The sequence below is a fragment of the Lepeophtheirus salmonis genome, chromosome 1 (genome assembly GCF_016086655.4).
Source record: "Lepeophtheirus salmonis chromosome 1, UVic_Lsal_1.4, whole genome shotgun sequence".
NCBI lineage: Eukaryota > Metazoa > Arthropoda > Copepoda > Siphonostomatoida > Caligidae > Lepeophtheirus > Lepeophtheirus salmonis.
This window is the reverse complement of record NC_052131.2, coordinates 20356870-20428958: the sequence shown is the minus strand read 5'-3', so window position 1 is coordinate 20428958 and position 72089 is coordinate 20356870. Positions and strand designations below refer to the sequence as shown.

At 32.1% G+C, this 72089-nt stretch overlaps 4 protein-coding genes across 4 annotated transcripts; 3 read left to right on the top strand and 1 right to left on the bottom strand.

Annotated features, from left to right (window-relative positions):
* Positions 1 to 22382: 22382 nt before the first annotated feature.
* LOC139905611 (uncharacterized) lies at positions 22383 to 24031 on the bottom strand. Its single transcript, XM_071889033.1, has 2 exons — positions 23063 to 24031; positions 22383 to 23006 (listed from the first exon to the last, which is right to left on the bottom strand). The coding sequence occupies exons 1-2, from the start codon at positions 23741 to 23743 to the stop codon at positions 22971 to 22973; spliced, it is 717 nt and encodes a 238-aa protein (XP_071745134.1). The 5' UTR covers positions 23744 to 24031; the 3' UTR covers positions 22383 to 22970.
* A 13939-nt stretch (positions 24032 to 37970) lies between these two features.
* Positions 37971 to 38729, top strand: LOC121116218 (uncharacterized). Its single transcript, XM_040710800.1, has one exon. It carries the CDS (start codon positions 37971 to 37973, stop codon positions 38727 to 38729), a length of 759 nt encoding a protein of 252 aa, XP_040566734.1.
* Positions 38730 to 41525: 2796 nt separating this feature from the next.
* cpb (F-actin-capping protein subunit beta) lies at positions 41526 to 43076 on the top strand. The gene has a single exon (XM_040715152.2). It carries the CDS (start codon positions 41633 to 41635, stop codon positions 42440 to 42442), a length of 810 nt encoding a protein of 269 aa, XP_040571086.1. The 5' UTR covers positions 41526 to 41632; the 3' UTR covers positions 42443 to 43076.
* A 153-nt stretch (positions 43077 to 43229) lies between these two features.
* LOC121120286 (uncharacterized) lies at positions 43230 to 65404 on the top strand. The gene is made up of 4 exons (XM_040715138.2): positions 43230 to 45680; positions 51371 to 51553; positions 56708 to 56863; positions 63724 to 65404. The coding sequence occupies exons 1-4, from the start codon at positions 44652 to 44654 to the stop codon at positions 63961 to 63963; spliced, it is 1608 nt and encodes a 535-aa protein (XP_040571072.1). The 5' UTR covers positions 43230 to 44651; the 3' UTR covers positions 63964 to 65404.
* Positions 65405 to 72089: the final 6685 nt, after the last annotated feature.

Genomic DNA, 72089 nt, shown 5'->3' with positions numbered 1-72089 from the left:
CGATTTCAAGTGGGTCTTTCGGACCAATCCTTGAAATTTTTCCTAAAAATATCAATGGTTTATTCAGCAAATTTATATATATGGGATATATATTGTATGAATTGCATATATACTGCAAAAAATATTCATTTTTAATTATTGTAAAATTTAATACGAACATACTATATTTGTACATAGTACTATAATTTATTCTATTATGTAATAGAATAATTAAAAGAAGGAAAAGCACGTTAAATGACGTCTTAAGGAATCAATTTTAAAGACAGACAAATTGGGACTGGATGGGACCGGACTTGACTAGTATACCGAACAATACAATAATTAAGGTTTAAAAGTATCGACTACCTATGAATGAAATTATCAGTACGTCATTTATTTTTAAATACAAAATCATTGACTTATTAAAAATAATTATAATATAGAAGGTGTATTGAATATGTAAGGTGACTTTTCAAACCTGGCGGGCAAGTTATGCTCACTTTTTTTAATTTCTTTATGTTAGTATATTCACCAGCAAACATATATTTATTTTTTCAGTTATTTAATATGTTTATATTGTTTATGAGAGCCATAACGACTATAATTTTTTTGCCTGTTCAGTAATTTTTTGCTATTGAAAACATGGATCAAAGAATTTGCATCAAATTTTGTAAAAAAAGGAAATCATGTGTTTCGAAACACTTAAAATGTTGACAATGGCATACGATGAAACTGTTCTGAGTGTTAAAATTAAAATTTACAAGGGGTACAAACTCTTTCAAGATGGTCGTGAAGGTACCAATGGCGAGCCTCGCTCTCGACACCCAAGCACGTCAACATAGATGAGAACGATGAAAATTGTTATAGAAAAACGTTTTATCACTGTCAAAGAAGTTGATGAGGAAATTGACGTATCAGTTGGCTAACTTTTTCAAATTTTTTGTGTAAGAGACGAGTGTCAGCGAAGTTTGTTTCAATAAGGCTCAATTTTACCAAAAAAATTGTTGAATGAGGATCGCTCATGAGCTGTTCACAGACGTCAATGATGATCTTGATTTGCTCAATAAGGTGATGTGACTTTTTTTTGTTCCCAAAATTGAAGAAACCTATGAAAGGACGGAGATCTGCAACGATTGAGGAGATAAAGACTGCATCGATGGATGAGCTCAAGGCTATACCAAAAAGTCCTTATAATAATTACTTCCATGATTGTTAAAAGAGTTGGTACAATTGTATTGTATCTGAGGAGGACTACATTGAATGGGACAACATAAATATTGATGAATAAGTAAATATGTTTTCCAAAAAAAAATAGTATTCAACTTACATTTTGAACACACTTCGTATATTAACGTTTGATCAACTGCATACATTCCTAAGAAAAGACTGTTACATACACTGGTCGAATGATTTCCAGGAGAATTAAAAAATAATAAATATACAAGGTAGGGTAGAAAAATGTGGACTTAGAGATGGATTTAAAAATACATCAATAATTTTATATTTTCAATAATAGGTAAAAAATGACTTTAACAAAACATGTAGACAAGGTTTTTTCAAAACTTTTTTCACTCAATATGGCCACCTTCATTATCAATCACAGCCTTTACACGTCCCCTGAAGGCCATGCAAAAGTTGATGACAAAACTCCTTTGATAAGTTGTCAACAATTTGTTTTACTTTTGGCCTGTGTCGCTCACCCAACCCAGATCTCAACCCTCTGGACTTTGTAGTTTGGGACCTCTTGAAGAAGCATGTCTGCTGCACCTTTCATCCAATTTTGGATTCAGTCCTATCTTCATCATGACAGTTTGGTACATCATGTAAACGACCTTCATTGGCAAGAGCTGCCAATCTGTTCACCGGTGTGCCTATATATAAGCTTCGTACAAAGTTTGATCAAAATCGAGCAGTAACTTTTGCTGTTCGACATATAAATAGATTTTATGTTTCATGAGCGTTCAAAAAAGGATTAGGAATAAAAAGCAGATTCAAAAGAATTTGAAGCATTTTTATAAATCGTGGGGAGTATACCAGTTCACCAACAGAGAGTTAAATACTTCAGTACTTCGATAATAGTTCAGGTATACCGAACTACACTTTTCTATAGATACATAGATTTTTAATTTGTTTATAAATCTTACAACCACTTTTCATATGTATATCATCACCGGAAATTCAAGATTTATCTTCGTGATGGCCTCTTATCTCGTAATAAATCGGATTTTAGTATTATATACATTATTGAAAACATACAGGGTAGGGCAGCAAAACATGGACTCGAGAGATGGATTTAGAAATACATCTATAATAAGTAATAAAATAATGTTAACAAAAGATGTAGACAAGGTTTTTGTAAAACTTTTTCCACTCAATATAGCCACCTTCATTATCTATCTCAGCCTTTACACGTTGCCTGAAGGCCATGCCAGAGATGATGACAAACTCATTTAACTAGTTGTCCCATGCAGCCGCTATGGAGGACTTCAGTGAGTCTGTAGTTTGGTGGAAGTCCATTTAGTTTCTTTCTCCAAAGTGTCCCCTATAGAAAAATCAAATCGGTTCACATTTTGTGAGGAAGGGGCCATATGTAATTTCTTTCCAGTCGGTACTTAAATAATCTAGATTTTTACCGACTGACATTCAATTTTCTCCGTCTCAGTTAATCCATGCGAGGTGTCTCCCTCATTGACTTACTCCCGTGTCATCTTCCTTGGTTAAATGGTATAATTATACTATAATACCACCAGGGTATTGGCGTAATTTAAACGATAATACGAGTATACTAAATTGGTATTGAAAACGGTACTTGCAGCCCCCTATGTCATTTAAGAAGTTGTTGTCACTGATGGCTTAATCCACAAAACTTCCTATAGACTTATAAGAAAAAATGAAAATTGTTAACGCATCCCCAAACTACATAATGTACTTGTTCCTTTGCACTTAAAAATGATTTTTTTTCTAATTTAAAGAAAAACTTATGAAGTAACCATAGCTCATGGAGAGCATGCTCAGAAGTTATTCTCTTGACCTTGATGTGTGTACGTTCGCGCCCCGGTGATTCCTAGAGAAAGAAATATAATATATGTATATGAACTTCACAAAAAAGATCCCTAGGTTAGATGGAGTAATTGTAATACTATAATGTTTATTTATACTTACTCAGTACAACTCCATCTAACCAATTAAAGGAACATTAAATTAAAAAAAGCTATGCATTGTAGTAGTGTAATAGATGGACTAGAGAATTTAATATACCTAGTAATTGGATTCATAGGATCATATTCATCAACTTCCCGAATATGTTATGGAAGAAAATTTACAACTCAATTTCAAATAGCCCCAGGAATTATGTTTTTTTAGCACTCCATGTTAAGATTGTGGTAACTTATCATTCAAAACCATTAAACATACTGTTTCGGAATGTCGTAAGTTATATATTAAGATATCATTTATTAATTTAAGCCTGAGGGGTCTGAAGAACAATTCTGTTTGGGTGTCATCGAAGAATAAATATATTACTCCAAAAAATAACTCGAGGGAGAATGATTTAATTAATGGTAAGGATTACTCAGGAAAAATAAAACTATAAGAGAACCAATAGTTGGCGAAGATATTCGTACAATTTTAATTTCGGCAATTGCAAGATAGAGAGCGTTCGAATTGAAGATTCCTAAGACGATCGAAGGTGCTTGGGACTGGGCCTCTGATATTATTATTACTATTAAATATTTAGATTTTAGTGGGTTGTTTGTTATTATTTTTTGACAAACAAAGTTAATTTTTTATTTTTATTGCGATAATATTTATGAATAGTAATGTATACAAGCCTTAATTTTAAACAATTATGTTGAATTATACATATGAACAACATTTTTTGTGTACAGATGGAAAATTGGGTAACTAGAAAAAATTCTCTATTTGGAGTGTTCAAGCAACTCCAGCCCACACCCTGAGGACGTCTTAGGAATTTTCAATAAAAATGTAGTTAGAGGGAAGAGTATTAAATTTTGTAGATTTCATAACTCAGAAAATTGGATACAGGAAACGTATGATAAAATAAAATAGGCACTCGGTAGAGTGCAAAACCTTTCACTAAAATAAAATCCCAAAGTTATGGTTGATGATTATTTCTTTACGCTTTTTGATACCTTGACCACTCATAATTTAAGAGCCTCTTACTGTGACCATATATAAACTTCGTACCAAGTTTGATCAAAATCAATCCGTAACTTTTCTTGAAAACCAGATACCAGATTAGAGCGTCATGTATTTATATATTTGAATATTGAATCATTTACGTCATAAAAATTGCTCATAATCTGAGATGAATTCTTACTATAAGAAACTAGAATGGGCACTCAGTAGAGTGGAAAAAAACTTTTGCCTAAAATCAAATTGAGTAATATATCTCAATTTCTTCCAAAGCTATTGATTATGAAGATTATGCATTTTTTGTTTTGTGTTACCTCGACCTCTCAAATTATTCGTCTCTTACCTTGACCATATATAACCCTTATACTAAATTTGATCAAAATTGATCTCTTGTTAGTGTTAGCATAATCCCCGTGACCAACAAACAAACTAACTAACAAAAAGGGGTAAAAATATCATCTCTGTTCACCTTCCTTGGCAGAAGTATTTAAGAATTTACAAATTACCAAAAATATACACAAGTTATTGTTTTGTCTTGACGAAGTTGAGGAGACACACGAATACACTACAGTTATTAAAAGGATATTTTATCCTATGGGTTGGATAAATTCCCCTAGGATGTTAAAAATGAATTAAAAACTTTTTTGTGCTTATATTTTTAGTGATAAAGTATTACAATGCTAATAATTAATTGTTGTAATGGAACCGGTACGAAAAAATAGATAATGGGACAAAGTACTACCAGTACCGGTTATAAATTATATAAGAGTGAAGTTATCAGTGACATCTGGTAAATGATTATTTGGGGGGTCTTTCTTGATATTTTTATTTTTTATATAACGATAAATAATAAAATAAGGTCAAACTTGAAGGGGGGCATTGCCCCCTTGGCTCCTATGGTTACGACCACCGGCGCTGAAATGTATTTGCAAGTGGGGGTGGGGAAAATTTTACAATAGTTAGTATTATTATCAGGAGAGCCTTTATTACTTTTTTTTTCGGGGGGGGGGTTATTGGGATTTTTGAAAATTTCGACGGGAGGATTTTTGTTTTAAGCAAACAAACTTGAAAAAAAAAAATTCGACGAGAAAAAAATTTGTTATGTAGACATTTTTTGTAAGAGACTAAATTTGAACAAAAACATTTTTTTAAAGACAAGTTGAACAATTGTGGTCATTAATTTTCTTTTTTTGACAAGACAAAATTTTACACTACGATTGATACAAATTTCTTGTACAAGTTTTGGGGAATGGAAATAGCAGCAAATGTACCCTGTGGTTATGACCACTCCCGTCAAAATCTATTTGCAATTAGGGATACAAATTATGTAATGGTGACGTCATTAGGGAGCCTCACATACTCTCGGAGCGGGGGTGGGGGGGAGGCAGAGCCATAGACCTTTTTGACCATTTCTACAGGATGTTTTTACGGTTGTATAAATGCCAGATTTGAGAAATAATTGTTTCCCAAGAGGCAAAAACTTTTTACAGTTAAAGCATAGACAAACAACTGTTAAACGATAGCACTTAAAATTGGTTACACAACACTTTTTTTTATATTGTGATATACATAAATTCTGTAAAAGTGGAAGGGGAGACAATGGCCCCTCTGGTTCCAGTACCGCTGCAAGGGACTAATCACAACCTTTTTACATACTTAGAAAATGCGACTTAAATATTATTTTTGCCTTCCACAAGTAACATACACATTATGTACATATTTTAAGATGTCTTTTAGGACAGATCATCCCGTGGTTATGTAATAAACATATCCTATTCACTCTGTATGAATGTATAGAACTGAACCCATTACAGACATCAAACATATATGAACATAGTTTTGAAGTTGTTACCATTCTTTATTTATGTGAGAAAACAGTGATGGTTGAAGGGAGCATTGATTCCTCTCTCTTTCTATTATGAGCGTGAATAATCGACACACCCCATGACATTGTAAATGTATGTATGTATTTTTTTAAACAATATATTCAATTATGAATAAATTCGGCTACCATGAATGTTGCTATACTTACGTACATATGTTGAGTCAGCTCTGTCGAATATTTGTAGTGAGGTTCTCATGAGGTGTACATACAATTATAGAAATACATATCTCCCTGTAATGATGATATATGGTCAAGTAACTAACTGATAACTTCAAACTAGAGAAAAGATTGGTAGTGTTTCCATGCTATTCGTGAACGACTTTTCTTAAGCACAACTTTAGCAAGATTTTCAAAAAGTACACGTTGTAAGTCTTTGAGACTTTAGAGAGAGAATTAAATCTAAAAGTGATCACCCTTGATCCCCAACATGACCTTTATCCTAGGCCTGAAAACCTAGGAGGTCTACTTCACGTATTCCTCCGACAAGTCAGCCAAATACTTCTCCACGGCAGCCTTTAGGACATCTACATGGGGGTAGTACAGGTCTTGCTCCCTATGGCACCCAGATCCCATGGTAAATAGGGTTGCAGCCTGGTGGCCAAATTCAAACAACTTTTGAGGTGTTTTTTTTTTACTTGTGGTTCCTCTCAAGGCTCTTATTGTTGACAATCAGCTTTTTCATCTTAGTAATGTGACTCTTTATTGATCTAGCATTTGATATTACGTCAAAAAATTATTTAGTAAGCCAATGAAACTTTCCCAAAGTTTCATTCACGATTCACTGGGACTCGTTATACAGCCAGACTATTATACAAATGTAAGCCTGGTGTGGAAAACTTATTTTTAAAGATAATATTGTTATTATGGAAAATAATTTCGTGCAGGACCCCTCATTATTCTACATTGAAGTACAGAGGTTAGGGCAAGTACTCTTCAGTAATTTCAATGGCCCTCTCTATCTGAGACCCTCAGGACAATGTCCTATCAAAAATTAATGGATCTCTTCTAATCAAAGTCAAACTAACTATTCCTAAAATCGTATTTCTATATTTTTTTAAATTAATATATATTATATTTTCTCTTATTTTCAAATAACAGTTAACATTTAGATAGATTGATTAATATTTTACTTGAAGCATTCCGGATCAAATTGTGTTATCCTAGGTGTTTTATTAATTGTTATTTCTTATGTTCTGTACCAAGGGCTAAAAATGTTGTTTTCTGTTCACATTTATAACTACCTACTCAAAAATAGACATTTTACCCTCGTAAGTTTGGTTATCGTAGAGACTGTTGGCAAGAAAAACAGATTTTGAGAAAGTCAATAAATTTGGAAGTCAAACATCAGTCGTACACGTGTTATGGTATAACTTTGTATTTCTATCAACCTTGGAAGTCCCAACTATATAAAATATTGAATGTGACTTTAGATAATGTTTAGTAAGGAGCTTGTGTAGCTAAAGCTCCGTATATCATATTTTTTTTTAAAAAGGAGTATAACATATAGGGCAGTAAAGCCTCAGTATTTTTTGGGGAGGACAGTTTTTTTTGTTGCTAGCAACCTCAGAAAATGTTTTTTTACATATTTAAAGAGTTATATAGTTATTTTCTATATTAATAAAGCTAACTTTTAATAGGAAAGTAAAGTTTTTTGGTTCTTCGACGCCTAATAACTCCAAGCATTGCCGGGTACGATCGCTGCTATTTGATATTGTGTTAAATTTACTCTTTAATAGGTTAGAAAATTAAAAAAATATTCAATATTTGAAAAGCACACAAAGTTGATACAACGAAATAAACAATTGAAATTGTTTATGCCCACATAGTTACCGCTGGTTTGTTAAAACGAAACTATTTCATAAACTAGTTTACCATACCTAACTTTGCACAGCTAATTTTTTTGTGTAATTTAGGGTTGCTTATAGTCTAACGATATTTTGAGTAAAGCACGAAAATATAATTATTTTTTTTAGCCGATGAATCGTCAATTACTTTTCCTATAAACCCTAGAAAATTGCCGAATTAATAATAACACAAAAGTTTTATACAAGACAACATTGGTCATTCTTTAATTTTACTCACAATCCATACCCGTAAAATTTTGAAACATCACATTATCATTTGATATCCTAACTATTTTAGAATTATGAGATCATTATTGTGTAGAGCACATGATATATAAATGTTTTATTTTATTGGTGACTGGTAGGTCATACCTAGGATTTGACACAAATTTTTAGCCTAGGAACAATAGATGATCAAATAATGTATTATATCACATATCTTAAATTACCTAGATAATCACAAACATAGGACATTTGCAAAATTATTTGATCTTGCCAATTCCACATTGTCAAGAATGACATTGATTAAAGACTTCTGATCTCTTTTTGTTCATTTTTTTTCTTTTTTCAATAATATTAATTCTTATTCTATTTTAAAGAACTATACTATCATTAGAGTTGGATGTGTCTAAAAAAACTAAAAATACCGCAGTCCTTTTAATTTTGTCAGTCCTAAGACCGGTCCTTATCAGTCTTTTATGGTAGCTACGGTAGCTTTAATGACGTCGTAATTAAGTATGTCATTTCAGCAGTTGATTTTTTATTATAATCTCTTTCATAGAGATGAAAGACCTTAAGTTTTTAAGTAGGAGGTGTGTGGCTAGAAATTGTCTTAATTATTATACGTCCTTGCTATCAATCATCCTTTTCAACTTTTTACTTTCTTCAATCCTAGCCACACCTCACTTTGTAAAATAAACAAAGATATTTTCCCTTCAGCTGATTTTATTAATTTTCATAAGTGGACTCTTGTATTATTTAAAGCAGCTGAGTCTCCGTATTATGAACACAAAAAAGGTATTATATAGGATTTGGACTTTTATATTTATTTATATCAACCAAGGGCATTCGTTTTAAACTTGTGTGATTTCATACTCCGTCGTTGATAAGATTAATTATTATCAATTAAATCTCAATAATAGTTAATAGCAATTCATCAAATAATAATTAATATTTGGCAACAAGAAAAGTATAGAAGACTAGCTACCATATGTTTTTTTTCCAAAAATACCCTTTGTATTTTGTTATCAGCTGTCGCTTTCCTCTTCTCCCTTGATACGATATGGCTATATCATAATTTAATCTTTTTAGCCCTTTCATTATTTCTATGAAGAAATTTTGGCTATTTCTTAATGGAAACAATATAATAATTTTTTAATAAATATTATTAAGTAATATTATAATAAAGTATTGAATCAAGTACTATGTAGATTTTAATAATATTTAATTGATTTTATGAATAGTGAAGAAATAATATGACAGTCAGAGTCTAGGAGTTTATTCACGGCGTTATCCCGCTAACACAAAAATACCCCATGTCAGCTGTAGATTCCCTTTTCTCCCTTGATACGTCATGGCTATTTCATAATTTATCATTTTTCATAAATAGACAAAATAATAAGTTATTCTATACGTATGCTCCATTTCCAAAAGAACAGGAATACAATTTCTTGTTGAACCCTCGTCGTTTATATAATATATTGGGCATTTTATTATCAATATGAAGAACTTTTGGCTATTTCTTCATATAAATAATGTAATAACTACTCTCTCAGTCAAATATTACGAAGCAATATTATAATACAGTATCGAATAAAATACTATGTAGATTTTAATAATATGTAATTTATTTTAAAAAGTGTGAAGAAATAATATAACAGTGATAGTCTGCGACATGAAGAAATAAATATTTCTTTCTCTATGGTTTGCGAGTATATATATAATATAAATAGCGGTTTGTACTCTTGACTTATTTGGCTAGCTACCAAATGATTTTGGGGCTTTTTTCTGTTTCTTTTTGGAGAAAAGGTTGCGTGATACAACCAAAATAACGACGTGTATTAGAGATAAATAGTAGTTGGGGAGATTGACTTATTTGGCTAACTACCAGATGATTTCAGGGTTTTTTTCTGTTTCTTTTTGGAGGAAAGTTTGCGTGTTACAATAGAGGTAACAAAGTAAGTAGCAAACCTTTATTTCCTCTCATCAGAAGTATAACGGACTATACTGAAGTGGGATCGATATTGTTATGAAAAGGTGCAACATTCATGCTTGATATTTTATATTTTAAAATAGATTAAAATTAAATTAAATGAGCTCATTTTACACTAATGAATGCAAAAATCAATTACAAATGACTTAAAGTGGAGGAAACTTATTTTAAAACTTAAACTAAATGTGGGAGATACATTTATGCTATAATATATGTATGATGGAGTAACTTCCACAGGGCTAAACTACCTGGAGCGTAACATCCTAGAACCGTATATTCATATATATATTGGCCATTTTATTATTTATATGAATAAATTTTGGCTATCCTACAAATACAGCTACATATTGTTTTTAAATTATTTAGCAATATTATAATACAGTATCGTATTGTGGAGAACTAATAGAACATTGTAGTCTGGGAGTTCTTGAGAAATTAATATCACTTGGTATGATTGAGTTATTTGGCTAACTACCGGATGATTTGGGTATTTGGAAAAGGTTGTGTGATACAATACAGGGTTGGAGGTGAGAGAGAACAAATTGTTTAGGAATGCTGTTCTAGGACCGATCCAACACTTAATATCAGTAATAATCGGCACCTTTGGCTGAATTATCAAACAATTTTAATTAGTCGATATAACAGTTTTGAGGCCTTTTTTAGAACATACATTCCTTAATTTTCTTTTCAATTTCCATGCGATATTTTAGATATGATGGATTGACAGCATTTATGATTTTTTCTGATCTTGACAGGTTAACTAAATGCCTATCAAAGAATATAATATTATAATATGAAGTCGTCTCTTTGCTGATCAGTTTATTTACATACTATTTTGTATCTAAGTATTGCAAAAAAATAATGAATCTGGATCAATAAATCGGTCGAATTGGATATTAAAAGTTACAAATAACAGCTCGCTTAACTTTATAGCTAAAAACACATATACATATTTTATCCAATTATGAATTTCTCTTAATTAAGTATGGTGATTTAGTATTAATTAATAATAAGAATAATGAATAAGAAGGGAGGAGGGAGGGAGAGATCAGTGAAATACTGATCCTTTAAAATCTGACTTATAAGGACGTATTATATGTTCAACCGACCTTGAGACTAATCAAATAAATGTAAATACATAGAATATTTTTATTTTAGATGCTATGATTATAAAATTTAATTTAAAATGTCGGCCAAGTTCCCCTTTTACTCATAAATTTCAAGATTATATACATATACTACACTATGCACTGCTTCACAAGCATATTATATAAGTATAAGTCGACCCGGATTAACATTATGTATGTTTGTAATATTGTCTACATCTTTTTTGATATCTTTGTATTTGTATCAAATTTTCCTAATTAATTTATGAAAAATTTAGGTTCAAGCACTCGTTAATTTTTTTATCTCCATTATGTCGTTAACTTCGTTGTATCACACAAAAATCACGCAATCTTTATTCCAAAAAGAAACAGAAAAATGCCCCAGTCATCATTTAGATATCCAACTAGTCAATAATACAAACTACTATTTATCTGGTCGGACTAATCCTTTATTTCCAATCTTCAATATGAAATAAATCAAATAGAATCATCCAAAATCTTCTCAAGTAATATCAACGGCATATTTGTAATGGAAATATTCAAAATACTGACTTAAATGCATATAATTATTATTTCGTATATGATGAGATATATTAATTAATAATAATACGTATCACTAATATTTACATCATTAAGTTAAATCAAGGACTCCTTGAATAAATAGTATGGTTATTAAAAGGTTGAATGCTTGGTTGTATAGTTGCTATTTATTGTAAATGCTGGGGGTAGATGGCCTGGGGGTGAAAGGCTGGGGCGTAAGAGGAGTTAATTGATCGTAGATAAAGGACAGGGGGTAGTTGGTCGGAGGTTAAGAGCCCTACAACCAATAAAATGGGGCAGTCCTAAGACCAGTCCTTAAAGGTCTTCTATGGTAACTACAATAGCTGAAATGACGTAGTTATTAACTTTGTCCTTTCACCTCTTCAGCATAATCTCTTTCAAAGAGACAAGATACCTTCAGTTTAAAGTAGGACGTGTGTGAATAGAACGTATGATACTCAATCATTATAGCAGAGGCGTCAGCAGGTGGGGGCTGTAGTACCCCCCCACCAATGAAGAAATTTAAAAAAATCACTTCTATGGAGAAAAAAAATAGCCCCTCCCCCTAATGAAAAAAAAATTATGTAATGATTTATTTTCAAAAAAAAAAAAAATTCGTTTTCCTTTATTATAAAAAAATAGGTCATTGAAGTACACAAATAACCCCCCAAAAAAAAAAAAAAAATCCTGTGGACCCCCTGTATAGGTTTGGGCAGTAAAACGTGGACTCGAGAGGTCACTTAAGAAATATTTGAATAATTGATCAATTATTCAATAATACTCGTGGATTGTCCTCATACACACCCTTCACGACACTCCTAATGGTCTTAGAAACTAAAGATAAGTCGTTGGCGAGGCTATTCATGGACTTGGTGGGGTCCTCCTTGGTCTTCTTCTCCAAGCTCAACAGGAACTCTGGATGTTAATTAAAATTTTGCATTCCACTTCCTGCTTTCTATCATTCGTCATCTTGGATATTTTAAAAACCAGTCTCCTGGAGCACTTCAAAATTTCCATAATCCTCGCCACCTCATCTTCAGCATCAAGGAAATCAGAGATGGTCTGCCTTTTTGCTTTTTGCTCACTCATGATGACGAGTTGAGGAAATGTTTATTATAGTTTGTAATGCAAAAAGGATGATTGAACCAGAATGTGAAAAAAATGATAACGAAACCTTCCATGTTTTGCTGCTCAACCCTGTATATGTTCTAGTTATCACTAATTATTTTCTTCGTTTTTTATATTTTTCAAAGTTACCATGTTGATTTCTGGGTTCTTTTTTTTTAACATGCCCAAAATACACGATTTACATCACTAGTACCGGTATATCACCTGTCCTGTAGGAGGGTAAAGTACTTGCGAAGGGTACACACAGATCTGTAAATTATTAGTATTTTTTTTTAATAAATAATTCTAGTCAACCAATGTTTACCATAGGATTAAAAGAGTATATTCCAGAGTATTTTGGGCTCGAAAAATATAGGAATGACCTTTATAAACCGAAATTTATGGTTATGTAGATATACTGGGTGTTTTTTTTGTTTAAAAAAAATCAAGCATCTATTTAGCATTACTTTTCGCCTGAAAACATCTAAATAAAAGAAAACATTTAACCACATAGTAAAAATAGAGCTGCTTCAAATTATTAACATAAATGACTAAAATTGTGAAAGTTGATTCTCCATATTAAAAAAATATTTAGTAGTGATCAACTCAGTATATGTATGATAAATACAGTGACGCAATGGAGCATCAGTAAATGTTCAAAAGTTTGAATTACGATACTCCTGAACTATCAAACATTTAATAATTTTTTTAGGAACCCCTGATGTATCTTGTATACGGAATCCATAATTTAATGTTACACGATTGAATAAAACATTACTTTTATGTTATAAAAATATATTTTGGAACTGAAAGGGTACATAACAAAAATATTTATAAGTATTTCCAATATGAAAGGTTTAAAATTTTTATTAACAACAAATCAAGAGTCTAATTGTAAATTCTAAAAAGGAAAATAATTATCTGTACTTTTAAATGTTTGAAAGGTTTTGTAAATACTGAATAAAAAAAGTTGCGTTTACTTTTTCGGTAAATGCAATGAATGGTAATAAAATATTTCTTTCAATAATTAATGTTCTTATGTATTCTTCAGGCAATCTAATTATTTATAAGTTAATGTTATAAGTATACACGTACATATATAGATGTTATTATCAAAATCAATAAAAAATGAAAGGTAAAAAAACAAAACATATAAATTAATTACAACTTAGAATAAGGAGGTTTCACCTATTCATTGAGTAATGAGATCCAATTATCCATTGAAATAGTATATGTAATATATTAAGTAACGTGGGGATTGTATTGATTATTTTCAAAAGTAAAAGATTTACAATTATATCTAAGTTTCTTAATTGAAATAATCAAATAACTCAATTTAATGTTAATCAAAAAGCTATCAAAAACAACAGTCCTTCATGTGCGGTTAGGTCAATGAATACTATATATACAACGTCTTAAACCAAAATATAACCCGTACATTTGGTTAAGGAGGTGGGGAGGGGGTACTACTCAAAGCTAGGTATTAGTATGTATACACCCAAATATAACTCATTTTATATCAATTTTACTTAAAAGTTCTTTAAATTAGTTACAAGTATGAAAAATGTCCGATATATGGACCTCAAGCTACGGACTAAATTTATTAAGAAATAATAAAAAAACAATCAGTTATCATTTACTGAATATATATTTCAAAGCCAAATTAATATCATAGAACTCATTTTTTCTCAGATATTCACTTCTTTACCTTTCCCAAAATATTGTTTGAATTCAGGGTAACCATTCCTTCCATAAAATTCAAGACCATAAATGGTACCAATACAATTTCGGTACCGGAACTGGTAGCAAAAGTCAATTTTTTTACATACTTCAGAAGGAAAATTATGCTAACTACAGTGTGCTATGAGTTTATTGAGTCTGAGTAGATGACTTTAACATACAGGGAGTGGAAACTTGTCTGTGTCAAAAGCTAAATAATAAAAAAAGACTGCTTTGTTATATGAGTGGAGATGACAGACGCAACATGGGAGCTCTAATTTCAAAGTTTATTAGGTGAGAAAAATGGTTACTATTTTTGAGTGACTATTAGCTGCAGTGGTGGGCAATTCATAATATTAGCTTTTAACAAATATAATTATAACAATATTTGAATTTCTTTGTATAGTTAAATAATAATATATGCTTGAACTGTAAACTTTAATCTATCATCAACTGCACAATTTAGCACTGAATTTATGATATTTTGCCTGCAAAAATGTACTATCTGTTAAATGTGTATGATATATATATCAGGCATAAATAATTACAGAAAATACAATTTAGTAATTAGGTGATCATAGAAAAATTTGAATTTTCTGAAGAAACAGTCACACAAATATTGAAAGTTAAATAGATTTTATTTGTGAAAATGGCTCATTTTTCTAAAATAGTAAAAAAAAAATAGAAAAAATTTGGGTTGTAGTTAGATTATTCCAAGATTGTAAGTGTTCCATTATTCGGCATTCCATTCAGCGTTTTGTTCAATTTTTTTTTCTTTGTTCAGTGTTCAGCCATTATTTCTGTTCTGTTCCACGTTCCAATCATTAGGAAGGGCCATATTCACTGTACGACAGCAAATCTCGACTTCCACTTTGATGATACCAGGGAGGCTTCATTTTATAACTAGATTTCAATATTTTTAACACAATAATCCAGTGAATATTAGCGTTCAAATAAGCTACAATAGACTAAAATTGGTTCATTCATTATTGAGATTAAAGCCATTAGGCAAGATATGGCCGATTTGATTTCCGCCCCGCACAGCAACAAGATAAGAAAAATTGACCGTGGACTAGTCCATAAACTCCAGGAACAACCGCTACCTTACCTACGCTGTCGATTTTGCGATATTGCTCGGAATCTTCAGTCAGAGGGGAAGAAAATGCCCCGTAACGGTTCCTGAAATGCCTAAAAATCGGGGGCCAAGGAGTACCAGGAGGTCCTCCAGGAGTTAGTCTTACCCTCTATGAAGTCCATCTACCCAGAGGGAAACTATGTGTTCCAGTAGGACTATACTGCGGCCCTCGCAACGCATAAGAGAAGAATTTATTATTTTTATTGGCTCATTTGCTTATATTCAGCCCAAATGATGAGCCTCAGTCCCAAGATTATAATTATTGAGCTGGTCAAGATCGTTCAGCTCCCCCCCTCCCCCTGTGCCACTGCCACAAAATAGGATTCCCAAGCGTTTGCTTTTGCTTTATCAGCCCATTTAAAAACTAAAAAAGAAATTAAATTTCATTTTTCGTATATACTATTGGAACGGAACGCTAAAATCAGATTTTTAGAGTTCAACGTTAAAAAAAGAATTACGTTTCGGTCAGTGTTCTGTTCATTGAACGCAAGTTCCATAGAACCCGTTCCACATTTCATTTTGTTCACAAGCCTGGATTATACAACAGCTTTTAATGATACTTTTTTAGGAAAAGTCCAATTGCTGAAACCCTCCTTTATTAGGCACTATTTTTTGTAGGAAAAATATGTATATGATGTAATAAGGGTTATTATTACATGATCAGATATAGAAAGGAACCAGATTTTAACAACTGTCTAACAACAATTCGGTGTAAAATTGTTTGTTGAATTATTTCCCTTTAATTTTGCAAGAAATGAGAAATACTTTTGAAAAAATGTCGAAATCAGGATCTTACATATATGCTAAAGGTTTCAGGTATAATCAGTGATGGTGATAGTGAGATGCCTCCATCATTCATTACTCCTGAAGATCAATCCAACTTCAAATTTGATCCAACTAGTAATGTGGACGTTGAACGGTCTTTAGGTATGTTTAAAACTACTAATACTGATCGAAGGCAAAAATAAACGAAAGAAAATATTTCTAAAATTTTGATTTATCGATATAACTTAGCAGAATGTATGAATAAATTATGATAAATATAAAGCAACACTAATTACTTTAAATTATCCTTATTTTTCTTTAAATAAAGATCTGTTGAAATGAATTTCTCAGATACATTATATCGTAAAAATATGAAAAAAAATCATGGCTTATAATGAAAGAATGTTTTACTCACTAGAGTAAATATTTGACTTACGACAATTTGGCACTCACCCCATGAACTATTCTAATGATTTAAGTGAGCAATTTAAGCACCCAAAGTCATCTTGCAATCGCTTTAGTTATGCTTATTTATTATGATTATTTTAACAAAGTGTGGAAACTTTTGGTTTGAAATTAGCATATTTTTTAAATAAGATTTATAATTAAATACAAAGGTCTAATGAAACATAAAAGTTTTTTTTTATTATTATTCATAGAAAAAAGATGAAATGAATAAATAAAACTTGAAATTACCTTTCTTCATAAATATGTTGTTTCTTTTGTGTTATTATAATATTATGTGTAGATGGTATTTAAGTGTGTTGTAACAACAGCAACGACTAGGCTTTAGATACATATATGATGGAAACATAATATCAAAACTTATTGCTCTTGAATTTTTAATTAGAAGGCACCAGTTGAACATAATTTATTAAGCAATTTATTTTGAAGATTATTAATTTTTTTTTCGATTAAAGCTAAAGGAATCTTTATAATCCTGCTATTCGTATTTACATAATAATAATAACTATGATGTACAAGGTGAGCATCCAAAAATGCTACGTTAAATTGTTTCATATTTTTTACAAAAATGGTAAAATATGTTTTCTGCGGCCACCATTACCTCCATTCTGGGCCTGAACAGCTTACACATCTTGATGACGTAGTCATCTGACATATCAGCCCACTTTTTCTCAACAGAAGCTTTCAGGGTATCAATATTGCAGTGGGGGACATTGCACCCCTTGCTTTCCAGGAATCCCTATATTCCATAGTCCAGCGCCAAGCAGTTCGGTAAATGAACGGGGCTACAAGTTGGGAGGCCATAAATCGGCGAGGTTTTCCTGGTACCAAGCATGAGACCTCTTTCGTCACTTCCTGGTACTCCTTTGTTTCGATTTCAAATGCCACAGTCAAGAAGTCTTCAGTGAAAATCTTGTGGTGTCCTCCATTTCCTCTCTTCCTGGGAGATAATCTCGCCATTTTAATGAGCCTCCTGACTTTAAAGAAAGCTCAACAGAGCAATTCAGAATGTCCTTCATAGAGTTATGGTGCAGAGAAGATCTGCAATCTGTTGTCTTTTTGCCTCTATTTTTATTGTTTGTTGACGTATCGCAACCAATAATATAGTGTATGAAAGCTGATAAATTTCGAAAAAGTTTTCATTAACAATTTAATATTGACTACTAGTAACAAGGGTTTAATGGAGCTCTAATTGGCACAGTAACATTTTTCTAGTACATTGTAGATCCAGAGTCGAGGCTGTGATCAAGGCCAATGTAGAACACGTATAATAAAATTTGCTTAACTCATAAACGCATATTGTGATCATATGAACATGGCAATTCTTAAATCAATGCCTGATTAAACTAGTCCTCTCAATTTGAAAGTATGAAGTACTCTCATATTCTATATTTTTGAAAGAGTATCTGTGATAAATTTCAACAGTTTACAATAATATATTCTGTAGTTAATATCGTTTTTCCTCATTCAATCATATTTTTCAAAAATAGAAGATGTCTTATTTTACACTTTAGCTTGAATTATTCCCAAATGTTGACCAAATTAACGGAATGTATTTTGGTTAATTGCGTTATTCTACTATTTTGTTAGTTTAATATGTCAAATTAATATTTCTTTGAATTTATTCTTATATACCCCTAAATGACATATTATTTAAGGTATCAAACGTTTCACTGTTGATGAAAAGAAGGAAACTCCTATGTATTTAGCTAAAATAAATATTATGTTTAATTTTCAATTATAGATTTAATTTTTAAGCTAAATATTAATTATAGTACAAATTTTCATTTCACTTACAATAAAAAGGTGCTTTGATCTGATTTTATACAATGAGTTTATACTTAGATTAATTGTACATGACAGCAGTCTAATACTAAGTAAAGAGGTTTTGAACCTTCTAAATTTAAACAAGCAAGTGCCCGAACTCTTAACTACACTTAGAAGGCATCTCAATTTTAAGTTTCTGTATTATAAGCTCGGGTAAGGCAAGTAAACTTAAAGAAATGATCAAGAGCTCTGTTAATCCCATAGTAATGCGGTTTAGTTTTTATTGATCTTGAGAGTCAATCAGAATTGAAGCTGCATAATTATTTTTATGTTGTGGGTTCAATAAACATACTTATGTTTGGGGTATAATTGGTAATTGTTGAAAAATTAAACTGTACTCCCTTTATTAGCGACCATCACTTCATTATTTGACTGTTTAGGATATTGAGGTTCATCCCTTAAAACAGAATGGAGGAAAAAGAAGAAGTATTTTGACAAAAAAGATCCATTTTGGAAGCTTGATTTTTGTCATTGAAGTGAATCAATCTCTTTAGAAGCATAAATCTTTTAGAAGACATCCTGTTCACAATTTGGGGGACTATTGTACCTGCAGCACAATAATCTTCAACTGCAGGAAGATTTCCAATACCCTTATGTTTAAGAATGAATATAAAAGTAATCATTTTTGTTTCTTTTGCTCTGATATAATCGAAAGAAATTGGAAAAACTCCGAGAGAAACTCTACCAGATTTATTATACATTTGATTTTTAAATCTACTACTCAAATGGTAGGAAGAATATTAAAAGCAAAGGTTCGGTGATTTTCAAAAATGGATTCCATTTAGAAAATGTGTATTATATCGATCTTGTAATAACTTCGTTACCTTTATTGTATCGCACAACCTTCCCTCCAAAAAGCAACAGAGAAATGGCCCAAAATCATTAGGCAGTTAGCCAAAAAAAGTCAATCACACCAACTGCTATTTATTTCTTACATACGACCAGACTATATTTTAATTTATTTTGTCCACAATTTATAAAATGAACCACACGTATATATATATTCATAATATTAAAATCCAACTTATTATTTCATTCGATACCGTATTATAATACTTCTAAATAATATTTTAATATAAGCGTAGCTATATTTTTCTATAGGCAAAAATTCTTCATAATAACAAATCTTCACATTTGCTAGAATTACTCCCATGTCGATCTCCAATTCGACTCTGAATCCAAAATGACTTACAATTATAACTTCGCAACAAATCCTCAGGGCTACATTCCGTCATATATTAGAACACACACGAAAGTTGAATCAGGTTTTCAATATAATAAAATATATTTAGGAGAAAATACTACTCAGCAATAAAATAATAATGGCAACTGCTAGGGAAGAGAAAATTCATTCTTCATACTACCAATTAAAAAGAATCGGCTAACTAAAAAATACACTGGATTTTCATGACTGCATATAAAATATGTATACAAAGACTACCAGGGATTAACAAAAAATTGTATTCATGTCTTTTTGGATACGGATCATAAGTTAAATAAGTTATTAATTCGTTTATTTATCAAAAAGAATAAATAATGAAATAGCCATGATTAAAGCTTTAAGCCGTTAAGCCATGACGTATCAAGTAAGATGGCAGAATCGACAATTGACAACAAAATACATAGAATATTTTTGGATTTTGGAATAGATAGGTAACACTGTTTAATATTTATATGTAGATATTAGGTTTTGAGCATATTTTAGTTACAAAAATAGTCCCTTGATCAATAAAGGATTAATTTCATGGAATATAGGTTTAAAATGTATTCAGATATTTCTAGTGTGATTATCTAAATACAGCATTTTTCTCAGCCAATGGACGTCCACTTTTGGAGAGAAAAAAAATTATCTCTTATTTACATCAATAATAGCTAAATTATAATGTTTCATTTAAAAATCTTTTAAAATGTACATGTATTGCCATTATTAGATTTCAATATATTCATTTTATTAGGATTAACTACACCTATTGAATAAATAGTTAAAAGCCTTTAAAGTTTAGGTTATCAAAAATGACATTTTTGCAAATGCACCCTGTAAATAACAACTATTACAACAAAGTAATAATAATACTAGTCTAATAAATTTAGACATTTATCACACCTTTGACAAATAAAAATACGGATTCTAATGATTCAATTATTCTCTTGCAAACTTGTTTCAAATTGGATGTAATTTTCTTTTATTATACCTAACAAATGTTTGTATGAGTATACACTATACCTCATGTCAACATGCTTTTGTAAATGGCTGAAAGGCTATTATAGTTTTTATGGATTTAAGGTCGAATAAAGTTATGATTTCTAGAATATGTTTTTTTTGTTGTTTTTATAAAAACCATGAAAACTGGTTAATTGTTTATTTGTATCCAAATGGATTTATAGATAAATTGTCAATATTTGGTCAAAGTATTTTCTTTTGTGATACTAGCCAAATATGTAAATGTGTTATATGATTACTCATACGTCTAAAATATATTTGATTATTCATCATTTTTTCCGTACCTTGTCTATTTTATACACTATCTTAAAGCTATTATGACAAACATTTATAAATAACTAAAGTGCTAAACTTTATGAAATCTCCCAACCTTTCAACACAGAGGATATACTTATGGATATCGAGCTCTGGGTCTATCTTCAGGCAATTGATATTGGCAAATGTGTGACAGTAGCGCCCCAAACCTTCTGTGTGTATCAACAATACAGATAAGTAAGTAAATCTTCAAAAAATTAAATATTTCAAAGAACATTAATTAGGTAAGTTGGTTATAATAAACTTTAAGCCCCTTAAAAGACACTTTAATATTGGTCCCTAATTTTAAAGTTCAAACTACCTGCTGTTTCATCAATACGTCAAATGTCAAAGTTCCACGTGAATGAGATGTTCTGTCCTAATTTGTTTAGGCTATTGGCGTTGAGATATAACACTTTGGACAAAAAGGATCGAGTGTACAACTTAATTGTAGATGAAATATCATAACGTAAATTTGTAGATTTTAACCCCATCCTTTTGTGTGCTGTAGAGAATCAAGCATTAGAATATTTTTCTGGATATTGTTTAAGAAATCTCAACAATATACATGTTGCTTCTTGAGAGACATGCAGTTACCTAGGCACAAAGCTAACTGTGTTTACAACAGAGATTGAAACCAGTGAAATATTATTGTGGCTGAAAAGATACGATATAGACTCATCAACACTTTTCTGTGCAGGACCGCAGATGACAAAATATGTTAAGAACATTTTACTTAAAAGCAACTTCTCCTCCTTCCGTCACTTATCATGCAATGGGAAAACATCATGTCATATAAATTTGCAATAAATATCCTTCGAGTAAATACTTAATATCATCATTGTAATTGTTCATAAGATTAGTTATACACACTGGGCGCACGAGGGACCCACTACCAACATTAGCCACAATATCGTCTTACTAGACCTCTATATGTATATGGTCAGGAAGATTTTTCGGTCCACTTTACAAGGGTGAACGGTTGATTTTCAGTGGTGAACGTGGGATATTTAAACTGGGTAAATGCTACAGCATAGATTAAATCTTGCAAGAATATGGACTGTCTGACCATTATTTTCTTCAGGCAAACATTGGGAAAAATAAAATGAAAAGGAAAAACTCTAGACGGAAAGTCAATGCCGACCTATTCATAAAGGAAGGAGTATAATGGAGTATAAAATGCACGGTGCAAGAATGAGAGAAATTTTTTGAACTATACAATTAAGTCAAACAATTTAAACCTCCTTAAATATTTTTAAAATAATAACGGATGAAGATAATGAACGAGATTATAATATACCATGAAACAGTTACATCGACAGAAAATAAATTATGTTCACAAGTCTTGATGTTCTTAACTCGCATGTATACGTGGTGATGTGTTTGAAAAAATGAAGAAAAAAATGCATGTGTTCTTTATCATGATTAGAAGAAGAAGTTTTTCCTCTCTTTCCTTGACACAAAGGTGTCAATCAAACTGTCCATGTCTTCATGGAGCAACTTCTCCGCCATCACCCTGTCCATGTTCAAGAGGGTGAGGGAGGAGAGCCTCTCCTGGTCCATGGTGGTCCTCGTGTGGTTCTTCAGCCTTCTGAGACAGGAGAATGCCCGCTCCGCCTCACAGCTGCTGATGGGCATTGAGGCCAGGATAACGATCACCTTGTATAGCTCTGGCATCAGGCGGAACACTCCCGAGCTTATTAACTCCGCAGCAATTTATGATGAAACCATGTCTTCTGTGTCAATATCTGCCTAGAGAAACATAAATTTTAAACATATAATGCAAAATGAAACGTTATAATATTAACCTTGAATTGCTGGAAGATTGCATGGTCTGACTGGAGCTGCTCGAGTTCAAGTCTGTAGTGCTTGGCGACACGCTCAATGACACAGGTCTCCACTTCACTGTCATTGACGATTGCAATGAGATCCATTGTGATGTTTGTATCGTCGGTGGCAAATCTGCTCTCAAGCTCTAATACAATCTTATTGATTGCAACATCGAAATGTGTTTCACGGAAGTAGGATTTAGTTGTTCCTTTCCACTTTATTCTCCTTGGAATCTTCGCCTCCTTGAATTCCACATCAACTGAGTCCTCCTGGTCAAATACTGATTTCATCTCAGACGACTTCAACTCAGCAAGTTTCCAGATTGATTTCAAGATTTTCTCATTCTTAAGATCTTCAAGAGTCCTAATCACTAGGTTGACGTGTTTCCGGGCCTTTGTTAGGTCAACCTTTCTGCCTTGAAGTTCATCTGACAAGCTAGATGTGTGTCTGAGGAGTGTCTTCAACAGTTCAATGCCGAAAACAAATTCGTGACTAAAGATGCTGTTGAGCAGAGAAGTTGCTGTTGAACTCGACAATGTATCTTTATCTTTTCTCATTATTATGAGGGTCTTCATGATTCTGACCATCCCTAGAGATACAGCGTGTACAGCATCGTAGCGGAGACTCCAGCGGGTAGCAGACTGGTTCTTCAGGGTCATCACCTTGGCATGCTCCTCATGTTTACTTGTTATCTTCACCGACTTGTAGATTGCTGACCTCTTTGGTGACCCTTCAATGAAGTTGTATAAAAATTTTTACTGTCCCCATTGTATTTCTCAACAGGGTTATATCTGAGAGAAGATCCTTGACTACAAGATTGAGGACATGGACGTAATAGTGGATGTAGACACAAAGTGGGGCTGCTTCCTTCCACCTGGCGGCAAGACCCTTCTTGATGCCGGATATGTTGGAGGCACCGTCCGCAGCCAGGGAGACAGTGCGGACGGGGTTAAGGCCGAGATCCTCGACAGCCTCGTGAAGCTTCTCAAACAAATATTTGCCGTCAGTCTGGGTAACTTTTACAAACTTGAGGAAGCTCTCTTTCTTGATGCCTTCACTCGTCAGATATTCCAGTGACAGACTGAACTGCTCCGTGTTTGACATATCTGATGTCTCATCAACAATCACAGAGAACCAGTAGTCATCATCGCCGGCACAAGTCTTGACATCTTCAATTATATTTTCCGTCACTTTGGATGCTATAATCTCTATCATTTCATTTTGGATATCAGGTGAAGTCCATTTGGCAAAACCTGCCCCAGCTGAACCAAATTTTTTGACTTTGGCCTCCAGTTTATCTTTGAGAATATGATTGTCGTGTGAATGCAGGGACAAAAGCTCCAAGAAGTTTTCTCGATTGTTTTCATTAGATTCCGTCAACTTTTCTCTTGTTTCGGAATCGCCCCTAAAAGCCAATCCTTGCTTTGCGAGGAACCCAACAGTTTGGAAAATATACCTCAAATAAGCTCGCCACTTCACGACTTCCTCAGCATGTTGAGACTGAACATGGCCGAGAACCAAGGTATTCTTTCTCTTTGATGTCAGGAAATTGATCCACTTTTCCATCGACAGTTTGTGTTTTTGTTGTTAGAATTAACTTTCAACGAGGAACTGTTTTTCCATGTTTTGAACTCAAATTTCCCAAGGTTGGAAATGGAAAATTTAGAACAGGCGAAACACTTGGCTGACTTTTCAACCTCGTCATATTCTAGCCACGGGAACTTACGGAACCAATCATATTGAAAGTCTCTGGAGTATTTGTCATCTATCTGAGGACTGTATGTTTGTAACTTGGGCTGTAGAGGATGATCTCTCTCGACTTTAGGCACAGTTTCCCGCTCAGTCTCCACTCTGGTTCTGGTCTGGATGTCCTTCCGCTTTGGCTCCCGCCCGGTAAGTATCGGGTCACCCAGCTGGCTTGTGAAGACGACAGGGTACTCTGGGCCTCCGTTCACAAACTCCATCTCCTCAGTCTTGCTCTTCTCACCTCCCTGGACATTGTCGCTAGTCTCAGAGTCCTCTGCAGAGGGAATATTGTTGTTGTTGACTACAGAGAGCTGCTCGGGAGAGAAGATTGGTCCGATATCGAGATTAGGAAGTCTTATTCCATGAGAAATCCGTCCACTGGGGTAATTTGATGAGTCGCCATTATTTTCTGTGTCTGCAGTAACTTTCTCTTCAGCAGAAACGGACTTTTCAGATCTTGGTTCAGGCAATAAGACCTCAACTGGAGCAGGGTCATCGGAACAGGAGGATGCAGTGACTGAGGATGAGGATGTAGCAGAGGAAGTTTTCTTAACAGCAAAGTTCAATGTTTTCTGCTTCTTATGATCAATTTTCACTTGATACTTGCAGCTGGGGTCATTCTTATGGAGTTTAACTTTGTGATCATTAAAGTTGTCCTTCTGTATTTCCTTCTGACAGATAGAACAAATCACCAACTCTCTGTTAAAATGCGTTTTCCGCTTCCCGTGATACATTTCTGATAATTAATAAATTACAGCAACAATCCACTCTAAAAAGTACATAACTATTATTTATGTCCCTTTTAAGCAGTAATAATTTAATTTATCTTGTATTCAATGAAACAAATTCTCACGCTCTTAAATATTTCAAGAGTACTCCATACGAAAAATGTCTTGTGTGTGCGTCTTTTTTTTTTTTTTTGGTTGTAAAGTACTTCTCATTTGCAACCAGTAACGTTAAACGTAATATCTAACTCAAATATCCACTCAATGTGAAGTACTTTAAATCCATACGAAAAATGTTGTTTGCGTCTTTGTTTTTTATTTTTGGCTGTAAAGTACTCTTGAAATAATTGCAGTAATTTATTAATTATCAGAAATGTATCACGGGAAGCGGAAAACGCGTTTTATATTCAAAGGTTAAATCATTTATATTTATAAAATGACAGGCAATATTTGAAAGAGATATTACGGTAAATTACAGGATTTGAATTCAAATTTCTGCGATGAATTGAGATACCCAAGAGTGTTAACTGTAGTTTAAAACCTCCGTTTTATCTATCTGACTTAATTTGGCCACAATGTTGTCTTCGATATATAATTTATTAATTTACTAATTCTATAAATGTGCCGGTGAATTTTGGCTACTTTAAGTACAATTTGTGGTGCCTCCAAAGGATTAATCAGAATCATTTTTTTATTTAAATGAACTATAATTTGTTGGAAAATATATTCCATGTTCAATTTTGAGAAAAATTATCTAGCTTCCTTTTGGATGGACGTGCTACAAATATGTAATTTTATTATAATGACTCAGTACTATTATGAGTTGGTCATAAGTTACATATATATAATAGATTTTAATAATTAATTATGACTTAATTCATCTATATTTACATACCTATATGATTGGTGGACGGTTGAGTAAGGTTGGTTTTTTTTTTGGTCTGCTGAAGCGGACAAAGCGCAATACTGACGTACGGCCCTGTATATGGTCTATGGACGAAAGGTTAATATTAATTTATTGTTGGCAGGGGTGTCAGAGCCCATTCATAATAGAGAGTCATTTTTATCATATATTGATGATACTATAATCACGCAACTTTTCATTGTTATAGTTTTACAGAAAGTGGAACAAGATCCCTGCCAGTCATGCTAATCTGTACCATTTTGGGCATGTTAAAAAACAGAAACTGAAAGACAACATGGTAACCCTGACAATTTGGATATTTTGGAAGAGAGTAGTTGTGCTGTCATGAAATTTCATTAGATCAACTCCAAGCAGCTCTAACGAGGGGGAGAAGGAGTAAATAAGGATATAGGCAAGTATTACTACGACATCGACTCTCAATTCTACTCTAAGTCCAAATATACTTTCAAGTATAACTCTGCAACAAATCATCAGGGTTCTCTATATTTTATGAGTAATTTTCAATCCGGTTGCGTAATTATCAATGATAGCTAGTATGTATGTAGTAGAAAATGAAGTTCACTCCTTAGGAATTAAATAATAATGATCACAGCTTAAGAAAAGAAAATTTACTTTTCAGGTTGTCAACTCAAAAAAAAACAAAAAAAAAACGGGAGAGCTAAAATGCTACAGATTACCACAACTTATTAATGCCCCAGTTCCAGCTTCTAAAGTAATCAGCCAATTACGTCATCCTCCCCAACTATTAAATCATTTTATAGTAGAGATATTTTCACTAAAAATACTAAATTCGAGTTCATTAGATAAACTTACAATATACTAATAATATGAGATAATAGTGGAAAAATCGATAGCTTACAAGAATAATATATTTTTGGGTAAAAGAACATAAGATCATGATGTGGTCCATCTATAGGATTTTTTTTCTATATGGGGATACATATCTTATTATAGATTTTGCAATTTAATTTCATTTTTATTTATAAGGACTTTTTTATATAAAAATTTTAATTTTTGCACACTCTATCATTGAAGAAAAAAGAAAAAATAAGTGAGGTAATGCTAATTGATCTTTGTTCAACTCCGATTGATAGAAGTATTTTTAGAATAATGATGCCCGATTAAAAAGTGGAAAAAATCTTAACTAGCTACGGTAATGTATCCACTCTTTCAATAATTTGGCCAATATGAGTCTAAAGTTCAAATTATGTGCTCAAATAAATATTAATTAGTACTAGGAATTTAATCAAAAAAAAAAAAATTAATGAATAATTAAATACAATCAATCAATAGTTGAAAGAAAGCAAAATATGAATTTGAATCATTTAAAGTTAAAATATTAAACCAGTTTTTATTACTAAGTTTCAAATGGAAATGCAAAAGACAATTACGCTGAAGCATGGGTGCATTTGGCACAAGGACCAGGGATAATTTTCCTCTTATTCCATCATTCAAATTTACAACATTTATGAAACTATCAACAAACATTCATATTTCCAGAATAGTAATTTATATCTACACCTATCTTTCTCCTTCTTTTCTCCTAATAAGTGTTCTGAGCGTTGATTTGCTAAATTAGAATTTGCTCCTTTACGTTCTACATTTTGTACGTTTTATACGTTTGACCTTTTGTCCTTCTACGTTTTGTCCTACTACCATGAAATACATACATTATAGAGATTTTTAAACTAAAACTAAAGGTTATGTACCTATGTATATAAATGAGACTAAAGATCTGAAAATGTTTATAAAATTAAATTTATGATTTTCAAATTGTAATAGTTTATATTTTCTTTCATATACCACAAATGTATGAAGGTAGCTGCTCACTCCTTCCAAAATTGTTATCTTCCCTCCAACCTTAGATTTTTACACGCTCACTTATTTGTAAACACTTTTTATGTCATCATCTAATCAATTATACGCTAAAAAGTCGGTAATCTACATAAATTTCAGAATATTCCAGTTTTTCTTATAATATAAATTTCCTTAATCATTAAAAATTATTATCCTTGGTTACTAAATAAACTTCTAGGCCCACGCAACTATTTGAGTCACTGCCATACAAAAAATATATAAATTTATATAGGTAAAATAAGATGGTCTTTGTTTCACCACATAGTGTATAGCTTACCTTAGCTGTAAACCTTTAACTTTCACAAGATTTATTTTCTGGGCTCTGTATATTTTTAATTGGAAACTTCCGGTCTGAAATGTGAGCTTGGAATGATATCACTGTTTCACATAATGAGAAGAGGTTTGCAGATTTATGTTGTCATAACAACTTTGAACACTGCTCCAATGGGTCTTCTGATAATAAAAATCATACATGTTTTCAGCGAATGGCAAATCAAATTTACATATTTTACAAATGAATGAATATTTGTTCTGATAAGATACACATGTTTGATGGAGCATGGGAAACTTCTTTATGTTTGCTTAAGAACATTTATTTATCAACTCTAAATAATATTATCTAATTGAGTTGGTTGTTGAAGACAAAAGGAAGAATTAGGGTTAATTAACCTTTCGATTTATTTTAATTGATGGAAATTAACCATAAAGAGCTATGTATAATTGATTAGATTTCCTAATTTATACCTATCCATTTAATGAACGTTTCACTTGCTCAAATATATTAAAGTTTTTGAAAAGTTATGATTTTGTAAAGTATTGTGATCATGGAATGTCCAGATACTTTTTATCAATTCATGAAATATTTTATAATACAAGAATATATAATCTATATTGATAAATCAATCTGTCTGTATGTATATTATGCCATTCAGTCATTTTTGAGTTTATCTTAGGACTGATTAGATAACAATGTAACCTAACATGCGCATCATATTAAATAAGAGAGAATAAGGAAGTATTTATGTATAGAGCTTTTTAAGAACATTTTGTAAAAATAAATAAAATCTTGTAGGTGTTTAGAATCTACCTAAGGCTATTAAATACAAGATTAAACCAAAACGCTTTTCCGATTGATGTTTCACTTCCACCACGCTTCTTCATAGTGATGTGAAAGAGAATAATATATCCTATTACTATTAATCATATAATTTCTCGTATTATTTGGTGATAAAATACAATTGTTATTCTCTATGACGTCAAAATCTGTCTGTTTTGCCCAGCCGTCGGTGACGAACATCAAATAGAACATTCTAGTAAGCCCAATTACATGATGGTCTTGCTTTGTATTTATATTAACCTTAGATCTACCCATATTTTATACAAATCTATAAAGTCCATAAAATATGAGTTGAGGATCCATTTTTAACTACGGGTGTGTGTAGCTAAAACTCAGCCAGGTAGCGTTCTAGGGACTACATAAAGTAATCCCTGGCTCATCACGTTATATTATTTATATTTCATTCTTGAGAAGCAAGCATCTAAATATTGAGTGTTGTGCTCATGAAAGGTGGAGATAAATGCAAAGGAATTTTGGGGAGTTATCTTCCATATTATTAAATCAATGTATGTCTGTTCTTTGACACCTAATTACTCCGGGCAATACCGGGTACTAGAGTTATTTCTATAACTGTAGTACGTGGATGAGGGTAATAAAAAGTTTAACGTGGCCTTACCACACTAACACAAAAATGCACACTGTATTTTGTTGTTAATTTTCTAATTTTATTCCCCTTATCAATGTTCTGAACGGTGATTGGTTGTATTAGAATTAGCTTTTGCTAAACTTTTAGCAATTCCCAACTATTATTGAATAACGGCTCAATAATTGGGAAGAATGGGTTAATAACCTTTCATTCTGTATCTTTTAGATGTAAAGATTGCGAGATCTCATAGAGGTAACGACTTGTTAAGACTCTGCTATTGTATATTCAGTTTGATCACAATTATGTTATTTGGAGATTTTGATACTTTCTCATGTGGTACACGATGTGAAAGTATGAGAACCACTTATATATAAAACTACTAGCGGTAGTATCCGCCATTACTAGGAGTTATTAAGCGTCGAGAAACAAACAAACTTTGTTTAAAAATATATAAGATATCTCTGCAAGAAATCCTTAGTGTTACTCACCGTTTTTCTTGAGCACACTCACACGTAGTTACTCAATGCTTAGATGAATTTTTCCTCTTATATTAGTGTTTTGAGCATTGATTGGTTGAAGCTTCAATTAGCTCTTACTAAGCTGTAAACAATGTTCTACTACTAATGAAAACTAATTCCTTAGATCGGAAGAATTGTCAAACTATGAACTGATGTATAGTGGAATGGTTGCAAGGTACAATAAATATAATGGCGTATCAAAAAATCATAGGATATACTAACAATGGATGGAATAGAAAAAATAAATGAATACATTGGTCGTCATAACAAACATAGCTACGCACACTAAATAAATCATAGAATTTTTTCCAGATTTGGATATTATGAAAACTTTAAGAGAACTTAGATCAATAATAATGTCGATAATGATTTGTTACAAATAAATAAATATAAATAACGGGGAAAAATTGTGAAAATAACATTAATAGAGAATATTTTATTAGATAATATTAGACTTATCTTTCATATACTAAGAAATACAGCCAAAAAAAGAACTTATAAGAAAAATACGCTTATTCTAGTCAACGTTCTCTTAGATACCAATTTCTTAATACGTCAAATACTTCCCATAGAAGAAACATTAAGTAAAGAATCAACTTTTTCTTCCTTTTTTTTGTTTTTTACAGGTAAACATCCTAATCTGGAACCAACATTTCTTTACTGTATGTATCTTTTTAAATTCGTTTCACATTGCTCTTCAATCTATACTGATACATATCATGAGTGCCCCTCAAAAACACAATCGCTAAAAGATATACTAAAAATCTTAGATGATCTATCAAAAACAGAATATAATCAAATACTGTTTGCCCTCGAAATGGGGAGTTTTAAAATTAATTATATACCTAAAAATTCAAAAAATTTGGGTTTTTTATATTGTTCGGTTATAAGAAAAATCCGGATATAGTCAACTTTTCATTCAAAAAATAGCAACTTCCTTTATATGGATTTGACTCTATTTAACTTGAATATTTTTCTTTCATCAGTAGTACAATCTTTCTTATGAAAGTTTTCCTGCTAATAACTTTGCGGGACATGATCTCTCTATTTTTACACAAAATTTATCATTAATACAGAGATTATTTTCCCACCAATGATACTTGTTACGGAACTATGATCAAATTTGCTTTCTTCATTCATATTAAACTTATTAGTCAACCACTTCCTTTTGCTTAGTAGTGGCAGCAGAAGACAAAAATTAGGTATGTTAAAAAAAAATCAAATTCTATTTTTTCTTCTTTTAAACCTCTTTTATCTAATAGGTAATGATAAAAAAGACATTTTTGATACAAAAATAATGTCTCTAACTGCAATATTTAGGAAGTTATGACCAATTTATCATCAAAAGTTTACATCTATTTTTTGTAGTGTTGTAGTGCTACACCAAAATCTGTGATATAATCAGTGTTATCTTCGTAAAGCCTGACAGTACAAAATCATTTGTTTAACAAAACTTTTTTTCATGACGAAGAAGAAATAAAAGATAACTACGACGAAACAATGACGATTTCCGATGAAGATTATAATATGACACTGACGAAAATCTGACAAAAATGAATGACTTATGATTACGAACCTAAAAAAATATCAATGCAATTACGGATGTTATGGTCCGTGCAACATGCCCCCATGGTCTTAATACAAACTCATAACAAAAACCTTTTCTGAAAGTCTATTGAATTTAATTAATAATTAAGTTTCTGTATAATTTGTAGGTATGTGTTACTGGCAATGTGCAAAATGTACGTCAAAGTGAGCAATGAGCAAAATTCCCATCAAAGTGGGCATTGTGCAAAATGCCTGATCAAATTCTAAAACTTCCAATATAGTGGTCAATTCTCATTTTTACTTCAATTACATCCAAAAAGTGAATCATTACCCACCACTTCCCTGAACATCAAGGACCTTTTTTGATATCCTATAATACATCCCACACACGGGTTGTGCAAAATAATCGCCGGGTCAAAAAGTGGATCATTATTCACTGCCACCACTTCCCTGAGCATTAAGGATCTCTTTCAATATCCTATAATACACCCCCAGTTGGGCAAGTGAACACTGGTCGAAAAGGTGGGTCGTTATTCGCAGAACTCTTGAACTTTTTTTGGTATTATAGTTAGTGTTCTCTTTGTCTGGGTATGTGTAACTTTGGTGGTAGTTAATGACCAGTATGAAGCTCCTCTGCAGCCAGAGGTTCAGATGTTTTTTATTACTAAAATGCAAGCCAAAAAGGTGAGCAATTTGAATGGACGTGATAAAATTTGGGCATATCAGGATGACTATAGCAAAAAGTAAAGATCCAATAAAAATTTACATTAGAGTTGTTGATCATCTTTTTGAACATACCTAATATAAGTCATGTTACCTAAATATATCCTTAACATAAACACATATGGCAGTTGCTATTACAAATGTGTTCCTTTTTTTTACAGATGAACTTATTGGTTTGAAGTCTGTGCAATTCCGCCACTTAAAGCCTTATTCACTTTCATCTGACCTAATTGATGTGGTCCGTTGCAATGTAAGTTCCTTCTCTCTGGAACTTCCATCAACACTGAGGAATGACTCTTTACAAGGCTCAGACTGCTTTCTTACATTAAGTTGTTTTAATACATCATTTTTGTCCTTAATCAATAATATATGTTCTCTGCTACATGGGTCACAACAGCCAACACGTAGTGGAGATCTATTTTAAGGGAAGCAATGGTGGTGTGTAATGATCCAAATTTTGGACTAGTGGTTCACTTATTCCATCTAGAATGTTTTATAATATATTAGAAGGGGTCCTTGATATTCCGCCTAGTGGTGGAGATAGATTTTTATCCCCCTTGTGGGCATACGGTTTACTAGCATAACCAGTGGGCTGGCGTGTATTATAATACATTCGAAAGGGGGCCTTGATACTCAGGATAGTAGTGGTGATAGGTTTTGATCCCCCTAAGGGGCCAACTGTCCATCTGTACAACCTGTTGGCCGAGGTATATTCTTAAAATGAAATTGAGTCTCTTCTAATAATTTATTATCTTACTATAATTTGATTGTCTGGGTACAATATAAAACTCAATGAAAATGCTGTAGATCAGTGATGTCTAAGATTTTAATATAATGGCCACCAAAAATATTTTAATGGGCCTCAGAATCTATTAAGTTAAATTTCTTGAAAAATTTCTAAAAAAGAACTAAACTATTGAATACAAATTTATTTCAATTTGAGACCCAATGTAAAAAAAAGCCAAATCTAATTCTTCTAGGCCAAACTGCTTCAGAAAAGGTAATCTGGCAACCCTGTTATAATCCCAGAATATATAAGATACCGTAAAATATTTTTAAATGTTTGTACGTATTATGAGCGTTCTACGTGTCTTCATGAGATTGCGACAATTTTGCTTAAAAATTATTACTTGAAGTGAAAATGAGTAGTGGGCTATAACTAAACATTAGACGGGCTGCAATGCACGAGTTGGGTATCCCTGCACTGGATTACTAAATTGCTTGCAATGAAATTGTACCTTAATAAAATCCTTAATTATAAAAATGATTGCAATGAATTGTTTAATACCCACACTCATTTAACCTGACAATGTTAATGAACGTAAAATGACAACACTATTTGAAATTTTATAGATTACCCGGGCATTTTGCACATTGCCCACTCTAACAGGCATTTTTCAACATGCCCTACACATTGCCCGTAACATATGTATTTCATCAGGCCACAATTTGCACAATATATGAGTATGGGCCGGAGTAGGTTAATAACCCACCGCCAAATCGTTGTAATTGGTTAATGAGCCCCTTATGCGAGACTCTATTTACTTTTTCTAAGTATCAAGTATGGGGGGTTCAGGCTTAGGAACGTTTAAGAGCAATAACTATGAATTACAAAATAGCATTTGTTATATTTGTAAAGTAAAATATACAAAATCTGATAAATTTTAGTCCCTTATGAATCATTCATGATTCTGTGAGAAAAAATAATTTTTATCTTACAGACATTCTCATTTTGTGGTCCCAGTGTTCCCTTTGTATTCTTGGTCGAAATACGTGAATATTTACGTATTTAATTCATTTCAATTAATTCATTGAAGGCCCAGGTGTTTTGCAATATTGTTATTATGGCCTCTTAAAATTTTGATTTACTAACTAGTGAATATATGGTAATGATTCTGCATTAGGTATCTATCATTTAAGTAAATAGGCACTAAATACCTCTTCAACAGTTTTTGTTATTTTGAAAGGGGGAATCTGAAGAAAAAGCCGCGGAAATGTAACAATAATGAATTGAATAAAAATTTTCTGTACGTATTTTTTTTTCAAATTAGACACCTCATGGATTCGAACTTGATGATGATGAACTAGGAAAGTCAATAAACTTGTATGTAATGGTTTTTGAATAAACTGCATATGAATTCATATTTAGCAGGTGAAAAAATGAAATGAATATTTCTTAATAAATTTTCTAATTACTGGCAACGATATTTTTTTTGTCCGTTCACTTTTTTTGTAAAATCATTACATCTCAAAAGATAGTGTACTCAATTTTAGTTAATACTATCCAACAAAATCACACCTTTTTTTTATGTACTAGAACAGCATACGCTCAACTTAGTTCAGTTGGATCCCTTGATTCCAAATATGGCTTTATTTTTTCTTTCATAGCGTCGTGGCTTTCACAAAAAAGTATTATATATATCTATTTATTTTGCTATTTTTAAGGTTCTATGCTCTTTTGAGCCCTCGGTGTGAAGATAAGGATAAGTTATGTTAATATACTTTAAAGCTGAATTCTACAAAATTAAAAAAAAAAAAAATTAAAAGTCTGCAACCTACTTAAAACTAAAGTTCATAATTCTGTAATTCTGTAGAGAAAAACGCGTTCAAGGAGAAGGGGGGTGAAAGACTTATGGAATCATTGTTTAAAATGCTGATGTGATTATCAACAGTCTGCTTTATTATGATTTTTGAGGGTGTAACGAAACTATTTATTAGCAAAATGTTTAATGAAGATATACTACGTATAATTGACTTAGACGTTTTTTATCCATTACAATATATTTGAAATTCTGACGAAGACGAAACTTTGACCAAGTCGAAACTCTAACGAAGACAAAATAAAAGATAATTATGACGATGTCTAACGAAGACAATATTATGACGAAGACGAGACGAAAAAAGACGAGAACGAGACGACGGCGAGACGAAACAGGAAATAGCTGATGAAATTAACACTGGATCTAATAAAATAGGATATTTCAATTTAAAAACACAACTTTCTTAAACATCTAGAGAATTTAATGACATTTTTATGAATTACAGAGTAAAAGAGTGTGCCAATTATAAACTATTAGAAGGGGTCCTTAATGCTCATTAAAGCGGCGAGGGTGGCTAATGCCCCACCTTTTCGACCAGCAATTCACTTGCACAATACATGGGTTGGAGTTTATTATAGGATATTGAAAAGAGTCTATGATTCTCAAGGAAGCAGTAGCAGTGGTTATTAATATATCTTTTGCACCAGAGGTTCACTTGCACAACCCGTGAATATAAGGCATCTATTAACTTGTTTTAATCCCATGACATATTAATTATGCAATGAGTAGAATATAGACTCTTATTTAATTAAATTGTTCCTCGGAATATTATTGTAATCTATATTCACGCAACTTAAAAAAAGTTTTTAATAAGTATTATAAACATAATTAACCCTAAATCAATCTAAATTGACCTTTTTTAAAGCAATTTTTTAAAATGGAAATATAAGGTATATTGTATAAGTTCATCTATGATATAAAGCATTTGAAGAAAAAATAAAAAAGATCTAAGTAATAAGTAAGTAATAGTAGTAATATAAATTTTGTTTTAAATACAATCAAGATAACGTAATAAATAATTCCTTTTTTAAATACTGAAATGTTTTTATCAATTTATTATTTTCTTTGATTTTCATATATATCGTTTTTTCATATCGAAATATGGCACTGAATCTTAGTTATACCTTATTAACTTGATTTTAAAAAAAAGGCTTTAAAGACCAACCCTTCATAAATTGAAAGTTTTAATGTTCATATTTGTGTTCTACAGCTTAAATAAAAAAAATAATAAATTTGGGTTTCAGCCTGGGGGGAAAAATGCTGTGCATTGTGTTATTAGTGTTCCATGCGTTTTGATGATATTGTGATAATTTTTGTAAAAAATGCTACTTGAAGTGAGAATGAGTTGTGGGCCACATCTAAACATTTGGCGGGCAGCAATGTTGGCTGTATTCCACCCTGAACTAGATTATCAAATTGCTTGCAATTAAATTGTATTTTAATCATATCCTTCATGATCAAATTGCTTGCCACGAATAGTTTAATAATCAAATTACTCACAATCATTTTACCTGACATTGTAAATTAAATTCAAATTACCATTGATCACTTTATTAAAAATTTTACAGATTGCCAGGCATTTTGCACATTGTACATCTTACGGGCATTGTACACATTATGGGTATTTTATAAAATGCACGATTTTCCACATTGCCCGTAACAAATGTAAAGATTCCTTTGGACGCGCCTGACTGCCCTTTGTCTGATAAAACAATGTTTCTGACTTTAATCCAATTTTACAGGAGAGCAGAAAAGTAGAAATATAAGAATTATAAATTATCCTTTATTTTTAATAAGTGAAGTTCAAACTATATTTATTCTTAAATGGGAGGGATCCGGGGCGGCACATGTAATCTCCTATGAAGTACAATGTTTACAATTTTAGTTTTTTTAGAGACTTGTGAGAGAATAATAAATAGATGCATTGTTTCACCAATAAAACAAAACATAAATCTAATGGTTGTTTTTGTTGCAAAATATTCTAATTTGTTTTGCCGGGAATGGCTAATATAAATTACAATAGGAGAGTTTAATATGACTTGCGGCTTTGCCAGTAAAAATATGTAGAAAAGAAGCGCAATTCAATTTGTATCGTTTCACCGAGGAGTCTAAAAGGTATAATTAACTACTATCGGTGATTGACGAAGGAGTCCTGGATTTCTTTGATAATGAATATGATGATACCCCAAGCAGCAGTCCCTATTCTGATATGAAGGTAAACATCCTGGATGAATATAAAATTTCAAAACAGCTGATCGAAGCCCCTCAAAATCATTTTGTCGGCGAAATTATGATCCTTGTGAGGAGTTACCTCTCCAACATCCGTGGGGGGATCATCAAACAAATCCTCTAAAGGAGTCTTCCGGGGGGGCCAAAGAGCTGGATTGTCCATGCTGTTTGCTAATAATAATTTGTCAGACTTTATAAGGATTGTCAAATACAATGCGACGGCATCAGAATACCCTAGTATCCTTAGTACCATCGAGAGCCTTCTTCATTTTGCCCTAGTGGTAAACGGATGGAATGTTTCTACCATTGGAAATGGGTAAACAAGAAACTAAGTGCGAGACAGTTCAAAAAACGGATCAGACATCGAGTATCCAACTCGACGTTAAAAATCTGCAGTTCATCAAGTATAGACTCAGATCAATACCAAATAATCTTTTATATGTCACTTGTAATGAAAAACGGTTCCTCATCGATACTGTATCTCAGCGGTCAATAGTTCCGAAAACATCACATTCCAGCTATATTGATCGAGTGCCTCCCAAGCTTGTTGCTGCCTACGGAGCTCCAGTAGAAACATCTAGTTTGATTAAATTATTGATCAAATTCAAGCCTGTTGGCCGGGTTGAATGGGAGTTTGTTATGGCAAACATAGAATACGGTGTCATTGGTGCCGGTTTCCTAGGCAATTTCAGATTGTCTGTCAATATGGAATGTAGAATGTTACGACGTAACGAAGTGCTGACAACAATAGAAGAGCGATGTAAGTTCACCAATAAACTATGTACCAAATTTGCTACCCCTCAGTCTGAGAAGGAGTTCCATTCTGAGCCTCGTCATGTTGTCAAACACGAGATCTTCACAACAGGGAGTCCTTGTTACTCGCGTACTCGTCGAATAACTTCAGAGAAGGAAGCTATAGTTAAGGCAGATATATCCAAACTAATCTCAGCGGGAACATTGCAAATGTCAAAATCAAATTGGTCGTCCTCAATACATTTGGTGGAAAAGCCAGACGGTTCCTTGTGTATGGTCCGAGACAATAGGCAATTGAACAATGTGACGCTGTCATAAAGACATTCACATCAAGTATGTTCTTCAAGTTCTGAAGGATAATGATCTATCTTGTAGTGTAGGGAAAAGTGAGTTTTGCAAACCAAGGATTGAATTTTTGGGACATGTCTTTAGCGAAAACGGTATTCGTCCCATTCAAGAAAAACTCGATCAGGTGAGAGGGCTTGATCGACTCCGAAAAGGTAAAATGTTGCATAAGTTAATTTGGATGGTTAATTATTATAGAAGATTTGTTCCTAAGCTGTGACCATTGTTGGCCCCATTGTATAAATTGTTAGCCAAGTTCAAAGGTTCCTCCGTGGAGTGAACGGAAGAAGGCAACTCCTCGTTCCTCAAATTACGGTAAACTTTTTCCAGTGTTGCTATCCTTGGGCATTATTCCCCCAGAGGGCCCTTTTTCTCCCTGTTGACGCGTCAGACGAAGAAATTGGCGGAGTGCTGGACCAGCAAGATGATCGAGGCGATTTCATCCCATTAAGATTCTTTAGTAAGGCTTTAAATGAACCCATACTCGATATTCGACCTTCAAAAGGGAGCTGTTTGGGGTTAGAGAGAACCTTTGACATTTTAGAATATTCATTGAAGGATGCGTGATTACTGTGTTTACGGACCATCGGCCATTAGTAACGCTATTAAATCTAAGAATCCTACTTGGTCAAATAAAGTTATCGATATTTAGCTGGAATTTCTGAATATGGTGCTAAATTACAGCACATAAGTAGTAAAGATAATGTTCCAGCAGATTTCCTTTCTAGACTAAACAATATTATAATCGACGTGGTAGATTGGGAGGAATTATCGACAATTCAGGAGTAGGAAAGTGTACCACTGGATGAAAATGGATTGATCGAAAGGGCATATAGGACGCCCAAAGAGGCATGAAGATCTCAGCTTTCTGAAAATGACGAAAATTAGATCATGCCTCTACATAGGGTATTATGGGACTTGAGGAAAACTCTTCGATGTGACTCTGGAGTTACTGCCACACAGGTGGTGTATGGTGAGGATATTCGTTCTACTTCTCTGCCCGACGTATTTGGAAGGGAAAAATTAGTTAATCATGATATCAAAGCTAATCACTCGGCCTTTGGGCGAGGAGTCTCATCAGGGGAACTAAAGTTACACGTTGCAGAAAAGGCCTTTATCATGAACCCTCCTATTAGGGGGACCTTCATACTCCGTATGAAGGAGCCTTCACAATTCTGGAAAAGCATGAAGACTATTTCGTTCTGGATATACAAGGGAACCCTACAATGCAGTCAATTAATCGACTAAAAACTGCATACGTCGCTATTTAATTTATTTACTTTTAATTATTGTGTACGTCTTTTAAGTATAATTATTTAGTGCAATTTTTTATTTATTTGTTTTAGAAAATAATTATGGTTTGCAGTTTTGAACAGGGAGGGGAGTAGTGTAGTGTTCCGCTACACAAGTTGATCTCCTTTGAGACATTGTATCTCTCAGTTTTATTTGGAACTGAAATAAAGAAGTGCTAGTCTTTAATTACCGCCTTTAATTCTCGAAACACTAAATATACAATGCTTCCATACAAGATGTAGAGTGACTGATGTGGATTTGGATGTTAAAGTACATCTGCACAATGAATTATACTTCCATTAAAGGAGATAACCCCACTAAGTGAGTCATAGAAGCTATTCTAAAGGGATGATATCCCTGAACTTAAAGAAAATCCGAATGTCATACACAGAAAATTAATTAATTAAATGGAACTATGATAGAACGCAGATCTATATATCTGGATGCTCTGCTAAAAAAATTTCTTAAATAGACTTCTTCATCATTATTGTATTAGAAGTCATTGATTTAATTTGTGTATCACCATTATGACTAAAGTTTATTACAGAAACTATTTTCCCAAAATAGTGATTAAATCATAAATCATTTTGTGTATTCCCTTTTCACCCCATAATGTAGTTTGATCCTTCTTCTTCTCTCTTGCTTAGATATTATTGTTATTGAAATAATATGATATCCAAGGTTCTTCTTATTTATTTCATATGTTAAGTAAGGAGGTTATTCTTAATTCTTTATCAAGGATTCTTCCAAATGACAATTACATTACTTATTTTCTATATTTCTAGGATATGATTAAATCTGATAATCAGATACAAACAATTTTTATCTCAAATTAATGAAGCATATTTTAACTTTGGTCATAAAAAGAATTCTATTCAAAAAAATAATAATAGAGGTACATGAAGCGATACATATTTTTAAGGTATAACAAAAAATATAATTTCAATTTTTTAAGGCATGTTCGTGTATCATTGTTGAAATATTAACTATTCAATTAATGAATAAAGTCAAATTAAAAACGAAACATTATGATTAAGTGAGTCTCTTTATTAACATCCTAAGATTCAAAAGTGTAATCAAAATATGACTTTAAGATTATTAAAAAAAATTGGGTTCTTTTAGGACTTGTATTTCAGATGAGTTAAAAATTTTTAATGAGACAAATAAAATTCATTTAATATTTTTTTGAACCAAATAATAAGTATTTCTTAAAAGTTTGCAACAAACAATGATGATCATATTTTATATAATATTAAAGGATAAACGTTGAATATCAAACTAAGTAGGTCTTTGCAAAAGGTAAGTAAAAACTGCTGACATATACATACATAAATACAAATAAGCAAGCAGATATATATTGAAGCATTGCGTGCTTAATATCATAATTCATAATCAGAGAATTGAATAATATAATTTTTGATAAGAAATAGAAAGGTTTTGTTGAGTCTAAAAGTTCCGTTGATGACTAAAAGGGAGTTGTTTGACAAAAATCCGGGCTTCCTTCAGTTGTATTATTATTACATCATAGATTCTCTCTGTGTGAAGGAAACCTCTGTTGTATATCGGATATTTTATACGAAACTATGACGGATCAGCAACTGGACTGCGCCTTGGATCTTATGCGCCGACTCCCTCCACAGAAAATAGAAAAGAATTTGTCGGATCTCATCGATTTGGTCCCTAATTTGTGTGAGGATTTGCTGTCCTCTGTGGATCAGCCTCTCAAAATCGCTCGAGACAAAAAAGTGGGAAAGGATTATCTGCTGTGTGATTACAATCGAGATGGTGACTCTTATCGGTCCCCTTGGACCAACACCTACGACCCTCCCCTTGAAGATGGGGCTATTCCATCAGAGCGACTACGAAAGTTAGAAATAGAGGCGAATGCCGCCTTTGACCTGTATAGGGAGATGTACTTTGAGGGAGGCGTTTCCTCTGTGTACCTTTGGGATCTGGAAAATGGTTTCGCAGGTGTTATTCTAATCAAAAAAGCGGGGGATGGCTCCAAAAAGATAAAGGGATGTTGGGACTCCATCCATGTCGTTGAAGTTGGCGAAAAATCCTCAGGGAGAACTGCTCACTACAAACTCACTTCAACCTCCATGCTTTGGCTCCAAACCCATCGTTCAGGCTCGGGTACCATGAATCTAGGAGGTTCTTTAACCAGGCAGGTGGAGCACGACTTCCCTGTCAGCGAATCCTCCCCACACATAGCAAACATTGGTAGAATGGTGGAAGACATGGAGAACAAAATAAGAAATACCTTAAATGAAATTTATTTCAGTAAAACGCGTGATATCGTCCATGGTCTCCGTTCCACTCGCACTTTAGAAGATGAAAAAGCTCAAGAAGAGTTTAGGAAGGAGCTTCTGGGATACCTTCAAACGAAGTAAAGGATCTTGCAACTATTATTTTTGAATGGACAACATGCTTGCTAAAACTATTTAAATTGAGGATCACACATTCTATGTATTTCATTGTATAGAAAACTGAAGAAACTGAAACCTTCGCTCATTCAACATCTAATGCAATTCTGGAACAACAACAACATTGTTCAACATCCAGTTCCATTGCATTTAATATTTAGATCCTAAATTTTTAACTAAGCTTTGTATCATATTTCTTATAAAATTATAATCACGTATAAATAAGTATTTAATTACTGTGATATATAATTTGATTCCATTTGTATTCACATACTTTTAGAATTGACCATGATTTAGTATTTTAAAAGAGAAGTTCCACTTTCAGGATGGCGGTCTCTCCCATAACATATTTATTATTAATTATACTACATACTTTGTGTGTTACATAGCTCTTTTGATGGAAAAAGAGGATTATTACATCTAAAAAAATTAACACGATTTTCATTTTTAATAATTACATATATCCTTTTTACTTAACAACAACAAAACTTGCAAAAAGCGCTTGTTATTATTATATTATTACTTTTATTATCATACAGCCCCAGATGAGCAAAATATATCAATGATAGATAGTGATGATCATCATTGTATGCACCCTCAATTTAATATCTTATTTATTATTTTTTTTACACTTGTCATCTCCTCCAGCCTTCTTGCTCCATCACTTTTTTCCCTAAACCTTCTTTGAATAGAGATTTTCATGGTAATTTACAAACATATAATCCATGAGCACGGAGCTAGTGTCCTTCCTTGGCCTTTCATTCGAAGGATCCAGTTGTATAATCTTTGATTTTCTTGCTGATATCCTGTATAAACCTTTTTTCTTGATTATATTTAATAAAACTAATTATATTTTGATAAAAGTAGATTTTTCCATAATAAAAGTAGTCAAGCATACATAATTATAACATCGGTATAGCATTTTCGTGTTTCCATGAACCTCGTCGAATATTTTGTGTACTCTATTCAGCCTCATCTCTTTCATGACTACATTAATTCTTATATTCTTGAAAGTACACTTTTGATAGCTGTGATTAGAGAGAAGGATGTTGACGTATATTACTCATTGTGAACCCACAATTCTGCCTCAAAGAATGTCACATTTTTCTTTAGGTAGTAAGGGGAAATAAACATCATTCATTACGTTCTGGAGTCTTCTTTTTCTCCAGATACCCAATGGCAATAGGATTTTATGTCCAGGAAAAATGTGCATATATACATTTAGTTTAGGAAAAATATGATTACCTTTATTTGCCATTATTTAAAGAAGATTTAATTTAATAAAGATTCGACCGCATAATAATTATTGTAACCTGTATATATTAGTTACAAATATATATATACATATATATATTTGGTTTTCTTACTCCAAAACAAATCATCAGTATATATACATATATAGCAGTAATTTTCATACTTTTGCATCTCATATTTCCAATTCGTAAATTTAAATAACTACAAGTTCAGAAGTAATGATGGGTGATTACTTTGGCAAAAGGGTATTTTTTTAACAAATTATCTAAAAAACGATAGTTAGAGTATTTACATACATAATGTCTATAATATTAATATAATCTACATAATATAATATGAATATTAGCATGAAAAGCTTATAAGAATAAAAAAATTAGTGGGAGGTAAATCCGGTTAGGTAGTACTACAGAGACCCGGCAATTTGTAGGTTGCGAGATAAACATGAGTAATTGGGGAAGGCCGGGAGAAGGAAAAAAAGGGAGAGGAAAGAAGAAGAGAAAAAAGAGGAGAAGAAGAGAGAGAAAAAAGAAGCGTGTGTGTAAAGTAAGTATGTAAGAAGAGTGAACTGAATAGTAAATGTAGGCTACGAGAAAAAGAAGAGGTAGTGTAGTAGGAGAGGAACAACTAAAAAAAGGGGGAGGGCCCGCCCTTCGATCTTCTTCTTCCATTTACACTTCTTCTTTTCCTTTTTTCCTTTTTTTTATTGTTTTCTTTTTATTTCTTGTTTCGGATTCAGTTGGTAAATGTGAATGAAATCCGGTGTGTAGCCGATGTATGTAGTACTAATAAATAATAATAGGAGAAAAGGATTAGTGTTGCCTGGATTGGAGGAGCCATTCGTGGATTGCAAAGTCCTTTTGGAGAAGAAGGTGAAGCCTTGAGTTAGTGCCTGGTCTAGAGGTGGTGTGTGTAGACTTGCCGAATGATTTCCACAATCGATCCGCCCAATAGCAGTGCGAGTAATAAGAGTAGTAGTGGTGGATTGAAAGGATCCCGGAGGCCATCCTATGTGGGGCTCAGTAAAAGCGTGAGCGGTTATTCCACCTTATACAAACTTAGCGACGAACGCGCCCCTGCGACCATCATTCCCGTATCCAAAGATCCGCAAACATTGGACGCCATGCGACAGGAATTCCATTACTGCAAAGTCTCTGTTGAGACCGTTCGGGAATCATCTCCCGGATCCGACTCGAATTCCTCTTCCTCCTCTTCTGTCGGAGGATGCGGAAATCTCGTCCAAAAACAGATTGAGCGTCTCTATGGAGGAAAGCTGAATGCCGCCGTCATTCGATCCCCTCCTCGCTCGGAAGAAAAGTTAGAGTCTCGAGATCTCACAGATACCTCTCCAGCTTTGGAACTCAAAGTTCCAGCTGTCTTTAGACTCCTACGACCGGAATTCCGTGAACAACTCAAAATGCATAGTTGTACAGTTGAAATTCCGGGTGAAACTCTTGCCAAAAAAGAACGCATCATTCCCATCACGAAAATAGGTCATACAAAAACCCCTCCTCCGAAAGAACGCATCATTCCCATTCAGAGAGAAAACCAAAAACCACTAATCAAACCCGCGCTCCCTGCAAAACCCACGTCACCCCTTATGTTCCCATCATCGCCTGTCAAGGAGTCCGAACCTCCAAAAATAGAGGCATCTCCTGCCCCACTTCCGTCTTCTAAAGAAACACTTCTACCCGCTAAGTCGGAATTATTTTCCGAAGAATCATCAGCCTCTGATGATGATGAACATTCTTCTCATATCCAAGGAGGTCTTCGTGAAAGAGAACTCCTTTGTACCATTGTAGAAGAAGATAATGAATCCACAGCCTCCGGTTATAGTTTACCCCGAGTCAATGGACATCGTTCAGTGCCTATGCATGTTGAAAATATTCCAGAAAAGGTTGAAGATGAGGCAATAGACTTGCTACCCAAGAAGGATGGGAACTATTTTATCAAGGTAAATTTTTCAGAAAAATTCATATATATTTATACGAGCAATTATGGAGGGGAATTATTAAAAAGCGTAGAGATTACGTAGCTGTAATAGTCATAGCTTGTTATTTAATAGTACAGCAGTATGTAAATGACGTTTTTCCAAATCATGTGCTTATTTTTTATTTTTTCAACTAAAGGAAACGAAATAAGTGTTGATAACTTGAGATAGTTAAAGGATAATTTTGATTACATGAGGTTTCAAGTCATTTCAAGCTACTGTACGTATGTATAATGCAAAAAGTATGTCGGTAGTTGTAACGTATCATTGATGCCCCTCTTCTTCATCATAAGTTAAAACCCATACATTGAGCATCCATCATCTTTAATACATTGTGCTCACGAACCAAAAGTATGTAGATGGACAAATAGAAAATAAATCTATGTATTTTTCGTTGTAGCTATAAATTTACCTCGAAAAGAAATTCACGTCATCTATTTAAAGGTTCTTTATATAAGTACATATATATATATATACACGTATTTTTCTACCATGTACCATGCTTTACCTCCAGGTATAATTTTTTATTACAAAGATTCTAGAAAATTAAACCGGGCGCATTGTCACGTTCTTGACCAAACTTTTATTATTTTTCTCTAATAAAATTGAAATAATTGTATGTATTTATTTTAAAAAAGAAAAATGAGTTCCTGACTCTTTTTCACCCTGCTTAATGCATACAATTATAGCATAAATTTTTATAAAACATTCTAAGCTGGAAGGAACCAGGCTCCTTTGCTCTCTTTCTCGCTCTAACTGGAGAAAAATAAGAATGACGTTGATATTTCATTATTAAATCTGTATAATTTAATACGGTTATTTATACATGTAGATAATTTTACTGTTATCTTTTAGGGAGTATTTTTTAGTACATGATTTTTAATATTTGCACACATCTTCCCCACCTCTTATCATTACCTTTCAGGCTCAAGTACATATGTACATATAATAGAAACTAAATTCACCAATGACTTGTCACTCCCCCCATATATGTATGTATTATAATGAGTAGTACATGTACTGCTTAAAAAGTTATGTATAGTCAGTGCCAAGAAAAGCACCCTAATATATATATACATCATTGACCCCCTAGCTACTACTCTAATATACATTTGTATGCTTATGAAAAGGTTGTGTTTTCATGTATTCTACTTGTAAATTGTTAAATATAGATGAAAAGAAAAGAGAAAACATTTTTGAGCTTCTTCCCATCCCCCACCCCCCTTCCCTTATTTTAATCATTCAAGAACCTTACTTATGATGATATTGCATGATGAGATCCGTTTATGCGGTAGTTTTATTTCATGATAGATAAAAAAGGTTTTTAGATTTGTTAAAGTTGCTATAGTAGTCTATAGATTTGTGAGTTTTAATTACGTCAAAAGTCTCATTATCCTTCATGTCTGGGTCGCACATCAACTGTTTTTTTATTTTTATCTATTGATAGATTGACTGACCACTTGAGTAGTCAAATAAAAAGTAATTTGTCTTACTTTTTGTATATTATTATAAAATGACACTAAGGAAATTATTCTCTTAGTCATTATCCCCTCCCTTTCCTTTCCGAATTTAATCGATACTTTTCATAATTAACTTGTTTTTACGTATATTTACTCAATATTAATAGATTTGACTTTATTTTTTTACAATGTGGTTTTATATCCATTGAACCATAAACATACGGGGGAATGTATTCATTTTTTTTTTTTTGATGAAGTATTTTCTCAAGGATAGTCAAGGCGTGTTAACTACCCACACATTATTAATATTATTTTTAACTCTTTTTTTAACGTATTGCCTAACGACAGCATCCCCCCTCTCCTCTTCTCATTCCATGGTGGTATTATATGCTTGTGTATTTTCTCTCATTCTCAAATTTCAAGATCATTTTCTTATCTCCTTTCGGTATTAAAATAAGTAACACACAATTTTTTTTATTCGTTCCCAAATTTCTTTGGTAGAGGATATCTTCAAATCAAACATATTCACCGTCCTCTTATTAATTGAAAGTAGTCAAATAAGGACCAAAGAAAAGAACAATATGCTTTCCAATAATAGACACAAAGTTTGTGGATGTTATAGTTGTAGTAATAAATTCCTTTGCTGTTCATATTGTAGTTTTACATTAGGGTGGAACATATTTTTTAATGTTCATATGATAAGGCCCTTATGGTCTCAAAATGTTCTGTTAAGTCTATAAATATCATTGGCTAATTTTAAACCATTTTAAAAAAGTATTAAGAGGTAGTTCAACTAAAAAATATATTATCTGAGAGGCACTATGAAATTCTGGAGCTTGTTGTTTAAAAATAAAGGTGCATACTGAGAATAATAGTCACATTGCCCTCAATGGGAGTAATATAAACTTATATTTTATATTAAGTAATATTATCATTCAGGAAGTTGTATTATTTTGCCCCAAGACGGCGCTCTATATTTATACAAACTAATATAAGTAAACAACACTTATGTACCATTGTAGCTTTCCACATATCGTGTCTGTTCTTTAGCGTGTCGTAGCCAAACAATTCAAATGATACGTACCAAAATTTGTAAATACCCATATTGTTTACTCAGATAAACAAAATGTGTAAATTGGGTTGACCTGTGTGACCTTTTTATGAATTTTATAAGAGAAAAAAATAGTACCCAAAAAATTTAGTTGGAGTCAACTTTTATATAAAAATGACCTCCGAGGAACTACTTCAAAATGTTTCAAAATCAGCCAATGAAATTTGTAGAGATAAAAAACATTTTGAAACTTAAGGATCTCATATTTCGGACATTTAAAAACTAAGATCCACCCTATTGTACATAGAATTATTATAATATCAAAACATAAGGCATGCCTCGTGGGTATAATAAAGATAAGATAGATGAGTTGGATTTCATTAACTCCTTGTTTTATTCTAGGTGTTACGAATGTAGTCTCTGATAATTCCATTTAATGTTCTCTATATATATATATGGATATTGCGGTGCAATGGTCTAATTAAATTTCATTTGATTCCTACTCATGTAACACTAAGAATATCGCTTTATAGTATTTTGATAAATATAGGCAATATATAATATATATCCGATATTCTATTATTCATAACAGTAGAAGAATATGCAGTTTCAATGAGCTATTACTGAAACTCTATTAACCCCATGTATCAATATAATATACTATCATTGTTGATTAGTTTTCGACTTCGGTTGATTGAATCACCAGGTAAAACGTTCCCACATATTTTTCCTTTTGTATTTTTTGCATCACTTTATGAAAAAATAGAAATCTTGTCTCAATTCAATTTTTTGAGAAATGATGTTCCCTTATATATTTTATAAGGGAATGAAATCTATACAAAAAAGCTATAAATGCCAATTAGAATGCATCTTTTTTTTCTATTTATTTCTCTATGTTCCCAGTCCTTTTTAACATAATTACCTAAAAAAAAGAAGAAGAAAAAGTTAAATTAAACTTTGCTTACATCTCATTCAAGATTTGAATTGTTTACTTTAATTGAAAAACATATTTGTTATTAATTATTACTAGCTATTAGCTTCTTCTTGTGTACTTTCCCTTATTTCTAACTAGCATTTAAGTAATATACTTCACTCATTCTACTACTACAAACACATGGCTTCATTACCTTTAATACCTTCCATTGAACTATAATTGATTATTATTATTAATAATAATAAAAGTAGTAATAGTATTGGCATATATTGTGTGTTCTCTAAAGGTTATGCCTTACACACATGCTATTCTTTATAGGAAGAATGAAGTCGTAATCTTATTCTTAAGGAACAACCATACGTTTAAAGCACTTTTATCTCTCTCTACCTACACTTTACTTTTTATCTTTAATATTATATTTGTACTAGTTGGTTCAATAAGGAAAATATGAATATCTTGATTAATTATTAGTTGAATAATTTTGTTCAAAAGGCACCTTTTCTGATCATCTTTATATTTATTATTGTTGGATTTGAGTAATAACAAGTGGTATGCCAATCTTTTTTTAGGACTGAAAACTGCAGTCCCATCTAGTTCCCTCTCGGGGTTTCCGGTCCAGTTAAGTCCTGCATATCAGTCCTAAAACTGCTAAAGTTCGGCTCATGAGACGCCACTTAACTTTATTTATTCTTTTTAATCAGTTCTAGTAATGCCAGTCTTAAGGACAGGTTCTAAGACTGTACTGGACCGAATAATATGGACTGACACAACACTGGTTATAACTATCGAGTTTGAGTAAATGAAAACTGGGTTGAGTTTTTGAGCTTCGAGTCAAGTCGATTTTGAATAAGGAGAAATATATTTTCGTTGAATGGATAAAATCTAAGTTAGTTGAGTCAATTAAGTAAGTTGTCAACCTCAACGATACAGTTAATAACATGACTGCAGAGTCAGTACATAAAAATGTCCGACTCCGCCAACTCCAACACACAGTTTTATAATAATATATTTCATACCCTGTATAAGTACTATTGAGTCATTTGATTGTAGAGACTAGATATAGATTTAATTTATAGGTATATTTAGTTATTAGTGATGCATGTATTAAATAATTGTGCATGGTGTAAAGAAAATATTTGGAATTTAAGAGATTTAACATGATGAACAACAAATGATATGTTCTTATTTATAACTTAAGAGATGTTCGCGAATTGTGATAGTATAGACTAAAGAGCACGTGTTTGTAATGTGTGAAGTAAACTTAACAATTAGTTTCAACTTTGATAAACTAATAATGCTTAATACCTATAATTTATTATTTTTGAGAAAAAAAACTGTACAAACACTCAATGTAGTAAGCCTTCCATTATAAAAAAAAAGTTTTGTTGAAATAAATTATAATCGTTTTTGTAGCCTGGGTCGGAGTTTGTACAAATTTTCCAACTCTGCAGCCCTAGTGAATTATTATTAATCAAATAATGTAGGTAACTTTAGAAATTATTCATTTGCATAATAGGAAAGTTGTATTGATATAATCACAACAAAGCATAAGTTACTTTAATTAAGGTTATCATTTTGTACAATTATTAACATCTCAGTTGCATCACTCCCATTCTACGTCTTATGTTCGATTTAATTTCGATGATACTAATCTATGCTTGAATAATTTTGTTGATTTGAGTTTAGTCTAGTTTTTCATCTTTCGGGCGGGTTCGATTTATTTCTTGAAAATTGTCAACTTGTTTAAAAGTCGACTTTTTCTAAGTTAAAGTACTATTAGGATCCAGCACTAATGTTTATATATAAGAATGTCTTGATCTAGTTGGTTTACCTACATTCATTTCTGTTTTAATGGTAATAACAATAAATTCATCCTTATTGGATAATGTGTGTATTATGCTATTGTTTTCAATTATATACACATTCGGTAATATGTGGTTGTTTATTGTTGTAGAAAGTACGAATAGCCATCCCTTTCGACTTAAAACATTTACTGCTAATTAGAAGTTGTACCCGGCATTACCCGGAGCAATTCGGCGTCGGTCAATATACACACTTTGCTTTAATAATATAATATTTTAATTTGTGTACCTGCAGAGCTCATACTACAAATATTTATTCTACAAGTCCGTATAATATTTAATTGTGACACACACAAAAATAAAGCTGCCTACATAATATATATTGATTTATTTCGTATTATTTTCAGTTAATCGAAAATGAAGTTTTCAAGTTTGAAGAGCAAATCTGTGATTTTGAAGAAGATTTATGTAATAATGAAGCTCTGATGAATGAGGACGTCCAAGAGTGCATTCTTGCTGCGATAGGAAAGGCTAAATTATTAATGGGTCAAAAGTTAGCCCAGTTCCGTGGACTCTGCGATCGAAATATAGTGAGTAATATTTTTTTCTTTTATTTTATTTGTTGTATTCAAGTTGTACATGTGAAGTATGTATGTAGATGCTTGTATAAGCTTCGTTTTTTCGTAGAAACATTATCATTTTAATACTTTCTTTTGTTTGTGTGATGTGATGCTAGGAACGCTCAGTGTTCATTGTATTATGTACATATGAATTAGTGTTGAGACTCGGTCCAAGACAGAATTTTTTTCCCAGATTCAGTCGTAAGGGATTTATTCTAGACCGATTGATACCGATATTTCAGTCCATACCGTTGGACCGAAATGTAATCGTTTTCAAATCGTGGATAGATTTTTCCAAGTATTATACATTGTATTTATACAAGTACAACATATTTTAATGCAAATCTTCACAATTTTAAAACACATGGTGTCATCAATAGTTTTTCTATAGTGCATTTTTACTGACGTCATAAATTGCATCATAATTGAAGGAGACGCCATCTTGGGGACTCAAAATTGATATTTTTACTTCATTTAAATGACAAATTTTCAATAAACCTTGATAGAACTCCCATCAATTGTCTTTATGATTAATAAAAAAACAACTTAAGCCTGGCATTGTATACTATTTGATGCTAACGATGAATAGTGATTTTTGAAATAAATGAAAGCAATATGTACTTAAAATCCTTAAAACGGCTACTTGTACAATTAATTATATTTTGGGCATCGATTAGGACAAGTAAAGTAGAATAGTTAGACAAAAATAGATTATTTTTTCTATTATAATATTTAGTTTTTATCTACAACAAGGAGATAGTATAAGGATATTAAAACATATTTTTAATACATATATATATATGTAATGAAATATGGTAATTGAGCTATGAAATTTATGTAGACATTTAGGTTTAAGTTCTTTTATTTGTGTGTTCTATTTTCATTAATATTGATGAAATAAAGGGTTTTTATTGTTATTAGTTTAATCTCCCAAAATGGAGGACATCAAAATTGTGAAAACACGTGAAAATGCTCGATCTAAATCGGCCTAGACTAGTGTTGGATCGGTCCAATAAAACTAAAAAGACTGCAGTCCCATCAGTCCCGTCTTAATCAAATTTGTCAGTCCTAGGATTGGTCATTATTGACCTTTTATGGTAACTACAACAGCTGAAAGGACGTTGGTTACTAAAGTCTTTTAACCTCTATCAAGGAGACAATATACCTGTAGTTTAAAGTAGGATGTGTGTTATTAAAACGTATGATACTCGAGTACTATACATTCTAGGATATTCAATCCAAAACTCTGCACTAATATGTACAGAAGAATATATTTTTGGTAATCTACATCTATCTATGTATGATGTTCAGGACTTACAGTTAGCCATTCCTCATTTTCTTCATATTTTCTTCTAATAAAGTTTACATATGTAATTCAAGATTATGATTATAAACTTTTCTTATTTATTTTTATGAAGAAAGAAGTAGCATGTTCACGTCCTCTTAAAATTGGGATATCTTCTCTTCGTGCCAAATCCTTGGAATTGCTCATGCATACGTTGCGTAGGCGGAAGGGGGGAGGAACGACAATTTTTATTTTTTATGGGATGTCTTTTATAATTATTTATGCATGTAACCACAGTATGTCCTCCAAGAGTTTGTTTATTAGTTAAATACCAACAACAGCCAGTCACCTCCTTCTTCCTAACCACCAGTTCAAATGCGTGTAATCTTTAAGTATATCTACTTTAGAGATCTTGCTCAATGAACGTGTTTCCTATTGACTTGATAAATACATATTTGGCTTATTCTTAATCACTTCAAGTCTTGTATTGTTGCATGAATGTATGGAAGTTCATAATCCCCTCTTTCTAACTTTTTTTCCATACATTACTCTCTTTTGACTTAAGCACGAATGACATATACATGGATACATAATTACATAAGAAAATCATAAAAAATAGTTTTATATATAACTAGTGGTCGGTCCGGGCATTGTACGGAGTTATTAGGGTTTGAAGAACAGATAAACTTTGCTTTAATAATATAGAAGATAACTCCCCAGCAAATCTTCGGTGTTACTCTCCGTTTTTTATAAGCAAACTCACACGTAGATACTCAATACGGATAAATATGGATTCCTTTTTATTTCTTTAATAAGTATGTGCATTAATATAAATAAAAGCTAGCACATACTGCATTGATCAGCTTTATATTCAAGTGTAGGATTTTGAGTTGTTGAAGTGCTTCAAATTTCTGAACTATCTTGTTGAGCTAGTTGTTGGTGAAGTTCTTCTCTCTCTCTCTAGGTATACAATACACATAGACATCTATATATTTATCTTATATAATAAATACCTATACATAGAACAAATAATTATGTCCCTCTCTACATATTGTAGAGAGAGAGTGGAACAATGCTAATTAATATAAATTAGTCATTCCTTCAGAGGGCATCGAAATGATCGCTTAATTGGTTATGTTTAACTCATAATAATTGCGTGCATAAAATTAAGGGATATTTGGATTCATAATGTAAAAGGCAGTTGACTACTATATCTTTTCTCCTTCAAATATCTCTAACCGTTGGCATATATCTAATCTACAGTCTGTCAGGTAAAAACGTGGAATTTTTGATCACGAACAAATAAAGTTCACTTTTTCTAGAATGAAAAAGAGTGATGAATGTAGAGAAGATCTGCAATCTATTGCCTTGTTGTTTGCACTGTTGCCTTGTTAGCCTCAACATTGAGGCTTTACTTCTTTATTGATATATCTTTTTATTTTTTTTAAATGATTCCCTTTGGCTGATACCATAGCCTGCCAAAAGGTGCCGCAGCACTTCTAGATGAAGGCCTCAGACAGGGCTGCCCACTGCAGCTCGACGGATGTCTTGATGTTATCTAAACTTGGCTGTGATGTAGCACAGGCTCTCTTCTCGACTACGCTAAAAATGTCATAGTCGACGAGGGAACAGTTGGGGGTTAGAGGGTGTCAAACCGACGTTAATCCTTTAACCAATTCTACAATTTATTCCACTTGACTGGATGGCCTTGGCTGCTGTTGAAAGGAGTTGTCGATGTCGTCATGCATAAGAAGCCTACAAAAATTATTCACATTTCAATCACTGACATTGAGATCCTTGACATGCTTATCGACTTGGCCGGACTTCCGGTGATCGCTATGCTATATCAATGGTCTCATTTTCCGACGTCTACTGCTACCAGGGACCTCTCAAGGCTCTTACCTGAAGCTGCCATTATTTTTATCTTGTAAAGAAGACTCTGGAAGCACCCTAAGACCTTCATGATCCCCTCGACACACAGTTGGGCGTGAACCAAATCTAACACCCTTTACCTTTTCGCCTACATTCCGACATTTTTTCATTTTTGAAAGTTTTTTAAAATATATTGTTTATAAACCGGAATATTTCCTACTTTTAATAAAGCAACGTAGTATTTTAAAATATTCACCCTTAAGTAATCCAGATAGATTTAAATTCAAGTCCACGATTTTACCTCTCACACTGTAACTGCATAATATCATCATTTATCACTTAGCAACAGTTTGCAAATTCTTACAACTGATTGACATATTAATTATATTCATATACATATGAGATGGATTGACCTTAGACCCTTACTCTTTATGTACATACCTCGACATCTTTGCGCTAAATATATTATGCTAATACGCACGTATCTGTAAATAATCATACCGATTTCGCTGGATCTATGCATCATTCTCACTTTTTGGGGATTTTTTTCTTCTTAAATCCTTGAAATGGAGAAATTAATCCCACATTTTAACCCATTAGTCCTACATAATATATTTTGTTTCTAAGCCTTACTGTAAATGGAACTGCTAGACAGTGTATTCCCTCTTCCTAGGAGCACTCATTGTCTTAGTGAGAAATAAATAAATAGGTATCAACAACCATATATATATATATATTTTTTTGTGTGTGGGCACTTAGAGAAATAAGAAAAGTCCATAACATAAAAATAATACACGTATTTATATATATATGTACATGAAGCAATATTTCCTTTTTAAAATAAATGAAGAAAGTTTCATCACTAAAAATTTATTTCTTCTGTACCCTGATTCTCCTATTATGTGTATGTATGTAGGGAGGTACACATATGCCTTAAAAATTAAAATATTTCTCTATTTATGGGTTAAAATATAATAACGATTATTATTTTTTTATTGTGAAAATGGATATTTTTATTCTTTTTTTAAAAAAAAGAGAAAATATTGAAATTGTTGTTGATTTTCTATATGAATATTAAACATATAATATGTATAGAAAAAGGACAGTTCTATTTATATTCATACATATTTGTGAAATCTCCTGACTAGAGTCCATTTCACGATATTGTTATTTGGATTTGACAATTTTGTGTATAAGTTGTGACTTTTATTAGCAGATTGCACAAGCTACAATTCTACGTCTAATTACGCTCTATTACTATTATTTCATCAGTCAAATATTAATTTATGTTATCATCATTTCATTTTGATCTATTAAAATGAATTTGGTTGTAATGTATTTATGAGTAATGTCACTGTGGATATTAGAACTTTATGTGCCACATATCAATTCTTAATTTTTGAATAAAATAGCCATATCATTAATTTATAGAAAATCCTATGGTATATTCAATTGTTGCATTATTCTTGCCATAAGTACTGTTAATTCTTCATTTAAACCTATTCATCTCATTTTTGAGTCGCATCTTGTACACGATTAATATATACATTTATGTTGTGTACAAGTTGCAATTTTGTACAAGTGATCGATTTATTAATGGTGTCATTTTTAACTATTTTAATACATTACTAAAATATAAGTATTCTGTCGCATGAAATTCAAATGCCCACAGTTATATTACTCATAAATACATAATAACCATTTAGTTTTAATAAACCAAAATGAAATGATTATATCAATTTATAGTTGGTAATTATAAATACCAATGTTGTAATTGAAAAATACATTTTCAGATGAACAAATTGCAACTTGTACAATTTGCTGACATAAGTTGTAGCTTGTATATAATTTGCAACTTGTTAACAACATATATATATATAAACGAAGATCCTTGGATTCCAAGAATCTTTGTTACATTCCACAAAGTTATGTATGTATATTTATGGTTTATTTATTTTCAATTACAGAATTCTACTATTGAAAGTGATCCTTTTGTGCCTACAAGCGACGACCTGGCTGGTTTTTGGGACATGGTTTTTATCCAAGTCGAACATATTCATTTTCTATTCGCTGAGCTCGTTGAAATTCGTAAAAATGGTTGGAAGAAACCAGAAGTAGATGTGGTAAGTTCAACTCTTTTTTTTCTTCGTTTCGTTTCTCTTTGACTTCCTGCTCTTTTCCTGTTGTTTCCTTATCCTTGCATACAATAAAACATAATTAGTAGGATTATAAATTAATAATATTCTACGAAGGACGTCGGACATAGGAAGAGAGAAGGAATGTATATGCAGGGTGCAGAAGCAAAACTTAAAATTTTTTATAAGATATATGGTTCGGAAAAATTTGGCAAATTGAAACGGTTTTAAAGACAAATGACTTTTATAAAACAGATAGAGGAATGCTTAAGACAAAACTTTTATTGAAAGTTTTGTCTTAGATGAGAGCCTCCACATGAGCTCTGAAGTTCAAGCAGCTGTTTATGATGAACCCGTCAGAAAAGTTGTCCCACTCATAGTGATGCAGAGTTCACCGCCTCCTGACTGTCTTCTTATATATTTACCTTCATCCAGGGCCTTCGGGTTGTAGACTGTGGCAAGGACACGCCAAAAATGTATGTAGTCATTTTTGGGCCTATTGTGCACGGAGCAAAAGGGTGCACACGTTTTGCTTTTGTTCAGACATTTTCCATTTTACGTGTAATTCATGGGAATAAACAAAAAAATGAAAATAGGAACTTAAAAATTATCTTAAAACGACTTCCTAACTAACGAATATACAGAGCTTTTTATTAAATTCTATGTTTTGGTTTCGCACCCTGTCTATAGGAAGAAAAGAAACAATTAACTGTTTAGTATGTACGTAGTATATTTAAATTGCATGATATATTTTTTATACTACAATTACATATTTCTATAAATAAGTGTAACTTTTTCCTTGAAAATAAAAAACAAGCAAAGCGAATGGATCTATATAACTTGTATTTGAAAATATGAAACAATAGTAAATGAGAAAAGAAGCCTTTTCAAGGAATGTTAATAACATTTTATATATGTGTGTCTGCTCCTATGTTATGCTATTGCATTTCAATTGTGACATTTATTATTATTTTTAAATTGTCATGCTTAGGCAATCCAAACAAATAATCTTTTGATGTCATCTATGTATTTAAGTAAACACAACATAGTGCGTATGACCTCAATTGCCTTATAAGAATGTGTGGAAATAATTGCTTGACTCAATGTCCTATATTTAACTTAGTAATCCTAGTGGTTTTCCTTTTCAAACTACCTACCTATGCATTTTGTACATTGCCTGCTCTAATGGGCATTTTACAAACTGCATGATTTTCCACATTGCCCGTAGCATATATATTTTGCAAACAGTGTTCTAAAATAAACAAAGTCATACCTGTCCCTCCCTCTCTTCCTTTGTCTTGCGTGTTCACTTGAACAAAGTAAATTAAAGGACCATGATTTGAATATTACATAGTTACATAGAAAATGGATGCCATTTTGTCATTATTCAAGTGACATCTATTGTAAAATAATATGAAAAATATTTTCACTTCGTATACATACATACATATATATGTTTGTCCTATTATTTATAAACATTGATGACAATATATACATATATATATATATGTGTATGTATTATGTTAATGTGCTGTTTGTATGATATAGTATACAGTGTGAGTAACCGAAATTTGAACAAGCCTAAAATTTTTAAAATTGAGAATAATGATTAGAAGAGTTACTAGTTAAAAATTTCTACCGAGGTTTTATGATTATATGAAGAAAATTTGCTAGTAACTTTTTTAATATTGTTTGCATTTAAATCATGGAACAAACAAAACGAAACAACATCCTGACTTTGTTCCGTGCGGGAATAAACCAAGGAATATTGCCAACCAGTTGGGGTCCTTCTGTACCACTGTGTACGCAGTTAGAGATAAATTTAAAGCATCTAGGTCAACTTTAAGGCTCAAAGTCCAAAGTTTGGCTTGAGTCAAATTTATTTTATTTTTGGCCTGCATCCATGTGTCCCCCAACATCACCAGATATGAATCCATTGCATTACAGCATATGGAACGCTATGGAGAGGGAAGCCTATCGAACCTCCCACAGGAATCTCGATAACCTGAAAGCGTCCATCATTGCAGCCTACAACAAAATGGATGAGGCCTACATCAGAAAGACCTGTACTGTCTTTAGAACCCCTTTGGATGCTTTAGTGGCAGCTAATGGGAATCATATTGCATAAATTATAACTTAATTAATTATATGATGATTTATTAAATAAAATTTCAAGTTTCTATCTCTTATTCTTCTTGAGATATATTATCAAATATTGTTTTACTAACATTTGTTCAGATTTTGTTTATGCACGTTGTAAATATAGACATTTTAAATTATATCCTTCATACTCGAGAAGGTGAAATGACGATGAGTTTTGAGCTTATTTCTCAATTAACTTTTGTGCATAAATATTATTACACTATCATAGTTAGATAGTTTTCATTTGAGTGAATTTCCCATATACAGGGTTGATGCTATCTAGTGGTACATATTTAATTTTTCAGGAGTAAAATTTAAACGAGAGGCTTTTTGTGGGGACATTTATTTAACTAAATCATCTGAAAATAGTGTTTGACACAACTTTTATTCTATTTGTGAGCCATCAGCTCTAATAATCGCCCCACTACGAGGCCTATATCCCTTGCAGACGTTGACTATGTAGTCAAACTTGAGCTCTGTCTACTCCTTGATGGAAGCCTCAAGAGACTGGACACTTTTGTTAGGAGTAGCACACAGCCTCTCCTCCAGACGCACCTAGATAGAGTAGTTGAAGAGGCTTGCGTCTGGAGAGGAAAGTGGTCACACATTGAGATGGCAAAAGTCTGTAAATTTATTTCTCAGGAAGGCCTGGGTCTTAGCAGTGCAATGACACAGATCTCCGTCTTGTGTAAAAAATAGCTGTCCTCGAACTTTTCTCTGGCCCAAGGTAGCACTTTCTTATGCAAAAGTTCGATGTAAACATCTGCATTGAGTCGCGCTCCTTCTTCTCTACAAAAATGGGAGGACAGACTTTGCCTTTTCTGGAAAATTGATTTTTTCTTCTGAAGCTTTTTTTTAATATATAAGGGACGATAAAAGTTGGATAGTTTCTCAAAAAATATCTTATTCTTTCCATTTTAATAGTTAATTTTTATCTACAATATGGAAATAAGATTATATAATGATGTTAGTATATAGTATTAATACACATTAGGGTCAAATATATATTAAAACTTTATTTGTTCGTCCCATTTTGACATCCAATAGATTACAATTTTCTGAATGAATGCAAAGAGACAACCTTGTTATAAAACTTGGCTGTTTAGGTCCCCAAAATGGCGAACATTAAAAATGATGACGTCATATGAAAACGTTATATACACAATTTTTTTTTCCAAAATATTCTACTATATCATTATGTTTCTTGGAGACTTTTTTTTTTTTTTTTTTTTCGTTCAAAAAATGTGAAATCTACTTCCTAGGAAGTTTTGTACTTATTTTATTATTTATGTATTTAGCAGATTTAAGTTGAACGCATTATATCCATCACAGCTTCACACAGTGGGAATGCAATTTTTTTCCATACATGTAAAAATGTATTTTCTTTGAGTCTCAGCATGATATTTTAAAGAAAATATGTACAAACAGATATTTGACTGTATACATATTATTTCTCTGAGTAATAGTTTAAAGAGTATATCTATTATTTATAACTTTTAAAACATGTAGAGTCACTCCATATCCAAAAATAAGGAATGTCGTCAGTCCACACTATCACACTTATACTATACATGCATAATTGTGTAATTCATCACCTAACCCCCAATGAGAATGGAATTTTATGAATGCACAAATAAATTAATGGATTATTTTTTAATTGCTGCTTCAGTATTTATAGACGTCATTAGATACTCTCCTCATCATAACATAGTAACCTACAAATGGTATAGTCCTCGTATTTAATACTGCATTTTCACTCGCGTCATAAATTGCATTATTATTGAAAGAGACGCCATTTTGGGGGCTCAATGTTTGTATTTTTACTATATAAAATGGACAAATTTCCACTTAATCTACATTAAACTTCATCCAATGACTTTAAGAATAAAAAAGATTTAACATGGGCATTGAATACTACTTAATGCAAATGAAAAACACTGATATTTGAATACAATCAAACTAATATACAATAAAAATACCTAAAAATGGCTAGATTTGTACAATTTTTTTAATTTTTTTTCATCAATTAGGAACAATAAAAGTAGGGGGAAAAATATGTTATTTTTCCCATTATAATAGCTAATTTTTATCTAAAATATGGAAATAAGATTGTATAACTATGTAGTAACATATTTTTTTATAGATATTTGCGTCTTCTATAAATTATAACATTATAGGGATATATTTTTGATCTTTGTGTGTTCCATTTTCACATCCAATAGTTCATTTAAAAAAAAATATATTAATGAAAAAAGTTTTTTTGTTGCTAAAATGCTTGGTTGTTCAGGTCCTCAAAATGGGCCAGATCAACAATGCTGAAGTCAAGTGAAAACGCTCTATAGAATGCTTACAGTATCTAATTGTTAGTGTTGTATCGGCCCTTTATGTGTCCTGCCCCTGTTATTGATCCTTCAAAAACTTGCCAAATTTTGGAGTGTCTTTTATAAGACATCTTTTTCATGAATAATATTGTCAAGTCTGCTGTTTACCAATTGAATTGGTTTATTATAACTAAGTATCTTTGATGTACGATATTTCTTTTCCATTAATAATAATTTGGGCCTAATTAAAATATATTTTTTTTTATAAACGTGGATGATGACGTCACATGCTGATATATATAATACGTAATTTAGCAAATATTGTTCTTTTGTACAGCTTCTCAGTTCAATTTTGGCGCGTCCTTAAGATTTAGAATGACTCGTCAAAATTTAGGGACATCTCTAGTAATTGTAATCTCTGATAAATAAGACTTTGATTGCATCTTAAAACCATAAGACTATTACCATTAAGTTAGTAAATTTTTAGTGAGAATTGAAAATCGTTGCTGAGTAACCTTGTTATAATAACATTTGTGGTTTGTAACTACGTCCTTTCAGCTGTTGTAGTTACCATAAAAGAGCGATAAGGACCGTTTCTAGTACTGAGAAATTTTATAAGGACCAAAGTGATGGGATTGCAGTCTTTTTAGTTTTTTAGAGTAATCCAACACTTTCACTAGATCCCATAGGACTTTTTATTTTCAAAAATGACTTATGAATTCTTTTGTCAACCCTCGTCAATGGATTCAAACCAATTGACTGCGATTTTCTTTAATTATGTAGCTTCTTATAAGGAATAGCCTTCATGTTATGTATTGAATTTCTTTCAAGTGAGTCATGAAATAATCCATATTTGATTTATTTATTTGAAAGAAGTCAAATCATGTTATATTTTATTGGAAGAACTGCCGTCATTCAAACCAATCATGTTAATGCTCTCTCTCTCTAGTCACTATCTATGTACCTGTCCTTTCCTTTCTATTTTTATCAGTAGGATCCAACTACCTACAAAATATGAATATATTAATAATGTACATATGAGTTTATTTACAAGAGAGAGCTTTGTAAACACATGACTAATTCAGATGGAAAGTGATGAAGGTTTGTGACTCTTTGTTTGGGAATGAGTGACATTGAGCTACAAGTGTATATATACCAACATTAGAGAGTTGTAATTACTCGCTATTCTTTTAAATAACTTTCAAATAGCGCATTTCCTTTCAATTTTATCTCGAGTGAACAGAGAGTTATGATGATCTAATACGTAATCCCAAAGGTTTTTGTTGTTTTAGAGCAACATAGTATCTATTTCTTTCACGGATATGATGGGAAAAAGTTTAAATTTCCCTTCCGAAAGTAAATCAATCAAAATAACCTGCATTTATGTAGAGAGTGAAATGCGTGTATTATTTTATTATTATAATAATTACATGCTTGAACTCTTGAGTATTTTCACTTACCTATACATTTGATCATCATCATCTATAGCTCACTTCTACCTTCTTTTTGTTTGTTGGTTCAAAAGTTTACTTAATGTAGAGAATTGAAAACACTCCACAAATATACCTATTACATGTAAATGCCTCTTAACAATTGTTGATCATTATACAGTGTGCGCCAACATTACTTCCTCTTTCCAAAATGAAATAACAATTGTTATATAAATCAAAAAAGTTTTACTTGTGTTTCATTATGATTATACACATTTAAAGTTTTGTTTTACACAGTTTTAAAAGTCATATAAGATAGGTGACGTCCCCAATTATTCATACGCTGAATGAACCGAACTTAAGTATTTTAGTGGCCGGTGATTTTTTTCATTTTTTTCTTTTTTAAATAACTTTTCATTAAAAACTGTTTTTGCAAAAAATTGGCAACTTTAGAATTTTTTGTAAGACACGGGATCTTATGGCCGTAATTTTAGCTCTCTAACATCATCTAACGTAGATTTATTTGTGTACAATTTTTTTTCTTCAAATTTTGAAAATATATTAATAACATTGATTTATGTATATTAAAAATTGAAGCAATTTACTTATTTTATAAATTTCACCAATAAAAAGTTAGTAAATAAAGTGAAATTAGTTTAACTGTATAAAATATTATGTTAACCCCTTTTTGGCTATATTTATTTTCGACGTCAAACGCACGTTCATACTAATCCATTGCATGATAGCAACATACTTTATTTTTAAAAAAACCTAATAATTTCGACTTTAGAATGAAATCACGCCCAGTCTGATATTACTTCTACAGGCTGATTACCATGCATTATAAAAACGAAGAAGTTATGTTGCCGCACCCTGTATTAATACTTTAACTATATTTTAGTCATAATGATGAATCAAACTAATATATTTGTTTTACGTTTTTTTATTTATTTAGAAACTGCCCACCACAAATGGAAGGAATTCCTTCAACTCAAAAACTAAGGACTCACGTCCCCTCAAAAAGAAAAAGAATCCTGCGTCTCAAAAACCCAAATCCGAAGCTGCAAAAGCACGTGATGAAGCTCGAAGAAAAATGTTGGAAGAAAGGAAGAAACAGCTTATGAAACAAAAACAATCAGAAACACAAAATAACAACAACAGCAGCAATGCAAACGGTCTCGTCATGTTTCTTTAAAAAGACATCCAATACATACCCCAATGGATTAATAGTATGTACATTCAATAATCATGGAACAATGAATCAACAACAGATATGTCTTGGGCAGTTTTCTCTCCTCTAACCAACTTACTGTCTGTATATGTACTTATATATTTATAGATTATTTCTATTGCTACTGTTACCTACTTCGATGATAACTGCTATTATATACATACATGCATACATTCAACTATTTTCGTCATTCAGAGAATTATTCACTTACAACTTACATACATACATATATAATATGTAAACCAAGCAACCATCACACCAATATCTACATTGTAAGTTCATATATACCACTTATGGATTGATCAACACACCAAACACATCGTTTTGTATACCTAAAATAAGAAATTATCATCCTCACACTTCCTTTCATCAATTATGAAAATATGTCATACTATGCTTGTTATTTCTCTTCAAGTCTCGCCTTGTCTCTCTCTCTATCCCCTCTTAAAGCCTTAATGATGATGATAAAAAGAGGGGGGCTGGATGGAGTGTGGGTGATGGAAGGAAGGAGATCTACATATGTAACATTATTTACTTGATTATTACAAATAACTTACATATTTTGTAAATGCATATGTGCGTTTATTTATATTTATTTTTTGTTAAAAAGAAAGAAAGTTGCTTCTCTCTCTTTTTCTCTCTTCACCACCACTTTTGATGAAATGGTCTTTCTTTCGTCCTTTCCTTATGTATTACAAATTTACCAATTTTCTTTCCTTCCTTCTTCACTTTTGGACAAACTACAAAAATAATAATAATAAAATTACATTTAATTATGATAATTAATAAGTTGAGAAATGATATATAAATGTATATATTTCGTTTATTCTTTTTCTAAATGAATGAAAGTCAATACTTATCTACTAAATATTAAATTGGATTCCCCCTTTCCGCCCTTTTTGTTTTGTTTGCGAATGTGTTTACCATGAAAGCAGCAAACATCCCCATTATTTTTTTATTTTAAAAGAAAAGAAAAAATCACTTCAAAGGATGTGCACGACGGGTAATTGTTGCGTTTATCAGATTTTTTCGATACAAAAATATTGAAAAAAGTGTTCAATCTCCCCCTTCCCCCCAAGTTGTTGTTTCTCTAAAACCATTGTTACTTACCAGTTATCTCTATTACTTTAATTTTTCTTTCTGTAACTATATTTTAACACACCCTTCCAAAAAAAAAAAAAAAAAAGTAAATTTATATAAAAGCAACTTATAATTCTTATGACTTCATCTTCAACTTACTACTTCTACTTTTGTACCTTAGAAAAAAGGCCTCACATGATATTGGCGTATCAGTAAGAATATTTCAATTACTATTATAATATATTATCTGCACGCATGTCTATAGTTTTTAAAAATATTTAGAATATTTTACTACTAATAATAAACTTCTATAAAAAAACCAAAATATCATTTTTTATTCTATTTTGAAAGGGGATAGATATATATTTATGAAGGATGTGGAAGTTATGGATTTTATGTGAAACTTTCTAATCATGGGCATTGTACATACATACGAGGACGGTCCTAGAAGTATCCAATCCAACTTAGAAAACACAAACATTTGTGGGGCGAAACCTTTTATTTTTCAGCTTACTCTCCTTTCACTTTAAATTAAAAAAACCTCTGGTCTGTTGTTGTGAAACTTCGCTAAATACTCAATTAAAACATCTTCATGAGTAGTGTTGAAAATCGTGTGTATTTTGGCATGTTAAACAAAATAAACCGAAAATCAGCACCTCAAGGTTAATCCCCGTCTTTTGTGAGCATACACAAATGTACAATCCGGGTTTGAATGTAGTAGAAAAATAATAATAAGGATTTAAATAATATTGACAACAGCTTAGGAAAATAAAATTCATTCTTCGGATTACTAATTTCAAAAAATGGGCCAGCTAAAAAATTGACACAATTTACATCACTATTCACGGCTCACATCTACCTCACAGCTTTCTCATGTCGAAATTTTCAAATAATATGCAATATTCTGCACTTTTTGAAATGCCTATAATGTCTGCTAGCTCATGCACTTTCAGTCGACGATCCACCAGTGCCGCTTTGTGGATTTTCTTCAAAATTTCATAAGTCAGTACCTCATTTGGTCGATCACTGCGATGCTCGTCTTGACAGTTCCTATGGCTTTGTTTAAATTCAACTCACAAAATAACCAACTACTGCCGTCTATTAGTCAGGCTAGGTACTTTAGGGACCGCTCTCGTACGTAAGTATTAGGGTTTTACACCTAAGGAAAACTTCTGTAAAATCCCACTTATAACTTTTTCATAATATAAGCTTCATTAGGGGTAGTTTTAGGTTTTGTGCGGGATAATTAGACAAACTTTGTTTTAATAATAATATATAAGATTACCATTGATGAAAATCTGGTCACAGTAAGTTTAAAAATGAAACCGAAAATGAACGTTGTCACCCTGATCTTATTTGAAGAATTTTTGAGAGAAGAGGAAATAGCTGTCATGACGTTTCATAATCTGCAGGAAGCTATTAGATGAAGAAAATAAATAATAAAAACCAACTCTGTATATAGCAAGGCTACTTGCTGCGATTTCGATCCTCAATTATATTCCGAGTCCAATAAGAACTTATATCTCCAGGACACTTGTGATTATTTTATACTTATTGTTCTCTCTTCAAGAATGAAATAATAATTATGACAGCATTGGTAACTGTAAAATTATTTCCACGTAGCAATTACAAAAAGAGCACGATCTTCAAATCCCATATTTTTTTAATAATATTCAATCACTATATTATCCTCATCGCAAGTACAATAAATCCTTCATAAAAAATGATTCATCCAATTTTTTTATTGTAACTAGTAGAATTTTCTAATGAAAGTTACAACTTGTACAAAATCGTAATTTGCATACAACATATGGATAATAAATAATGTACAATGAATTAATAAATTTTTCTTCATATGATGGAGCCAACCTGCTTACTACTAATTGTGATAATGTTAAAGTGAGAATATGCGAAAGAATAGATAAAATAGATTATTTTTTCATTAAATATGAAAATAAATACATAAATTTTATAATGTATAAGCAGTAGTACCCAGGGTTGCCCGGAGTAATTAAGCCTACAAATACAAATTTTGCTTTAACAATATAGAAGATAACTCCACAAGAAATCATCAATGTAACTCTCTGTTTTTTATGAGTCTCATAAAGAACTAATTTTCTCAATTTAGTAAAAAATATATCAATTCATTTGACATGCTCTACCCTCAAGAATAACATAATAATAATAAGAATTTGAGAAAAGCAGTTGTCATTATTACTTAATTCCTGAGTAGTGAACATCCTTTCCTAAATAGATTCAATTATATTATAAACCTGATTGAACATTTGTGTGGACTCATAAAAGACAGAGTGTAACCCTGAGGATTTGATGTGGAGTTATAATTGTAAGTCCTTGTTGGACTCAGTAGAATTTGGGATCGATATTGGAATATATTTCCCAACTCCTTGTTTATTTCTTTCTCCCCTCCTCCCTTGTAACAGCTGATTGTAGCTGATCCCCTCCAAAACATTTCTCAAAATGTCAGGATTAGCATGTTGTTTTTCGGTTCCTTTTTGTTTAAGATGACACAGGATTTTCATCACTGTATATAAAAAACCAATAGTAAAAACATTCAGAAATTGTCCTCTTTGTTATACATGTAGACGCCTTCATTAATATCAAGGTTAATAGAAATACAAGGTTAGACCATTATGTAATTGGGCTTGCTAGAATTTTCAATTTGATGTATTATACCGACTGCTGGGCAAGAAAAACAGATTTTGACAACACACGCAACCACAGATACACTATGACGTCAATTTCAAAAAGCGTGGGGGAAGTCAAACATCAGACGTACACGCGTTATGGTATAACCTTGTATTTCTATTAAGCTTGATTAATACGACTATATTTTTATTTTTTATATAAAAAAATATATATATGATTTACATCTGGGAGCAGTATATACAGTGCATCCTGTATACACGTTCGATGCTATATTTTATTGATACGACTACATTGTTATTTCTTAAATCAAAATATGTTGATGATATTCATCATGGAGGATTATAACCAGTGCACCAGGTGATTTGTATTCATATATTCATACAAATTTAGCTTTATTAATATAGACTAGAGTAGTTTTGCCTGTCGTTCCTCGGGACATTAAGAAATTAAAATTAATTCTGAATACTTCATGTAAAACAAGAAATAAAGACTTTAAAATTTTAAGAATTATTCTTGCTTTATGTTGGTATGTATATAGATATATATACTTTTTGTAAAGGAGATTATAAGGTTTAGAGAAGAAAAAATGTTCAAATTGAACTATCGTTCGCTCAACTTTCATATTATTGTCAAAAATCCTTTGTTTAATCATCTCTTCCTTTTTTTTCTTCTCTATAACTTATAATCTTCTTTGTTTTTTAAAGTGTGCAAAAATACATGCAAAAATATAGCAAGAATAATTCTTAGAATTTAACAATCTTATGTATATATATATTGGCCTATTTTTTTGGAATTTTTAAAAAAGTTTCATAAATAGAATTTTTCCTCTAATGCATAAATTCGATGAATGTTTTTAAGAAAACAAATCCTATTTTTTTTTTTTATATTATACTTTTGTATAATTCAATTACGTTTGACAAGAGTTGTGTTACAGCTGGAAGGGGAAACGTAGGGATGACACTCTTGCCAAGAAATGACTAGTGAACACGGAATAAACTACATCTCTTCTATGTACTCACATATATTTGTTACTTATATGTATGAAGACTCTCTTTTTTCATGAGAAAATAAATGATATGACATTTGAATATAATAGTATATATATATATGGTATATACCTATATAAACTTATAAATAATCATGGAGAACCTGCGTGGGCTCCACAAAACGCACACACAGTTGAATCAACTCCACTTACGTGCATTGTACTACCATGTATATAAAATAAGGATTGAAAAAGGTGTCACAACTCGTTATCATTAAAAAAAAAATATTATGGTTCATAGAACCTTTTATGTATTATAGGCTCTACAATGAGGCTATAAAGCCAATATGGATATCTCACAAACTATACTATAGTCACGCCTTGGATTATGAGGAATATCTCCGTCGGAGAAGTGTTAATAAACTAAAAACTTACTGTTTGGACAAACATGAACTATCATTTGATGGTAAGTATCATATATCTGGGCGGTCAGTATTAAAGCAATTCTAGGGGCATATAACACATGGGGTAAAAAATCCCGGGCTTCACGCATAGATGCCGTTATTTTTTTTTATTCACCTCATTTTCAGTTAATAGCAATCTACAAAAGATATTTGTCAAAATTTCAAGACAATATATTCTTTAATTAGTGAGTTTTTGTGCTAAATGTGACGCTACTTTTCAATTTTTAAAACAATGGATAAAAAAAATCGTGTTTTAATTTTTTCCTTGATGGGGGAAAAATACCATTAAAGCTAAGCATTGGGCTGAAAAGTGTTATGGGGACTCCTCTCCATAAGTGAATAAAAAAAACTTAATTAATAATAATAATTAAAAAAATAAAACAATGTTGATTGAAAAAAAAGTATTTTCTTTGTTAAGCCAAGGATTTTTTAGGGAATTTTTATCATGTAATAGGTTAGGGAAAAAGTAATTTCGTATTTTTCGCTATATTATATAAAAAATTTGAGGGGAATAAAAACCTATTTTTTGGGGGGAGGGGGAGGGGTTCAAGCCTATAAGGTTTCTAGCAACGCCACTGTCACAAACTAGACTACAATTACATCTTGGACGAAGAGGAATATCTATGTTGGAGAAGGGTCAATAAATTAAAAGTTGATTGTTTTCGCATACGTTAAATACCATTTGATGGCAAGTATCAACAATTATATCAAGGCTGTTAGTAATAATGTAAGCTTGAATAATTTCCACCAAAAAAATTTAGTATGAATTACATTTTTATTTTTCACAAGGATCTATCTTTTATTTCAGTTAATTAAATATTTTGATTAATCCTTTGAAGAAATTACACTTAAAGGTCACCAAAATTCCCTGTCATAATTAAAGAAAAATAATAATATAATAGGCTAGGACGTACTCGTCCATTTTTTTCCCTTTTTTCCCGAAGTTTTTTTCTTTTTCTATAGTAATATACGTATAATAATTATAATATAATAAAAAACGAAGAATAAAGAAATAAAGTTTATTTTATTAGAATGTATGAAGGAACACACTACGTAGAATTTCTAAAATAAACTGAATGTATTTCATCAAAGTTCTTAAATACGAGTCTGCATCAAATACGACCCATTAATTTCTGTGTAAAATAAAACTGATAATTAAATGAGTTACATGGGTTTTTAATTAATAAGATAAAACGAAATATGGATTAAATAAAAGTATATAATCATTAAATGCAGATTCTTATCCTGTCAGGGTCACCAACGAAGGAACACACCATGTAAAATTCTAAGACAAACTGAATGTATGTATTTCATCAAAGTTTTCATAAAATATAAAAGGAATTTCAATATGTCTTGTCATAAAAGTCCTATATACCGGTAGTTGCATAAATACGCGGACTATTTGTGGCAACTAATTAAATGTGTAATAAAATTCGTATGACGTATTTTTTTTGATAATTATATAGTAGAGAATTTATTCTGGTATAAAATTTAATATAATTACTAAATATAACCATCAGCTGCTATGACACCCTCCAAGCGCCCACAGAAGGCCTTGCACACATTGATGATGTAATGGTCTTCCATGGCTGCCCATTGCTCATTGACGCTTCCCTTCAATGAGTCCAAATTCGGGTGGTGGGTAGCACAGGCTTTCTTCTCAATTTGCCACCACACACTGTAGTCAAGGGGATTCAAATCAGGTGATTGAGGTGCCCCAATGTTTTTGTTCCAAAATTGCATGTTGGCAGCGAGCCAATTTTGAGTCATTCCAGAGGTATGGGCAGGTGCCCCATCCTGCTGGAAGATAAAGGGGCCCAATATAGATCTTGAGGGCCTATGGAAGGACCTTGCCCTTCAAAATCTCCAAATAGGCCTCTGATTTAAGTTGGCAACCAGTTTTGAACAAAATTAGATCCATTTTTGCCCATTTGATGCAATGACACCAAACATCATCACAGATACTGGATGTTTGACTGAGGTGATTGTCCGAAACTCCTCAACCATGTCCCTGTTGTCATTGAAGGCCACCACACAGTCACTTGACCTGTTGAACACTGGATCAACAGTGAAATTCTTTTCATCTGAAAAAATGATGATGCGACTAACCGGGGCATGCTTGATATTATTCAACATGACTTTGCAACGTTCTAGGCACTTATCACGTTGAAGTAGAGACAATAAAGGGCTCTCAATCATCCTTAGAGATCGGCCACCAACTTCTTTTACAGCCCTGGAAATGGTGGCCTTATGAACATTCATGTCTTCAGCCATCTTTGTCATGGAAGTCTTTGGGTTGGTCATGAAGGCCTCCTTCACCTCATCCACATTGATTTTCCGTGGTCTGCCGGTTCGAACACCATCCTTCGGATTTTTTCCCTCCTTGACAAGCTTCTGGACCTTGAACACAGTAGTCTTGGATAGTCCAGTGTCCTTGATTATCTCCTTGACAGACCTACTGGCGCGGAGGAGAGTGGCACCCATATGACGTTTGGCCTCGTCATTCATCGTAAACGACTTTGTTTGATGCGAGTAAGAAAAACAAAAACAAAGCCAAAAGATTTACCGAGTTACTTGTGCTGGAACTTTTTATTTCCGGTCACGGAACATCGAAATATAAGCGTTTAAAAATTAGTCCGCGTATTTATGCAACTACCGGTATATATTAAAATGATATAAAAAAATGTATAATAAAGCTTCTTCAAATTCAATATTTAATAAATTGATTGGATTGCCTTTAAACTAATCGTCTTGTTGTCTCAAATAAAATATTACCGAGGGTCCAATTTTACTTCTTGAAATAGCTAAGTAGAGTTGTTGTCCATAATAAGTGCATAGTTTATCTGGTAAATAAAATCCCACGTATGAAAGTGATTGTCCTATACTCATACTGT

Coding starts and splice junctions, on each gene's coding strand:
- LOC139905611 (XM_071889033.1), bottom strand. CDS start 23,743: ATGACCCTGAAGAACCAGTCTGCTACCCGCTGGAGTCTCCGCTACGAT. Junction 23,007..23,062: donor CAATCTTCCAGCAATTCAAG/GTTAATATTATA, acceptor ATGTTTCTCTAG/GCAGATATTGACACAGAAGA.
- LOC121116218 (XM_040710800.1), top strand. CDS start 37,971: ATGGGTAAACAAGAAACTAAGTGCGAGACAGTTCAAAAAACGGATCAG.
- cpb (XM_040715152.2), top strand. CDS start 41,633: ATGACGGATCAGCAACTGGACTGCGCCTTGGATCTTATGCGCCGACTC.
- LOC121120286 (XM_040715138.2), top strand. CDS start 44,652: ATGATTTCCACAATCGATCCGCCCAATAGCAGTGCGAGTAATAAGAGT. Junction 45,681..51,370: donor ATGGGAACTATTTTATCAAG/GTAAATTTTTCA, acceptor TATTATTTTCAG/TTAATCGAAAATGAAGTTTT. Junction 51,554..56,707: donor GACTCTGCGATCGAAATATA/GTGAGTAATATT, acceptor TTTCAATTACAG/AATTCTACTATTGAAAGTGA.